The sequence below is a fragment of the Pan troglodytes genome, chromosome 10 (assembly GCF_028858775.2).
Source record: "Pan troglodytes isolate AG18354 chromosome 10, NHGRI_mPanTro3-v2.0_pri, whole genome shotgun sequence".
Classification (NCBI taxonomy): domain Eukaryota; kingdom Metazoa; phylum Chordata; class Mammalia; order Primates; family Hominidae; genus Pan; species Pan troglodytes.
In genome coordinates, this window is record NC_072408.2 from 112,362 (window position 1) to 184,450 (window position 72,089).

General features: G+C 35.9%; 1 protein-coding gene and 2 long non-coding RNA genes across 4 annotated transcripts; all 3 read right to left on the bottom strand.

Annotated features, from left to right (window-relative positions):
- Window positions 1-21,242: 21,242 nt before the first annotated feature.
- On the bottom strand, window positions 21,243-40,145 carry LOC134807426 (uncharacterized). Its single transcript, XR_010147892.1, has 3 exons — window positions 39,886-40,145; window positions 30,659-30,832; window positions 21,243-21,485 (listed from the first exon to the last, which is right to left on the bottom strand). It is a non-coding gene; the product is annotated as an uncharacterized LOC134807426 (long non-coding RNA).
- Window positions 40,146-48,785: 8,640 nt separating this feature from the next.
- Window positions 48,786-57,997, bottom strand: LOC134807454 (uncharacterized). Of its 2 annotated transcripts, none has more exons than XR_010147923.1 (3): window positions 57,636-57,992; window positions 54,807-55,014; window positions 48,786-48,894 (listed from the first exon to the last, which is right to left on the bottom strand). It is a non-coding gene; the product is annotated as an uncharacterized LOC134807454 (long non-coding RNA). The 2 variants fall into 2 exon arrangements; XR_010147924.1 differs by lacking the exon at window positions 48,786-48,894 and adding an exon at window positions 51,782-51,849 and having other exon boundaries at window positions 57,636-57,997.
- A 5,106-nt stretch (window positions 57,998-63,103) lies between these two features.
- On the bottom strand, window positions 63,104-69,931 carry LOC129136827 (MAM and LDL-receptor class A domain-containing protein 1-like). The gene is made up of 5 exons (XM_063785362.1): window positions 69,833-69,931; window positions 68,001-68,145; window positions 66,926-67,072; window positions 63,217-63,383; window positions 63,104-63,133 (listed from the first exon to the last, which is right to left on the bottom strand). The coding sequence occupies exons 1-5, from the start codon at window positions 69,929-69,931 to the stop codon at window positions 63,104-63,106; spliced, it is 588 nt and encodes a 195-aa protein (XP_063641432.1).
- Window positions 69,932-72,089: the final 2,158 nt, after the last annotated feature.

Sequence of the window (72,089 nt, forward strand, 5' to 3'; positions counted from 1 at the left end):
ATTTCTAACAATCTCCAGGTGATGCTGATGCTGTGGGTCCAGGGACCACATTTTGAGAATCTATGCTAAATGAATCGGAGAAGACCAAAGCTCAAACTTATTCCAAGAACTTTTCAAGGCCCACCTGCAAGTTGTAGTGGAAGTAAGCATCTAAGGGTGCAAAAAAGTTTCACTGTAGACTAAGGCCTTTTACCTGAGCTCTCAAATGTTCACATTTCTCTTATCAACCTAAATAACAAACAGAGAGAGGCTCTCCACAAGAAAAAGATATTCGTTTGGAAACAGAGCCTTGCAATAGAAATAGGCAAGCCAGAGTAAACTATATGCATATTCACGGAGGTAAAGGAAGACAAAAGAAAAAATGAGGAAGATTATATGATCATTTGGAAATGATTATCCTTGGCTACAAAGATCAATAACAAAGGTGATGCCAGGCCCAGGTTGGACAGGCAGTTGTTGGGCAAATATCCTTCAGAAGCATTGTTGTGTGCAAAGTTGCAATGGGCTTTGTGCAAGATGGTGTTTTTTGCAGTCTTCTGTGATAAGTTTTTGTTATCAGGCATACAAGCCCAAGAATCCTTTTTTGCATGGCCTTCCCTGGCTCTATTTGTCAGGGTTTTGGTTAGGGGAGGGGTATTTTTAACACTCTCAATGTAAAAAATGCCATAAGGTAGGTACCCCAATTGCTTGTTTCGTCTTCATAAAATAACTTTTCCACTCGAACAAAGTCTACACATAAATTGTAAAAATACCCTGGCATGCAGTCCCTGGAAAAGTCTGGAGTCATTCTCGGGGTTCCCACCCAGGTGGGCAAGCGTAGCCACCACAGATAAACACAAAGTAGGGGTGCCCGCTGGGGTTCGGCGGCAGGCAGTGGCCCTGGTTCTGATATTTGGCTGAAAACACAGCTCCTCTTTGTCACCCTCAGGACATTTCAGCTATTTCCTAGATAATAATCTCACTTCACCCTGCACAAAACAGGCACATGATCATGTCACTCTGACCTGGTTTGAGTCCAAGGAGACTTTTGTTTTTAAAATAATTTAGGTTAGTAGTTAAAATATGAACTTTGGGCCAGGAGTGATGGCTCATGCCTATAATCCCAGCACTTCGGGAGGCTGAGGCGGGCGGATGACTTGAAGTCAGGAGTTGGAGACTGGCCTGGCCAACATGCTGAAACCCCATCTCTACTAAAAAAAAAAAAAATAATACAAAAATTAGCTGGGTGTGGTGGCGGGCACCTATAATCCCAGCTACTTGGGAGACTGAGGCAGGAGAATTGCTTGAGCCTGGGAAGTGGAGGTTGCAGTGAGCAGAGATCTTACCACTACACTCCAAAACAAACAACAAACAAAAAAATTCTAGAGTCACACTGAAAATCTTAACAACCTGCTTCTACTACTCATTTTTTAAATTTTTATTTTGACCTGATTTTAGACTGATAGTAAAATGCACAAATTACACAAAGTGCCCCCTATGTCCCTCACCCTACTTCCCCTAATACTAACATTTTCAGAGCCATCCTTATTTTCTCTATAAAAGAGCAGAATTCTCCTTTTAGAGATTTGGAAAGATTATTAAAAGATAAGTTACAAAATACAGTACCTGACACGTATAAAATATTAAATAAATATTAGCCATGCTTAATTATTTTGTTTTAAGTCTATATGAGTCAAGTTTTAGTAGAAATATGGGCTAGAAAAAAAAAACAGAAAGCGGGACTCTGTGATCCGACTTGGGCTTATAGAACAGACTGTTCTAGTTTGTTCTCATGCTGTTAATAAAGTCATACCCAAGACCGGGTAATTTATAAAGGAAAGAGGTTTAATGAACTCACAATTCCACATGGCTGGGGAGGCCTCACAGTCACGGCAGAAGGCAAAAAAGAAGCAAAGGCATATCTTAAATGGTAGCAGAGAAGAAAGCTTGTGTAGGGAAACTCCCATTTTAAAACCATCAGATCTCGTGAGACTTATTCGCTACCACGAGAACTGTAGGGGGAAACCGCCCCTATGATACAATTATCTCCACCTGACTCCATCCTTGACATGTGGGGATAATTACAATCAAGGTGAGATTCGGGCGGAGACACAGCCGAATCATATCAATGACTAATGAGAGTTGTGTCCAGAACCTAATGAAAACCTGACTGAGGCCACATTCCCTGTAAAGCAGATTTGAGATAGAGATTTGTGTAGAGAACATTTAACTGGGTAAAATCCTAGGAACTAACAACTGTGGCGAAAAAGCTGAATTGGATAAAGGGAGTTGAGATGTGAGGCAGTCACAACAAATACCTCAGCTAATCTCAAGGGGGAGCTGAGAAGCTGGGGTGACCCTTCAGAGTTGCCCTAAATTGAGGCAGGCGTATGGAGTTTTAATACCTTTCACTGGCCATTCTTCAGATACGAGTTGTCCCCAAGGATGGACATCAGCTTGGCAAGTTATTAATTAGATCTCCTGAGAATAAATTCTAGAGAGAATCAGCTGAGAGGCATGATTTGCCAACACTCCCAATAGCTGGGCAAACTTCAATTTTGAGGGAGGATTTCGGTCACACACAAAAGTCTCCACAACCAATTATTCATGGGAAATTCTATGTAGGCAGAGCTATTTCATGGCCAGTTAATCAAAACTACATAATCTATTTGGTTAAGCAAAAGAAATTAAAAAGATAAAATAAAATCTATATATTAACACTCAAAAGTTTTTAATGCATTTGCCTTGCATTTCGTATGTTTTGCCTTGCATTTCATATGTTTTGCCTTGCATTTGTTTATTTGCTTTTAAGAACCTTTAGAGAACAATAATTACTAATATAATATGGAGTAGCACAGCACCCACAATTGCGTTTGAAATGTGAAATTGTATTAGTCAGCTCATGTTAATAACAGTACCCACTACTATGCTTTCATTTATGAGGAGATTGTTAGTGCTATGGTGATATGAGGTGGGTTGTTGTTAGACAAGTAGTATAATTTGTTTTAGATAATCACATTAACAGTATACTATAGTAATATAGATGAACAAAATGTATGATTCGTAAAAGACCCTACTATTTTTTCTCTGGGGGTAGGCAGAAATCAGTGATGTATTTTTAAAATAACGTGATTTTTTTCTGTCATGTTAAATGTTTATTTATATTGTCTTTGCATTATATATATGTGTGTGTATATATATATATTTTTTTCCCCAGACTAGGCTAATGATCTCAAATGTTTCATACTTCTTGACAAAAGCTCAGTTACCTAAAGAGCCAAAATATGAATATTTTAAGCTAAAACTCAAGTTGCTTGCTTAAAATTCACAGGTATCTCTTATTACCCAAGATAACCTGCTCTCCAGGATATAAGGAATTATTTATATTAACGCTACCCATTTTTACAACCCAAATCAAGTGCAATTGCATTAATATTCCCATGTCTTGTAGCACAATTTAATAATTCCATTTTTCTTTTCTTTGTTTTTTTGAGATGGGGTCTCGCTGTGTTGCCCAGGCTGGATGCAGTGGCATGATCACGGCTCACTGCAGCCTCAACCTCCCGGGCTCAAGAGATCCTTTCATCTCAGCCTCTGAGTAGCTGGGACTACAGGCATGTGCCACCATGCCCAGCTAATTTTTGTATTTTTTGTAGAGATGAGGTTTTGCCATGTTGCCCAGACTGGTCTGGAACTCCTGGGCTTAAGCGATCCTCCTGCCTCAGCCTCTCAAAGTGCTGAGATTACAGGTGTGAGCCACTGAGCCTGGCTTGATAGTTCCATCTTATTTCATGGCTATGTATGCCTGATGTTGTAAGTTATTTTATCACTACTTCCCATTCCCTCTTAACAATTATATTGTTGATCGTTTGTTGAAATAATGTTGGCCTCCTTTCAGAACTCATTGTGGGGCATACAGTATTTCCAGGAACTGAAGAAATATTTGAAAAATCTGTATAATAAATTTCAAAACTGAAAAGAATATAAAGCCATATTTCAAGGATCCCTGTGAGCACAAAAGAACAAATACAAAGAAAACCCACATAGGCACACCCTAGCCAAACTGCCAAAAATCTGTGCCAGAGAGAAAAATGTTAAAAGCAGCTGGAAAAAAAGCATAAATCACCTTCAAAGAATAATTATTAGACCTCTTTAATAGATGCAATGGAAACCAGAAGGAAAAGGAATGTTATCTTTAGAGTGTTGAAAGAAAGTAACTGCCAGTGCATTTGTTTTCTATTGATACCCAGGGCATTTGTTTTATTTTAGTTTCTATTAGTTTTCTATTGCTATGTAACAAACAACCACAAACCTAGAGACTTGCAACACTCATTTATTATCTCTTAGTTTCTGTAGGTCGGAGGTCTAGGATGGCATGGCATGGCTGTCTGCTTAGGGTCTCAAAAGGTAGTAATAAAAGTACAAGGTACGATGGCTCTATCTGGAGGCTGGGGGGTGGAAATCTACTTCCTGGCTTATTCTCATTTAGATGGTTGGCAGAATTCAGTTTCTTGTGGCTACAAGACTGAGATCCTTGTTTTATTGCTGCCTGTCTGCTGAGGATTTCTTTCATCTCCTTAAGCCCACCTGTCATATCTTTTCATGTGGCTCCTTACATCTTTAAACCAGCAGTGGTATATCAAGCCCTCTTCTTATTTGCTTTTTCCCCTACTTTTTCTTTATTGTGATAAAATACACATAACATAAAATGTATTATTATCGAAACCATTTTAAGTGCACAACTTAGGAGTATTAAGTGCTTTCATACTGTTGCACAACCATCACCAACATCCATGTCCAAAACTCTTTTCATCTCACAAAACTGACATCTGTACCTATTACACAAGAATTATCCACTCCTTTCTTCCCTCAGGCCCAGGAATCTCCCATTCTACTTTCTGTCTCTAAGATTTAGGCTATTCACTATACCTCAGATAAGTCTAATCATATCATTACTTCTTTTTGTGACTGGCTTATTTCACTGAGCAGTATGTCCTCAAGTTTTTTTATTTTATTTTATTTATTTTCATTTATTTACTTATCTCTTTGGACAGAGTTTTGCTCTATTGCCCAGGCTGGAGTGCAGCGGCACGAGCGATTTCAGGTCACTACAATCTCCTCTTCCCAGGTTCAAGCAATTCTCCTGCCTCAGCCTCCTGAGTAGCTGGGATTACAGATGCACACCACCACTCCCAGCTAATTTTTGTATTTTTAGTAGAGATGGGATTTCACCATGTTGGCCATGTTGGTCTCAAACTCCTGACCTCAGGTGATCCACCTACCTCAGCCTCCCAAAGTGCTAGGATTACAGGTGTGAGTAACTGTACCTGGCCATGTCCTCAAGTTTTATTCACTTTGTAGTGCATGTCAGAATTTCTTTCCTTGTTATGACTAAATAACATTCCATTGTATGCATTCACCACATTTTTCTGATCCACTCATCAGTCAATGAATAATTGGGTTACTTTCAGGTTTTAGCTATTGTGAATAATGTTTCTATGAACACGAGTGTGCAAATATCTCTTTGAGATCTTGCTTTTAATTATTTTGAGTATATACCCAAAACTGGAATTGCCGAATCATATGGTAATTATATTTTTAATTTTTTTGAAGAATTGCTTTCCTCTTCCACAGTAGCTATGCCATTTTACATTCCTTAAGTGCACAAGAGTTCTGATTTCCACATCCTCACCAACACTTGTTCACTTCTGGATTGGTTTTTTGTTTGGTTTTGTTTTGGGTTTTTATTATTTTTGGGTAGTAATCTAATGGATGCAAGGTGGTATCTCATTGTTTTGATTTGCATTTCCCTAATGTTGGTGATGTTGGACATCTTTTCACATGCTTATTGGAGAAATGTCCATTAAAATATTTTGTCTTCTTTGGAGAAATGTCCATTAAAATATTTTGTCTATTTTTGAATTGAGCTGTTGGTCTATTATTGAGTTTTAGAAGTTCTCTCCTATATTGTGGATATCAATCCCTTATCAGATATATAGTTTGCAAGAAGTTTCTCCCCTTCTTGGGGTTGCCTTTTTACTCTGTTGATAGTGTTTTAGGATGCAAAAAATTTTAAAGCTCTCATAAAGTCCGATTTGTCTATTTTTTATTTTGTTGCCTGTGTCTTTGGTGTCATCCATTAAATCATTGACAGACACAGCATCATAAGGTTTCTGTCCCATATTTTCTTCTGAGAGTTTTATAGTTTTAGGTCTTATATTTAGTTTATGGATTGATTTTGAGTTAGTTTTTGAATATGAAGTTAGGTAAGGATCCAACTTCATACTTTTGCAAGTTGATATCTAGTTTTCCCAGCAGCATGTATTGAAAATACTGGATTTTACCAATTGAATGGTGTTGGTACCTTTCCCAAAAAAAAAATCACTTTTTCATATATGTGAGGATTTATTTCTGGACTCTGTAATCTATTACACTGATCTATACATTGGTCTTTTTGGCAGTACCATACTGTTTTGTTTACTGTAGTTTTGTAATAAGTTTTGAAATCAGGGTGTGTGTGTCCTCCAACTTTGTTCCTCTTTTTCAGAATTATTTTGTCTATTTGGGGTTCTTTGAGATTCAATATGAACTTACTTTGTATTTCAGCTAAAAAATGTGACTGGTATTTTAACAGGGATTATATTGAATCTGTAGATCACTTTGAGTGATACTGACATCTTAAGAATATTACGTCTTCTGATCTATGAACATGGAATATCTTTTCATTACCTATATTTTTAAAAATTTATTTCAGAAATGTTTTTTATTTTTTATTGTACAAGTCTTTCACCATCTTAATTCCTAAAGACTTTTATTCTTTTTTATGTTATTGCAAGAGAATTGGTTTTTTAATTTCCTTTTTGGATGGTTCATAGCTAATGTAAAGAAATGCAACCAATTTTTGTATTTTAACTTTACATTTTGTTGAATTCATTTTTTAGTTCTAACAGGGTTTTTTGTAGAACTTACAGGGATGTTTACATATAAAAATTCTTTGTTTCCAATTTGTATGACTTTTATTGCATTTTCTTTATTCCTATTATTTTCTTTTTTGTTATGTTTTAAACTAATTGCTTTTGCTAGTACTACGAACAGAAGTGGCAAACATGGATATGGATGGACATCCTTTCCTTATTCCTGATCTTAGAAGAAAAGCTTTTAGTCTTTCACCAATGAGTATAATGTAGCTGTGAGTTTTTCATACATGGCTTTTATTATGTTGAGGTGGTTTCCTTTTATTCCTGGTTTGTTGAGTATTTTTATCCTGAATTAAATATTGAATTGTATCAAATGTTTTTTTCTGCATCAATTGAGGTGACCACGTGTTTTTTTCTTTCCTTTGTTCTGTTAATGTGGTGCATTACATAGACAGATATTCCTAGGTTGAACCATTCCTGCATTCCAGGAAAAAAATCCCACTTGGTCATGTTGTATAATCTTTTTAATATGCTTCTGAAATAAGTTTGCTAATATTTTGTTGAGGATTTTGCATAAATGATCATAAAGGATATAGGTTCATAGTTTTTTTTGCAGTCTCTTTGTCTGGCTTGAGTCTCAGGGTAATGCTGGCCTCATTGAATAAGTTAGAAAATATTCCTTGTCTTCAATTTTTTGGAAAAATTTGAGAGGATTGTTGTTAGTTCTTTTTTACATACTTGGCAAACTTCACCACTGACACTAATGGGACAGTTCCAGGGCTTTACTTTGTTGGCAGATCTTTTATTACTCATCAAATCTCTTTGCTAGTTGTAGGTCCATTCAGATTTTCTATTTCTTTGTGCTTTAATCTTGGTAGGTTTTACATTTCTAGGAATCTGTTTATTATACTTAAGTTATCCAATTTTGTGGCATGTACTTGTATATGGTACTCTAATCTTATAATCTTTTTTATTTATGTAGAATTGAAAGTAATGTCCCCACTTTTATTTCTGATTATAGTAATTTGAATCTTCTCTCTCTCTCTTTGTCTATCCCTCTCTCTGTCTCTCTCCCTTTGTCTCTCTCCCTAGGTCCATTTCGTTAAAGGTTTGTCAATTTCACCAATCTTTTTGAAGAATCAGTTTGATTTCTTTGATTTGCTTTATTATCTTTATATTATTTATTCATTTCTATCAAAGCTTTTCACTTCTACCTGCCTTCAGAATAGATCCAGAATCTTCCCACTTCTGACCATCTCTACTGCTCTCTCCCTACCTAGCTCAAGTCACCATCATTTCCTTATTCAGTCCTTGGAATACTCCCCAACTGCTCTTTCTGCTTCCATTTCTGACACTGGCCAACAGTTGGCAGTTTGCTGGTGATGTCGTCTAGACTTTGGTGTTGCTAGTACCTGAACTTACAATAACAGCTGAGCTGTAGTGATCTTCCGTTGAACATAAAGATTTGCACATATCAACAACATTAAACAAGGTCACTCCATAGACTGAGAAATAAAACCACACAAAAAGAAGGCCACTCTATTCATTTCTGAACACAGACAAAAAAAGATCACAGTGTAAACTCGAAACTCCTCAAATATTCATTCCCCTTTCCTGACTGACATGAGTATTGTATTTTAACCAATTATAACTTTAGTTCAATTTCTCTCACCTCCTAAATAAAATTTGTTCAGATATACAATTACAGAATTATCCTATTTCTTGAAAACATCCAATCAAAAGAAAATTCTTGCTTCCTTGAGCCCTTCTGTAAATGACCCAACACAAGTCGAAATCCTAGAACAAGTTCCTCTTGTTAAGCCACGTCCCAGTTTCTCCTAGTAGGCTATTTTCCTTGCTTAGCAACTATCAATAGACCCAATCTTGTTACAGGTGGTCATTGACGATGGGCATCAATAACCCCCTTCTATCTCTTCTCAATGTAGCAAACACAGTGATTGTGGCAAGTCAGATCTTGCAAGTCTTCTGTTCAAAATGCTTCCAGTCTCATTTAAAAGCTAGTGTCCTTACAATCACCCATAAGGCCTCGGTTGAAATGGTCCTCAACCTTGGCTGCACATAATTTAAAAACTGTGAATGCCAGGATTCTACCCTAGAGATTGTGATTTAATTAGCCCTGCCTCAAGACTTTTTATTTCGACTTTTATTTTAGATATAGTGAATACATGTGCAAATTTGTTACATGGCAATGTTGCACGATGCTGAGGTTTGGAGTACAGATCCCATAACCCAGGTAGTGAGCACAGTACCCAATAGGTAGTTTTGAAATCCACCCACCTCTCCACCCTCCAGTAGTCCATTGTCTATTGTGTCCATATTTATGTCCATGTGAACTCAATGTTTTAGTTCCCACTTACGAGTGAGAACATGTGGTATTTGGTTTCTGTTTCTGTTAATTTGCTTAGGATTCCGGCCTCCAACTCAATCCATGTTGCTGCAAAGAACTCTGAGTGTCTCTCACACACAGCCAGTGTTGGGAACCATTGCTCTAGGTGGGCTGCTCTTCCTCAGCCTTATTATCCTATAATTGTTCTCTATAATCAACCTCGTCCAGCCACATTGGTCCCCTTGCTATTGTTCAAATTCACCAGATGTATTCCTGTCCCAATCCCTTAGTTCCTTCTTGCTGCTTAGAACACTCTTTCTTTTCTTTTGAGATATCTCAAAGCTTGTTTCCTCTCCTTCTCAAGTCTTTGTTACAATGCCACCTTGTAACTGAGATGTACTATGACCACTCTCTTGGAAATTGCAAAGTTCCCTTGCCTTCCCCCATTGCCCTTTCCTTGCCTCATTTTTTTTCTACAGCATACATCCCTTCTAAAAATAGTACATAATTTATTCACTCATTATAAGGGTCAGTCTCTCCCAAGCTAGGAAGCAGGGCCCTAATATTAATCCTCTTTATGCCTTATTTTGCAGAGCTATAAATTAGTTTGTGCATGCAAATTTACTTCAAACACTGTCAGCTATAAAGTAAGTGCTTAAAAGTAAGCATGTGAGTATTTATACTACATAAATTAACTAAATTATTATGTGGTCTTTTAGGTGTCTTTAAACGTATAACCCAAAGAGATAATTATATCACATCAGAAGCAGTGTACATTTCACTCCCTACAGTGGTGTGTTTCTGCAAGGCAGGGAGACGTCGATTGCTTGGATGCTTGGAACACTTAGTGTTAGGTGGGGAAGGCTCTTTCCACCCCCTTTTTACCTATCACACACATTGCTAACCTGAAAATGGAAACAAAACGAACAAGAGTAGTGGCATGTGAGAAAAGAGAAGAACTGAATAGTTTCAGCAGATAAGCAACAAAAAGAAAAGGAAAGGCAGTAATACTTCTAACACAATTTTAAGAGTGAAGAAGAACAATGATCTTGTCAAAAAAAATAATATCCCAGCCGAGCTCAAAGTATGACATGGAAAAAAAAATCCAGTCTCTCCACAGTCACCATTAATAATCTAATGTATTGAAACTTAATCTTAAATAATTACAGAAAAAGGCTTTCTTGTTAAATGCCTGACTTTTATTCTCAATAGAATTTTCAATGGCGGAAGAAGAATCACTTATTTTCACTACTATCCTGAATTCTCCTAATTTAACAACATGATTATCTGCAGCAAAGATTGATCAAAATAGCATGGGTTATTTATCAGATTTTACCTGACTATAGAAATAGTTTTCACTTTTCTTTATCGGAGATCAGTGACTTCCATAAATGAGGGTGAATGGACGTTTTCTCCACTTCTTGATTTCATGCCACAGAAATGATGAGCCTTCACCAGAAACAACCTCCCATTAGGGTCTTTCACAATGACATCTGTCTAGAGGGGTTTGTCTGAATAGAAAATAGTTGTCTAGATTTTAAACTTGAGGACAATGAGAAGAGAATGGAAATCCAGTTTACTAAGGAAAAATAACTAGCTAGCCTTTTTCCCTACAGAGACTTATTTGCCAATATGCATCTAATAAAAGGGGAAGATACTCAATAATTAGCAAGTGTAGGTATATTTTCAGACTTTTTTTCCTTGTATTCAGGGCTATGGAAAAAGAATATAAGATAGAACATAGAAAACAGCAGCTCATTTTTCTAGACCTTACAAAATTAAAAGTAATTTGTAATTATACAGAGAGACACATCATAGAAATCCTTTAATATTATAATTAAGATGAAGTATCTCCCATCTAGCCAAAAAGGCCTACTCAGAAACATTTTCCAGAAAATACACTGAAAAAAGTAGTCCTAATTCAAAGACTGACACGCGCACACACACACACACACACATCTCAAAACATATAGAGCAGAGAGTTGCTATAGGAAATTCAAGCCTTCTCTTAATGCATTTATGTAATAAAAGAAAACATAAGTCTCAGTGCAGAGTAATGCAATTATTCTTGGTCAATACTGAGTACATAAGATACATGGCTTGCAAAGTATCAACACACATAAAAGGACTTTGTCTCTATTATGCATCTCTGCTGTGGAAATGCCAGTGTCTAATGCACATATTTCTGTATTTAGCAGATATACTAGTTTGAGGAAAATATATAATCAGCATCTAAGATTGAATAAATAAATAAATAATAAATCACTCCTTTTCCTTGTACTATTAAACCTTGGCTAAGGTTTCATTGAATTCAACTACTCAGTAGAGACTTACATGTTTTTTTTTTTTCTCATGAGTAGACAGAAAAGTAGAATATAGGAAATTGTTTAGAATTTTTTCATAAAATTAGTACATGCACTTTGGACTAAATAGGTTTTAGACAGAAATAAATTATAGTGCTCACTAAATGTTGTTTGGAAATATTAAAATGTCTTTACAACTTACAGAGCTGCTTAAGTAAATTTTGGCTTTCTTGCCTGCATTACATAGCACAGCCAGAACAAAATAGTTTATATATGTCCTGTTAATACAATGTAGGTGTGAGAAAATGTACCATTCATACTATTTGACACATAATATCTTCATTTTCCAGTATACACATTATCTCTTGGAACGAAAGAAAACACTACATAAAGTAGCATTATTTATTTTAGTCTTGATGAAACAAAGTATTTGTTCACAAAAATAGGAACTTATAAATAGTATTTGCGTAATCATGAAAAGTGAAAGTAAATTTCAAAATGGACTTCAAACACAGGGACACTGCCACAGTTTTTCTTTGTTGATATGATTGTTTATTAGCATAATGTTTTGGGGAAACATTTGGCAAAATGTGTTGAATGTCATTAAATGACAATTTAGGCCAGGCATGGCAGCTCATGCCTGTAATCTCAGCACTTCGGCAGGCCAAGGCGAGTGGATCACCTGAGGTCAGGAGTTCGAGACCAGCCTGGCCAACATGGCAAAACCCCATCTCCACTAAAAATACAAAAATTAGCTGGGCACGGTGGTGCTCACCTGTAGTCTAGCCACTAGGGAGGCTGAGGCAGGAGAATCACTTGAATCCGGGAAGCAGAGGTTGCAGTGAGCCAAGATCGCACCACTGCACCCCAGCCTGGGCAACAGAGCAAGACCCTGTTTCAAAAACAAAACAAAACAACAACTACAAAAAACTCAAACCCCAAATTTCCCTTTTTATGATCTATCCTAAAGAAACAATTCAGAGTAACAATTTTGATCTAAAAAAAATAAAGATAAGCTTTCAAAAATGATGAGGTAGCATTTTGATTGGCCTCAACATCAAACAACCCGTCCAGGAGAAATGGACTTTTCAGAACACTGGAACTATGGGAAGACACCTAGGTACTGGCTCTGCTCTCTGGAGCTCACTCCTCATCTGCCTTCTTTTAGGGTTTGTCCTGATGCCAAGTTTGACTTGAGAGCTAAGATGTGCAGATCATGTTAAACATTCCCTTAAATGAAAACATACAGAGTATTTGGCTAGTTCCTCATAAATGGCAACATGATCCCAGGTCTAAAATCCACTCTGGCATTGAACTTTTCTGATACACTGTAATTTCGCTACGTCCAGGCAAAAATTACATCCAACAGTGATTCACCCTGCAGCCTGTCCCTTAGAGTTTCTGAAGGTCCAGAGAAGTTTTGTTGAGATATGTTGTATTTGTCATGCTATGTAGGTTTTTCAGCCCTTCAGTTATCATAAATGAAAATCAGAGATAATTTAACATCATAGTCAGTGTGTGGTGTTTTAACTGGCAGAGAGAGAGAGACTCCTTGAAAACCTGTACACCTGGGTTACATTTTAAGTAACTGCACTTTTATATCATAATATAAATAAGTATGGAAACATTCGATTAAATTATCCAAGGCTATCAAAATTCTGCAAAACTTCCTAACCTCTATGTATCCCAAACAGTTCTTGAACAAATCCAATAACTTGTTCTCTCATTTACCAAAATTGGTTGCAATTTATGTTTGCTATTTTTTTCTACAAAATCTGAAAATATATCAAGGCACTGAAGACCTAAATTTTTAGCAAACTTAATAACCCGTTTGAAGTAGGTCATAATCAGTCTCATGTAAAAAAGAAAGTAAATTGTGTTAAAGATGGTTGTGAAAGTGAGAAAAATTAAAATAAATAGCATTAAAATATTAAATGTTTGAAATTCAAGAATAGCAATGGTCCTTTTTAGGAGGATTTAAGTTCATAAATAGAAATCCTGAGGGTGGCATTGCCTTTTCCTCCTTATAAGAAACCCCTGTTTTTTCAAGCAGTTAAGGTCTCTGTAAGAGAAGTGATATGCTCATTTGTTCAACATTAGAATCGCAGCCTAAATTTTGCATGCTTCCTTCAAACCTTTTTGCTGCAAAGAAGACAAGAAAAAAAAAAGACTCCTACTTCTCTGTATTCTTCACTGTGTCTTTACCTCACCTCCACTCATTGCCAGAATCTTTAATGAAAGGATTCACAAAAATGGGATGAAGAATTAGCACTTCTATGAATAAACAGATTCACAGTATAAAAATTAGTTTTTTCAAAAAAGCAGGCAAAAAAAAAAAAAACCTTCAAAATAAGACTTTAGAGAACTGGAGGTCGTTTGCTAATTTTCTAATTCAATTCCCTATGAGGGTGGGTCCCTTATCCAAATAGTGATCTTTTATTTTCCTTTTATGTCTAAAAAATTATCTTTTAGGTCCCCGAAAAGCACTATAAGAATTAAAAGCAATTTAATACATTTCAGATTATAAAAGGTACTGTGATTAAAGAAATAATTACTAAGGAGAGAGTATTAAGTATTATTTTTTAAAGACATTCATTCCATAAACTTCTCGACAGCATTTACTAAGTGACCATTTGACATATTAGAGACTAAGGGCATCGTTTCTCCTCCAAAAGTGAAGTTTTGATCATTGGCTTCAAACTTCCCATTGCTTAAACTGCTCATGTAGGGAACTTTTCACATTTTCTAAAAACATCATTCTCAATGTAATGATGACCTTAAAAGGATAGAAAAGCTATACGATTTGTAGTTAAGAACGCAGGTTTTGGGCCAGGTGCGGTGGCTCACACCTGTAATCCCAGCACTTTGGGAGGCTGAGGTGGACGGATTACGAGGTCAGGAGATAGAGACCATCCTGGCTAACACGGTGAAACCCCGTCTCTACTAAAAAAATACAAAAAAAAATTAACCAGGCGTGATGGCGGGCGCCTGCTGTCCCAGCTACTCGGGAGGCTGAGGCAGGAGAATGGCGTGAACCCGGGAGGCAGAGCTGGCAGTGAGCCCAGATCGCACCACTGCACTCCAGCCTGGGCAACAGATTCCGTCTCAAAAAAAAAAAAAAATGTAGGTTTTGGAGGCAGACTGTGTTTAAAATGGAATTCTAACTGATAAGAAAATAAATGACAAGAAAGTTCGTAAAATGAGGAAAATAGTACCTCTTATATTTATTTTGCTGATTAAAAGACTATATAGGTAAAGTTCTTAAACCATGTACATTTGGTAACAGTCTTAATGTATATCAGAGACAGCCCTAGAACTGTTAATCCCTGGCAGAACTTGCAATAGACACTCTTCTTACACAGCAAGAAAACTAGAAAACATCTTAAGAAATTCCTAAAGTATAATAATAATAAAATAAAATAAAATTGCTGCTGAGGACTTACCCACTTTCTATTGAATATATTCTCCAACTTCCTAGAGTTAAAATAGCTACTTGTTTACATCTCTATTCCAGTTATCATTACAACACTATTAAATCGATACATTTCTTACCTAATAGACTAAGCTTCTTTTCTTAATTTTTAAAACAAATTTTATTATGTATATTAAAGATATACAACATAAGGTTATGTGATACATACAGATAGTAAAATGGTTATTACAGTGAGGCAAATTATCCATTATCTCACATAATTGCCCTTTTTTTTTCTTTTTTTGTGGCAGGAGTAGCTAAAACTTACTCATTTATCAAATCTCAAATCTCAAATCTGTTATTAACTGTAGTCCTCAAGTGTTATTAACTGTAGTCCTCACGTTGTACATTACATCTCTAGACACATTTCTCCTCCATATCTGTCACATCATATCCTCCGAGCTACATATCTCCATTTCCTTCCCTTGGCCCCTGCCTCTGGTAACCACTGTTTCATTCTCTATATCTGTATATAATTTTTAGATGCCACACATAATTGAGATCATGCAATATTTTCCTTCTTGTGTTTGGCTTATTTCACATAGCATAATTTCCTCCAGATTCACCTAGGATGTGAAAAATGGCAGAATCTCTTTTTTTAAGGCTGAATAATATTCCACTGTTTTTTAGATACCACAGTTTATCTATCTGTACATCAACAGACACTTAGGTTGTTTTTATATCTTGGCTATCAAGAATAATCCTGCAGCGAACATGGGAGTGCAGACAGCTTTATGAAGTGGTAATTTCATTTTTTCTGGGTATATACCCAAAAGAGAGATTACTAAATCATAGGGTACTTTTATTGCTAATTTTTTTAGAAACCTCCATACCATATTCCATAATGGCTGCACAATTCACATTTGCACCAACAGTATGAGTACTCTTTTCTCCACGCTCTTACTAAAATGTGTTACGCTTTTTTTTATTATAGCTATCCTAATTGATATGAGGAGGTATCTAAAAGAGTTTTGGATTTGTATTTCCCTGATGATTAATGCCAATGAAATGTGGAATATCTGTTCATATACCAGTTGATTATTTTTATGTCTTCTGTGGAGAAATGTCTATTCAGGGCCTTTGCCCATTTTTTATCTATTTATCTATTTCTGAGTTGTATAAAATCTTCATAAATTTTGAATATTAACCCCTTATCAGACATATGGTTTGCAAATATTTTTCCCGATATGCAGGTTGCTATTTTATTTTGCTGAGTGTTTCCTTTACTGTGCAGAAGCTTTTTAGTTTGAGGTAATCCCATTATTTATTTCTGCTTTTGTAGCCAGAGCATTTGGTGTGATATTAAAAAACCATTGCCAACTCTAATGTCAAGGAGTTTTTCCCCTAAGTTCTCTTCTAGGAGTTTAATGATTTCAGGTCTTAAATTTAGGACTTTCTTACATTGTGAATTTATTTAAGTGTACGGTGTAAGACAAAGGTCCAATTTCATTCTTTCGCATGAGAACGACCAGATTTTCTGGCACCATTTATTGACGAGACTATTTTTTCCCTACTGTGTCCTCTTGGTGCCTTTCTCAAAACGTATTTGGTCTTTTATGTTTAGATTTATTTCTGAGCTCTCTGTAATAGATTATGTTTCTCGAGGGAAATGATCACAATTTCTTCTTACCAAATCTCTTGGTATAGAAAAGATGCTCATAAGGTTTTTTGTGGGTCGCAGCATGGCTGCTTGCCAATGTATTAGCAATCAGCAATGGCCCTGATTTTTCTCGTCATTCTCATGTATGTTTTGAATGCAGAGGAAAGAGTCTCTCCAACTCTTTGCGCCACCACACTTCTGGAAAATGTCTGTGTTCCTCCACTGTCTTGACTCAAAACCACCTTGGTTTTCACCTTGGGTATGGGTAATCAATAAAATGGGATGCTTCTCTTGCCTTTCCTCTTGCCTTTTTTTATTGTGTTCAATAGCACAGTTATTAAAATACTTTTGGAAAAGCTTATCCACCAACAGACAACCTTCTTTTTTTTTCTTCTTCTGTATTACTTTTTCAGGGATGCTAGGATAGTTTTAGAATCATTTAAGTAGAATGCAGAAAGAATGGAGGCATTGCCCTGGAAAAGGACAAACTGAAAGGAGACTCTTAAAGGTGGAAAAATATATAGAACTAGGCAGGATCTATAGTTTTATGACCATAGAACTATTTATTGATACACTATCATTTGAAATAACATTTGTAAGCAGTATAAAGTCTTCTACTGCTAGTTGTACTGAAATAGCAACTGCTTACGATAATAAGAATACTATGATGTTAAAAATGATTTAATAAATAAATGTTTATAATACATATATTGTGATAAGAAAATATAAGATCTACCCTCTTTTTTATGGGGGGGTGGCAGACAGGGTCTCTCTCTGTCACCCAGGCTGTAATGCAGTGGTGTGATCTCAGCTCACTGCAACCTGCACCTCCTGAGTAGCTGGGATTACAGGTGTGTGCCACCATGCCCTGATAATTTTTATATTTTTAGTAGAGATGGGGTTTTGTGATGTTGGCCAGGCTGGTCTTGAACTCCTGGCCTCAAGTGATCCACCTGCCTCAGCCTCCCAAAGTGCTGGGATTACAGGCTTGAGCCACTGCATCCAGCCAGATCTACCCCCACAACACATTTTTAAGTGTACAATACATTGTCATTGACTTTAGATACCATGTTATACAGCAGATGTCTAGAGCTTATTCATCTTGTTTGACTGAAAATGTATGCCTGTTGATTAGTAATTTTCCACTTCCTCTCCTCCCAGAACCTGGTTACCACAATTTTACTCTGATTCTACAAATATGACTACATGGATACCTCATATAAGTGGTGTCATGTGTTACTTATTTTTCTACGACTGGCTAGATACATCCTTGCTCTTGTGTTTTGAGCGCTATCCTGCATATATTTCAAACGTTATTCTCCAACAGGGCAAAACTGAAAGTTAGCAGGGCGTTTTCATTCATCGCCACTAGTTTAAAGAGAATCTGGTTTGTTCTCACCGGCAAGTCATTTCCATCATGCAGAGGTCTCTGTTCTGACTGTCTTCATCATACAATGCTCACTTGAGTAGTGTGCACTTTACGTTCAGAGAGTAAATATGTACATATAATTATCTGCTGAAGGAGTCAGTAATGCACTCACAGCAATTAGTTTCATGTGCTCCCTTTGGGCACTCAGTTGGAAAATCGCGTATCTTCCTGGATGAAATACAACCTGCATCCTCACCAGGCACAAATCTGGCTTCAAAATTGAGATTAAGAGCGTAAAACAGGCTCTCTCCCTTTAACAAATAAACAGAATGTAAAATTATTTCATCAACAGTAGCTTTTAAATATTCTGAAGGAGAAGAAGCTTGATTAAAGGCCAAATCAAAGTAGCACTTGCGATTTTCATCACGCGGACTGTGAGCAGAAAACTACAGCTCTAAGATTGCTTTGAAGTGGTGCAGCCATTTGTATGCCTATTAAAGATTTCAAAACTTCAAGTCCTGTACAGGGTCTGGGTAGTCTGGGTAAACCTTTGGCCATTCTGCTCCATACATATAACAATTTACTGTCAATGGAGCATGGCACATTTTTAAATATTCCTTTCAGTTTCTCTCCATAAACTTCTGCCCATTACTAATACTGAACTCCACAAATGAGATCCTATAATTGTCTACCGGACATATTTGCAAAAACAATAAGAAACGCCTTTTTTTTCCTTTGTGTACATCCATTAATCTTTCAGGAATCATTCATGTAATTTGTCCTAATTAGATATATTATCTATCCAACTGATCTGGTGTTCAGATGGATGCACATATCCATGAATCCTGAGTGAATTTAAGAAAAGAATTCTCCGTAAGCAAGATCAAGTGTCTCAAAAACTTTTGCTAAGGTTAACTTTAGTAATGATTTAAAACCTTTAACCACACTTTTGCCTCGGTAAGAGCTCAGGAAAGGCTGCCCCAAAGTACTTTGAACTGAAGGAGATTGGGAGGTACCCCAGGAGCAAGGTCACTCTGATCTTCCCTGACCTTTCTTTGTGAGCGCTGGTCATAAAGAAATTATCTGGCTTATCTTGCCTGAAATTAGGTCACAAGATCCTCATTCTAGAGGGGTCCTTTCCTGTTCCCAGGGGTGAAGAAATTCTACACAAAGGAGTCAAGGAGACTCTGAACACAGAGGCTTTGCTAAGTTTCCCTGCTCAGTCTGTTACCATTGGATCATACCCTTTTGTCCGATCACATTTCAAAATGGCTGTTTGTTCTTCACCAAAACTAAGCAGAAAAATACACATTTTTCTAAATAGGAAAAGGGGCTGAAAAACAAATAAAAACGAAAAAATAAAATAAAGCACATGCTTTTCTCTGGGTCTTTGCATCTTCATTTCTGAAGGCTCCTGTGTCAAGTAAAACTTTGATAAACAAATTTGTTATGCTTTTCTCTCATTAAACTGTCTTTCATTCTCGGAGTGTCAGCTGTGACCCTTATGATGGGTGAGGAAAGGTTTTTGTCACACCTTTCTGCCCCTATACCTCCAAATACTACATTACAAGAGAATGCTCTTCAATGTCAACTTTAATGCTTTTCAGCTATTATGATTCTGGTGATGTGGTATTTAATTAGGAGAAAGAAAATCTTTAATTAAACAACAAAAATAAGGTAATCCTGTTTAACCCTTAAAAACTCGTGAATTTTTTTTTTTTTTTTTGAGAGGAATCTTGCTCTGTCACCCAGGCTTGAGTGCAGTGGCGCGATCTCGGCTCACTGCAAGCTCCGCCTCCTGGGTTCACGCCATTCTCCTGCCTCAGCCTCCTGAGTAGCTGGGACTACAGGTGCCCGCCACCATGCCCTGGCGGAGATTTTTTTGTATTTTTAGTAGAGACAGGGTTTCACCATGTTGGCCAGGCAGGTCTTCAACTCCTGACCTCAACTGATCCGCCCGGCTGAGCCTCCCAAAGTGCTAGGATTGCAGGTGTGAGCCACCGCGCCTGGCCAAACTCATGAATCTTTAAAAGAATCATTAAATCTGCTGCTCTGCACTCCTCGGTGTCTATCAGAATCATACACACATGTGCACAGACAAGCATGCACACACACATGCACACGCACACACACATGCACGCACACACACGGACACACAGGCATGCACACACACATATGCAGACACACAGGCAGACACGCGCACACATGCACACACACACACACTTGCATGAACACATGTGCAGAGCTTAGAATGGTCTATTATGCATGCAGGATACACATTCTGAACAAAGTAAATACACGTTAACCCAATATAAGTTAGCACCCAGAAATATACACTCTCTCGAATGAAAAATATCTTTAATAAAGGACCTTTAATTAAAAGTTCTTTAATCGTCTCAATCCAGAATCATGTGACCCAAATTTTTCTTGATTAGTCCATTCAGCTCCTGTAAGAATACAACTGTTGCACTCACTAAATATGTTGTTTAAGTAAATATAACTTAGGAATATACAGTATGTCTGATTTTCATATGCAAATCTTTTCCATAGATACAGATTAAGAAAAATAAAGTGTGACACTTTTCAGAAAACATTTTTAATATTGTCAGATTCATTGAGATCTGAGGGTAGGAGTGGTCAGAGAGAAACATCAATTATTACTAGAAAGACAAAGTAACTGAAGGTATAGTGTAAATTCTTTCTATGTGTACATGATCCCAGAATCTAAATAATGATTAGGTTTTAAAATACATAGTTGACTATATGAGATCCATTTTTATGGCAACATTTCTGGCCTGTAATTGATATTCTCTCCAAAAAATTTAGTCAAAGAATTAGACAAACTCCATCTGTGATTTGAAAATATTAAATTTTGAATAGAAACACAGAATTTTAAGGTACAGTTTTAAATTTTGGTTGGCCTTACATCATTTTCCCAAACACAAACTTTTTGCTTTTTTTGAACTCCTGGGTGATCCTGAAATATGAATATTATTACATGCTCATTTGAAGTTCTGAATAAAATTAATGGAGAAGTGAATATTTATAAAAGTGTATTTAAAATATGCAAAATAATTATAATTTTTTCATAATATTTATAATTAAAATATTTGGATGCAATAATTTCAGCTGCAAGCATAGAATATTTTCCATATTACTGCAAGAGAGGCCTAAGGACTAGACCAGTTGTTTACCTTTTAAAATATATATATATATATATATATATATATATATTTTTTTTTTTTTGGTTTCAAGAACAGGTGATATAATCCACACCCTGTATTAGGTATTCGTGACTCTAATACATTTTATATTTTGATACTGAGAAGAGCTTAATTCAATGTTTAAAACAGCAACAACGACAAGGAGAAACTTACACTTGCTTTGTGTACTGGTCCTTGGTAGTGATTTATAGGAAATTTCACATTCCTGGGACACACTGATGTCATCTAGAGCAACGGTAGCATTTGATGACAAAACAGTAGCTTCCAAAATTAACTATAATTACAGAAAGATAAAACTGTTAAAAACACATCACAAAAGTAATGTCTTACAATCATATTTCTTTGTGTAGAGGAACCCTATTTACATCTGTCCCATTCTCCAATCTAATTTTAGAAAACTGTTCTGACCAGAACATCCTAATTTAAATTTATAAAACCATAACTGCTTTGACAGCGTCTTATGTACCTTAATGCCAAAGGTAACCTTGTTTCAATTAAAGTGGTAACATTCATCACGAGTGAAGGGCTCTCTTCTCATTGGAGCCATTAAGAGTCATATGCATTTATAATGAGCTCTTTGGGGTAATCAACTGTGTGACTTACAACTCAATTTAATTGAGATATGAATTGATTTGTAATCAGTGTGCTGAAGGCAATGATTTATTTCCATATTAAAATATTTAAATATTATATACATTCATACAAACATAATATATATTATATACATACACAGAAACATACTCACTGTAGTAAAGCACACATCAATAACCACATACAGTGGTTGATAATATTCATATGCTGAAGCACTCAGAGACATCTATTTAATTTTAGTTTATTCTAACGCTGAATAATGACTGATATAATTTGTTTTCTTTCTTGTTAATTACTCATATTTTGTTGTTATTCCAAGAAGAAAAAAAGAGAGAGAGAGAAAGGAGGGAAAGGAAGAAGTAATTTATGCCAGGAATCTTATGAACCTGCATAGCGGACCACCAGTCCAGGACACAGACAGAAGGTACATTTCTATCCTATCAAGGAGGGTCTCCAATCTCAAGGATCATTAAATTTACTTGTGCCAGGGCTCAGAACATGCTATCTCAAAATACAACACCTTGGAGTCAGAACATGCTGTCCCAAAATATAGCACCTTGGAATCCCTCTCTGCCTTCCCCTCTCTTTCCTTTGTGAGAGCCAGCCATAAAGGAATTATCTGGCTTGCTTCTCCTCAAAATAGGTCATAAGAACCTCATTTAACTGGTGTCCTACCCTATCTATACCTGGATGAAAAAAACACTACACAGAGGCCCATAAAGATCTTTGCTGAGTTATCTCCAAGTTTTTACAATAAGATCATATTCTTTCTGTCCATTTGTATTTCTTCATGATTGTCCATTCATTGTTGAACTTAAGCATAAACATAGAGAGTTTTCCCTGGTCTTCAGGCCTTTGTTTTTGAAGGCCCCTATGTCACATAAAATGTTAATAAATTTGTTATTTTTTTCTTTTTAACCTCTCTTTTGTTATAGGGGTTCCAGCCATGTCCCTTGTGATGAGTGAGGAAATGGTATTACTTTTCTTCTCCTACACTTCGTATGATACATTCACTACCCTACATCATAAATGCTGTATAAGAAATAAGTATAAGATCCTAGGAGGCTCAAAGAAGACACTTCATTATTTCTGCCAATAATGAGAGTTTGGGAAAAGATTTGGTGGAGAAGAAGTAATAGTAAGCCTCCATGATACCAAATTTTGTTGGGCAAAACATTTTACCTCGAGAAACTGAGGCAGCAATCGCAGCAAAAACACAGAGATGAGAAAGTGTATGGTGTGTTTAGAAAATGTTGATGGGTGTTAACGGAGTATAAGATTTTAAGAGAACAACAAATTAATCAGATAATAGATGGAGAGGAAAATTCCATGAGTTGGTACAGCTCAATTGGAGAGAAACTAGATAGCATTTGTTAAAAAGAAAAATTGCATAGACTATAAAAATTGAGTTAATTTCTTGGCATTTATCCTAGTGAGACACTCAAAGGTATACACATGAAGGCTTGTGCAGGAATGTTTATTTCAGTGCTGGTTTTGATGACAAATGACAGGAAAGAACTTACATGTGAATGAATCAATCAATAGTGAGAAATACTATACCAGTTAAAAATAATATCTATCGCCATGTGTCATTATGGAAAGAAATTCAACATGTGTTTTGGAGTAAAAAAATTAAGTTACAGAAAAATATTATAGTATAATATTACTTAGGCTGAAAACATACAATGGTTTAGATTTCCAAGTATATGTGGTACATTTATACATATTAAGTAAATAGAAAATGGACTGGAAGTAAAAATAAACTGGTATCTAAAGATACTCAAGATAAAATCTATGGTGGGTGATGAGGGTGGTCAGCAGGGACTGTTGCTTTATTTGCAATTTTTGATATTTAATGTGATGTACATAATATTTTTTTAAGATTCTGATTAGAGATGATTTCTGTAGAATGTTAAACTAAGAAATTTAGCCTTCATTCCAGAGGCAGAAAATAACATAGGTTTTGAAGAAGGATCTTGGTAAAATATACACAAGTATTGTACTTTAGAAATATATTGTGTTTAATACCATTAAGTGACTGTGATTTTTTTGGACAGCTTAATTTTTGAAAGAGTTTTTCTATATTCATTATTATAATACATCTTGCATTGATGTCAATTAAAATAGATGTTTAATTCTTCAGACTCATTAGACAAGCATTTGTTGACCATCATATTTGAAGGTCTGTGCTACTCAGAGAAAACTGGAGAAAAAAAAAAAAAACGACAGTTTGAGGCACTTCTCTATGCTCCTAAAGAGGTACACGCTCACATTATTTGAATGGAATGGGTGGGCCCTGGGATGAGGTGAAGTAAAATCCTGAGGTAGTCTTTAAAATGTGGTTACATTATTTTACCTGAAGGGACCCACCAGGTTCCTTTAGATATTCATATTAAAATGGAAGGATAAATCCAACTTCAAAAGCCAAATAAAAATAATATTAGGTCATCTATATTTTGCTTGCTTACTTCTACATAGTTAAATTCATAATTATACAATTAGAAATTGTAATTCTACCATTAATTAAAATCATACGAATTTTAAAATACAAGCAATTACTTCCTTCAAAAAATGTCTGTTACACCTGTAAATAAGGACCATCTCATGGTTTCAAAATCACCTTGGCTGTTCCTATTTTTTATTGCTGGTTTTAACCAAACTGATATATACATATACATATATATATATGTATATATATGTATATATGTGTATATATGTATATATATGTATGTGTATATATGTATATACATAACCAAACTGATATATATACACATATATGTATATATGATATATATATATATCACATATATGTGTAAATATACATATATTATATGATATATATCACATATATGTATATATCATATATTATGATATATATCATATATATACGTATATACGTGTATATATGTATATATGTGTATATATGTGTATATATGTATATATATAACCAAACTGATATATACATATGCATATATGTATATATGATATATATATCACATATATGTGTATATATATCATATATTATATGATATATATACGTATATACACGTATATATACGTGTATATATGTATATATACACACATACACACATATATGTGTGTATATATATACACACATATATGTGTGTGTATTTATATACACACATAGCCACATATATATGTGTGTGTGTATATATATGTGTGTTTGTGTGTGTATATATATACATATACATATATATATATACGTATGTATATATATATATATATATAAAATGTTGTGACCAATTCCCTTTCGGAACTACAGTCAGCATCAATTGGTAATCAGTAAGTGAGAAAGAGGTCACTCAGAAGAGCTGTTTCAACCACAGATGGAGGAAGAGTGAAAACCTCATTTGATAAGATTCTCAAGGTAATTGAATAATTTACATTTTAAATTGAATTAGATGACTCACTCTTCTAAAACTATTTTTTGGGATCTTGTTGATTTTTGTTTTATTCAATTATATTATTCCTTCTATGAACAAAATAATTTCTTGCTTTTAGGAACCACAAAAATTCATAAATGTTCCTAATCAAGTGATTACTTTTTACAAGTGCAAAACTCAGGTGCTTTTCCAGACAAATACGCAATTAACATAGAAATCTTGTTTTCAAAAAAAATAACAGGAGCAAAAAATGAATATGAATCCAAGAGAAAATAGAGATATAGTAAGAAGGAGTAGAGAGCAGTGGGAATATATTAATTTTTGAAGAATGATGATGGTATCAATAATAAGAGCAGCAGCCACATTTTATTTAGCACTTACTATATGCCAGTCACATTCACTTGTTTTAATCCTGTGAAGATGATGCTATTTTCGTCTTATTTTAAGGTGAAAGAAACAGAAGATTAGAGAATAGAAGTAATTGGTTGAATGTCACATATCAAGTAAGAAAAATATGTAAGCTGAGCCATTAATGATTATACTATCCTGCATCTCTCTAATGAAATAAAGAGATAACTGGGCTTTAGTGGATGCTGCAGAATAGGGCTGTCTGGAGAAACAAGATTTCATGCAGCTCTAGATTAAGCAGGCCAAGGACACAGCAACTTTACGGAGACTCGATCACCTTTTACTTTTGTGTTATGAATCTTACCCTTCACTGAATCGTCAAATAATGTCAGGAAATTGTTATTGATTTATATCATTGACTCCGATAAAGAGAGAACATGGTATCCATCATTGTGTGAAATTTCACAAAAGGTTCATTTCAAAATGAAATCTAAAATATGATACAATTACATTTTAATGGGAAGCTCGAAGAAAGTAGAGCAACTTGAAATCAATGGACTACTCAGAAAAAGTGCCACCTTGAGATACTAAAACAGCACAACAGTTAGGGGGAAAAGAAATATTAAAAGAATCTATTTGTGTGAAAAGCTGAACATAGCAAGTGAGCAGGCCAAGTTAAAACAGATTTGAAAAATACTATTAACTCTTTGACCTAAATTTTTCCAATAAACTCTCACAAGAAATAGAGGGAATATTGAAATGTCATTAATTTGCTGTTCTTACAGAGAAAACAGTAAACCTAATTCTTTGCCAGCAGGAAGAGCAAATGCCCTACCTAACTAGGGGTGCTTATTTGCTATGAAACCCAAAGCAATCTGTATTCTGTTATACTGTCTACAATTGACATCAAAAGAACCACACTGAATCAGAATTTCATGGCTAAAAGGGAACACAGAGGTCACGTGATTTGATGTCTTTCTTCTTTCCAATATTTGGACTGGATTACACTGTACTGTATAAATATGTTCAGAGCTTAGTCACGTGGAACTGAAAGCTAGACAATGACTAAGGTCACCCTTAAATGATTCATGCTACTAATCTTAAATCCTAGCCTATATCCAAGAAGACAAACTTTAAATATTTGAATATTTAAAAAGCTAGATTAACTATTTGTAGGTAGAATATCTTTTTCATTTGTTGTCGATAAAAGAACAAAGTAGAACTGTACCTAGCTAGAATCCTCATGTATATTTTCATATCTTTAAAAATACACTCAGAGAAATCAGGTTAAAGCCAGCATAATATTAGCATCTTTTTTTTTCTGCAGAGGATAAGAAATGGGATGGAGAGAGATACAAGGAAGACAAAAGTTGCATCTTCATAAGCAAACAAACTTTAACATTATAAGAAAACAAAATGTTAACATTAGTTAATCCTGAGCTGTATTTAGGTATTTGTTTCTCTCTGTTTTAACTACTAGTTAGAAATATTTAATAGTAAATATATGCAATACTCATGGATTAAATATTACCATGTATGTATCTGTGCAAGTGTATCTATTTTTATATATTGTGTATGTATAAAATCCAGACTGATTCACAGCAGAACATCAATGCAAGTCCACAGTTCCTTATCTAAAGTCTTTGGGGCCAGATGAGTTTTGAAATGTGAATAGCTCAGAGCTGAGAATGGTAACATAACACCGAGAGTGTTTATTACATGACACCCTCTGGGAGATTGGGGGCAGCACTGTTTAATCAAACCTATCATGAAATCAGCTGCCTAAAGGCCTCACAGTGGTTCAGGGCAGCTTGGGTTTTGCCTCTAAACTCATTTTTAAAATGCTTATTGCTTTCCAAACTTAATTTTCTAAATTGCTGATTGGATATTATAGGGCTGTCATGGGCTTCTTGAGAGTGAAATGTGAGGGGATGTTTTTTTCTTATTTTTCTTTTACTCATCTGTAGTTTCCAAAATAAATGTGTGCTGTAGCCAACTCATAGGCAGATTAAGTGGGGAGGCACAGAGGAAAAGTCTTAGCTTCTCTGGGGTGAATTCAATGTGACCGAGGCCTCGAAAGAACTCAGCATTGAGGTTGATTGGAGAGAAAAAGCAACACAAGGTGCTGAGCCACCAGCAGGGAGATGAAGGGAGAGGAAGGAGCAGGGCTGGGTTAGAAACCCTCACACATCCATTGCAGCCAAATCACAGAATCTAACCAAACCACTGCCCATCTACAAACTAGTTAATATGCCCCCAGATAATAAGGGATAGTCTCCATTTGCACTGCAAAGCAAAACCATTACTATATCCAAAAAGGAGAACATTAAAGAGAAAACAAAAATTGCATTCACTGAAACTCTTCAGTAATGCTGATGGGTCCATGAGAGCTTCCAGCTGTAGACAGAAATGGCATGTGTTTCAACTCATATTTCTAAATTACTTACTGCTAGAAAGAACATTCTATTTTCTTCTCAATATGTCAATTAATGACAAACTCTGAACGATCTTCTTGGTGAGTTTCATTCTAACTAAAAGCAAACCGAATGAAAACATTTTTCTATAGAATATAAATGCAGGAGGCAAAAGATCAAATTGTTCTGATTTCATTGCCCTGCTCCTTGCAATGGAGATTGACACCGAAATGATTCCATGACCAGCCTTTGTGTCAAATGCTTCCCAATTAAGAGCTGCTAGTATTCATGATGTCTTTGTCCATTAAATATGAGAATAGAATAAATTGATCTTTGAGAAGGGACGTTGGGGACCTTCACTGAGTAAAGAAGCCTTTAATGATCAAGCCTAGAGTTCTGATCAAGCGGGAATTCCCTTTATAAAACAGAGAACACTAAGATTTATTGAGTGTCTACTATTTCCAGACAATATCCAAGGAATAACTACAGCAATAACAACAGCTGAATTCTGTGTTTGTGCCAGATTTGCTTCCATGTGCTTTACAAGTATACACTATATAATCCTCACAATAACTGTATAAAGTAGAGAACAGTAATTGATTACAGTTGATGCTTATGCCCTAGTCTTCCTGCTTTCATGGGGAGGTGGTTCACTGTAGTAACATTGCTGTTACTTACCCCTCACTCCGTGGGAGGAGGAAGATTTACCTTACTGTGAAGTTAGAAGAGTAACCTGGGGGAGCTCGATTCATCCTCTTCTCCCATTCAACACCCACTATTGGGAGCCAGCCTGTCCTCAGGAGGCATGCACACTGATATTATCTCTGGCTAAAGGTAAGAGACTTCGCCTAGAGTATGAGCTCTATATTTCTCCAGCACAGTCAATTGTCCTCTGGGTAATTCTATTTATTCTAAGATCAAGCATTATTTTAAATAAGTGACTCTACATTCTAAAGCCATCTGCTCCAAAATATGTATTCTCTACCTGTTTAACCTCTATATTTATCTCAATTTGTTCAGAAATGAGGATGAGATGACCTTAAATCCCCAACTATTATCCTCACACCCCACTAATGAAAGAGGCATAGAGGGCTTCGGTAACTTCCCTATAAGCATACACTTTTTTGTTTTTGTTTTTTTAAGATGGAGTCTCACTTTGTTGCCCAGGCTGCAGTGCAGTGGCGCCATGTCGGCTCACTGCAACTTCCACCTCCCAGGTTCAAGTGCTTCTCCTGCCTCAGCCTCCAGAGTAGCTGGGACTACAAGCACGTGCCACCATGCCCGGCTAATTTTTTGTATTTTTTGTAGAGGTGGGGTTTCACCGTGTTACTCAGGATGGTCTCGATCTCCTGATCTCGTGATCCACCCGCCTCAGCCTCCCAAAGCGCTGGGATTACAGGCATGAGCCACCACCCCCAACCCTTTAACTTGAACCCAAGTTTCCAGAGCCCATGTTCATGGCTGCCATTTTAGCTATATTATCTTTAATATTCAGACTCCCCTGGAGTATTGCTTTTATCATCACTGGTTTTCACACGTTAGGAAATTTGATGCACAAAGACAATATTTACACAGTCACTTAGCAACCAATGAGCAGAGCAGAGACTAAAACTCAGACCACTGACTCCAAAACAGTGTGCTTTCCACCATATTCCACTCCATCCAATCTAGATTCCAAAATAGCTCTTTTCAAATGTCATCCAGAAGACTTATATACAGGAAGGTAGAAATTAGAACACCCATTTGACAAGATACAATTGCCTTCTTTTATTATTATATTTTATTAATACATAGTAGTTGTACATATTTATGGGGTAAATGTGATATTTTGATACATGCATATAATGTGTCACTATCAAATAAAGGTAATTGGGATACCATCTCCTCACACACTTCTCATTTCTTTGTGTTGGGAACGCTCCAAATCTTATCCCCTAAATATTTTGAAATACACAATAACTTGTTATAATTGCCCTACTGTGCTATCAAACACTACAGCTTATTTCTTCTATCTAACTAACTACATTTTTTAACCATTAACAAACCTCCCTTCTTAACCTCCTCCTCCCCACCTTTCTCAGACTCTAGTAACCACCATTCTCCTCTCTACCTCCATGAGATCAACTTTTTAGTTCCCACACATGAGTGAGAACCTGCCATATTTGTCCTTCTGTGCCTGGCTTATTTCACTTTGTATAATGTCCTCCAGTTCCCAAAGGTGGATAACATTCTCAATGTTACCAGGCAGCAGAAAGTGAGGCAATAGGATTAAAATATTACAGCCCACGTCAGACTTTTTTCACTACATCATATAATCCAATGTCTTCACTTAGAAATGATTTTAAGTTACTCTTCTCTCTGCCATCTTATTCATTTCTTATCTCCATTTTTGCTACTATTCTACACATGTCTTAAGTGCATAGTCAAAACAACCTCTCTACTCATCACAGATCACGTGTTTGATCTCTGAATGTGTTTGCTTCATTAATGTTGAATAAATTCATGAGCTGCGTGTGTTATTTTGTTATCTGAAAGGATTAGCATTAAATAAGTGTCTTCTGTTGCATTGTATTAATTTCATATGTGCTCACCTGAAAAGGTATGAGCTATGTGTGTTATATTGTTATCTGAAAGGATTAGCATTAAATAAGTGTCTTCTGTTGAGTTGTATTAATTTTGTATGTGCTTACCTGAAAAGGTAGAGTAGATTCTCCCGCTTCTGCAATGAGATCAATTTTTGCATGGCTCCACTGAGATTCGGAGAATCTGATTATTTTGCCTTGCTTTTGCAAGTTTCCATCTAGAGACGTTCTTGTAAAAACTGAGAGATTTGAATGTTGAGACAAATGATACCAAAACTGCACCTGTTGAAAACATGTTTTCAATGATATAAATATTCCATTGACCTGTCTCTGGTAGTTTTTCCTATAATTTGAAATATTCCTGACCTCAGGTGATCAGCCTGCCTCAGCCTCCCAAAGTGCTGGGATTACAGGCATGAAACACCATCTCTACTAATAATACAAAAAAATTAGCCGGGTGTGGTAGTGCATGCGTGTAATCCCAGCTATTCGGAAGGCTGAGGTAGAAGAATCGCTTGAACCCAGAAGGCGGGGAGGTTGCAGTGAGCTGAGATCACGCCATTGCACTCCAGCCTGGGCAACAAGAGCGAGACTCCATCTCAAAAAACAAAACAAAACAAAACAACAACAACAAACAACAACAACAACTATATATATATATATATATATATATATATATATATATATATATTCCAAACAACTTCTGTGTTGAATATAATCTTCTCAATTCTCCTTTCCCCCAGATGTGTAACCCAGTCATGGGCAGTACCACTGTTTCCATGGAAGTTTCCAGAATCCTTCTCTCTGGCTTCTTACAAATATGAGAGGTACACTTTGAGACTCAACGTTACAAAATCAAGTATTACTATACAAACTTGATGTTTCAAACAAGAAAAACTTTCCTTAAAAATTATTTTCTTAGGTTAATTTTAAAAACTGTAATTAATACTTTATATCAATTTAGTCTCTGTGGTAGCATTAACAAATAACGGGGAAGCTCACAGGATACTGTTCATCAATAATTGAGCCAAGTAAGACAACATTCTTTGAGGGTAGGGAGGCTTAATCATTTCACTTCCTATTCACCATCAGTAATGACACAATCTAAAGGTTTGATGGCTTAACTACATAGTGAAGAGAATAGAGAGGATTATGCCAGGTGCTGATAGCAGTAGGCCTAACATGAAATTGCGTACTGTTATTGATTCAACCAATATTTACTGACCACTTTCTAAGTACCTGGAGCTGTGTGAGGCAAAAATTAATTCCCTCAATGTTGTCTGGATGATTCATTCTGTAAAATATGTCCACAAAACCTCCATTAAAACAAGTTCAGGTACGCTGCAGTCAAATTTTTTTGCTTCTTCTCATTATCATATAACAGGTCCTAAGGCTGTATGTTTTAAAGAAAAACCCAACATTTAAAGATGAGGTCCCACAAAAGTGGAATACTTCTCTTTAGATTCAGTGACATTTTTTCAGGTTCATTATATTTTAAATTCTTTTTTAAAAATGTTTTCCCATTCACCATTGTGCTTTTATACTGATACATGGACAGATACTAGTGTATATATAGGCAAGCCATGTATTTCACTGTTGGGACCCAATTCCAATGATGAATGTTGACCAAAAAAATGTTTTAAATGCTTTTTTAAAAAAATTGTTCATTTTAAAACACCAAGCATCTATTTGGTACACATCTTTATCAATGTCTACTTAATTGTGATCACCTGATTTAAAAATTCTGATTGTTTATTTCATTTCAGATTTTATTACTGTGCTTACCTTAATTCACACCTTGACAGGTGAGTTAGAAACAAAAATAATGGAAATGTTTAATTAAATTCCATGGAAAGAGAGGATTCATGTTTCTCAACTGCGATTACATTTTAGATCCCTGCTGTAAGTTTCACTATGTCCCAAGCTTGTAAATATGCAAAACAGAGCTTTAAACCTAGTTGTACAAGAGATATGCATGTCCCATCAGAATTTTGAGCTGTCAAACTGTCACTCAGTACATCACCAGTGTGAAGTTATTTTAATAATGTATTAAGTATAAATGCCAAAGTGATCCATAGTCAATGGGATAAGAGCTCAGAACTTATATTTAATTTACTTTTTTTATAGAATTTGCATTATGCAGACTTAAATTCTTAAGTTATTAAATACCAAGGAATGTTCCATTATCTTTTGAATTTTTGAGGGTGAAATCACTGAACAAAAGTTATTGATACAGCCCACAAATTTTTTTAATTCATTGTTTTTCCTTTTTACTTTTATTTTAGGTTCGGGGTACATGTGAAGATTTGTTACATAGGCAAACACGTGTCACGGGGACTTGTACAGATTATTTCATCACCCAGGTACTAAGCATTGTACCCAATAGTTATCTTTTCTGCTCCTCTACCTCCTCCACCCTCCCCCCTAAAGTAGACCCCCGTGTCTGTTGTTTCCTTCTTTGTGTTCATTGTTTTTATTATTTAGCTCCCAACTTGTAAGTGAGAACACGCGGTATTTGGTTTCCTTTTCCTGTGTTAGTTTGCTAAGGATAATGGCCTCCAGCTCCATCCATGTTCCCACAAAAGACATGATCTTGTTCTTTTTTTATGGCTGCATATTCCGCAGTACATATGTACCACTCTTTCTTTATCCAATCTGTCATTGATGGGCATCTAGGTTGATTCCATATCCTTGCTATTGTAAATAGCGCTGCAATGACCATTCACATACATGTGAATGTATCTTTATGATAGAATAATGTCTTTTTTTTATTTTATTTTTTTAGACAGGGTTTCACTCCAGTTGTTCAGGCTGGAGTGCAGTGGCATGATCACGGCTCACTGCAGCCTCAAACTCCTGAGCTCAGGTAATTCTCCCACTTCAGCCTTCTCAGTAATTGGGACTACAGGCTTGCACCACCACACCCAGCTAATTTTTTTTTTTTAATTTTTAGTAGAGATGAGGGTTTCACCATGTTACCCAGACTGGTCTTAAACTCCTGGACTCAAGCACTCCACCCACCTCAGCTGCCCAAAGTACTGGGATTACAGGCATGAGCCACTGCACCTGACCTACAGTAGAAAAATTTCTAGTACTGTAGGTATATGTACCCAGTAATGGGATTGCTGGGTGGAATAGTAGCTCTGCTTTTAGCTCTTTGCGGAGTTGCCATACTGCTTTCTGCAATGGTTGAACTAATCTACACTCCTATCTACAGTGTATAAGCATACTTTTTTCTCCACAACCTTGCCGGCATGTTATTTTTTGACATTTTAATAATGGCCATTCTGACTGGTGTGAGATGATATCTCATTGTGGTTTTGATTTGAATTTCTCTAATGATCAATTTCAAGTTATTGATACAAGCTGTGACTTCACATAAGTAGTAACCAAGTATGGAAACTCTGTGCCTCTCAACCTGGTACATGCCAGTAGCAGAACACTAAACCTTAAACTCCAAATCATGAAACGTGTCATAAATTCCTCACAGAACTTATTATAGTAATTTGTATTTTCTAAGTATTCAGTTAATTGCATTAAAAAAAGAAGAAAGAAATGAGAAGACTGTCAGTAAATGCTTATAAACATTCAGAAATATATATAGAGAAAGTAACAGAGAGAGAGAGAGGAAAGAGAGGAAGAAAGATAATCTATTCTATGTCAAAAAAATGTATAAGGCATTACAGGTCCTTAGGGACCTTTGAGTCTTTTGGAGGAAAAGTGGCAAAAGAAAATGAACATTTAATTATAATGAGCATAACTACAAAATTGTGAAAATAGTGTGGCTGTTAAATTTAAATTAATTAAAATTAAACAAAGTGAAAAATTCATTTTCTCAGTTATGCTTTTGTTTTTGTTGTTGTTGTTGTTGTTGTTCTTGAGACAGAGTTTCACTCTGTTGCCCAGGCTGGAGTGCAGTGGCGTGATCACGGCTCACTGCAGCCTCCACTTCCTGGGTTCAAGTGATTCTCCTGCCTCAGCCTCCAGAGTAGCTGGGACTACAGGCACGTGCCACCACACCCAGCTAATTTTTGTATTTTTAGTAGCGATGGGGTTTTACCGTGTTGGCCAGGATGATCTCGATCTCCTGACCTTGTGATCCTCCTGCCTCAGCCTCCCAAAGTTCTGGGATTACAGGCCAGAGCCACTGCGCCCGGCCTCTCAGTTGTTTTAAATGCTCAATAGCTCTATGTAGCTAGTAGCTACTATACTTAACATAGGGAACATTGTCCATCATCCCAGAATGTTGCATGAAACAGGTCTGCAAAGCATGTAAGTGAAAATTACACCAAACATTCAAATTTTATTTACTACTTGATCATTTTTAAAGGAAATTTTCTTGATGCATGCCTGCTTCATTCAAAACAAGTTAAGTAAAATGTTCATAAAAAGGGCTTGCTTTTATTTTTATTGGGTCTCCACTAAGGCAGATTTTATATATAGTATGACTATTCAAGACTTTGAATCACTGCATTCAAGAGAATTTCATGTGGTTAAAAAAGTTTCCAACAAACAGTTCTTTCTGAATATTGAAGATAAAAATGGAAGCTCCAATTATTTCATTTTTAATTGTATCCTTATGATTTTAAATTATTTCTATTTTTAAAAAATATATATGTATACATTAAATCATATATTTTACTACCAAAGGAAAGAACATCTGGTGATTTACACCAGTTACTGCATATGGATGAGTACCTAAGCTGGAGAGGGGGTGATAGTCTTAGTTCCATTGGCTCTCGTGTCTGTACAGTGCCTCTGGGACCTTGGGCTCTCTGATACTTCAGTCTGGGACACCCAAGATCATGATTCAGAGGTTCAAAATGAATTCTTCCTTATTTTTCTGTTTTCTTTGTTTCTTTTTTTTAATTTTGATCATCTGCTGTTGAAACCCTCCTCTTCAAATTTCCTGCCAATTTTCTCAACTTCCCTATGGACTTTGTTCTAATTCCTTCTCAATCTCAGAGCTCCTTGGTCAGATCTTCATGGCCATTCTCGAATTTACTGCAAACCATCAGCCACCTCTGCCTTCTCTGCTTCACATCAGAACCCTTATGCCTTCCTCAGTCTGCTTATTGCCACACTTGCTGCACCTTTATAAGATCTAGAATACGAAGATACAGAAGGACAAGAATAGCCAAAAAAGCAAAATAAATAAATGGGAGAAAAGAAAAAAAAAACAAGCTAAGATATCTATAGCTCCTCAAAATTCAGCTGGGAATAAGTATATATTGAAAGAGTGGATCATTCATCACATACATAAACACACAGACACACACACACATCCCTCACCATTACCATAGTGATTTTTATTGCTCCTAGTCAGTTATGCTTTTTCCTGGGCATTCTTTTCCTGAACAAGCTTATGTTGAGGTTTAGAATCTTCAATAAAACAGAATCTGTTTTTCCCGTTTAAATGATTAATCTTTATGTGCTTTGATATACAGATTGGGGAGAGCACCTGCTTGCCCTTTCCTCTGTAGACTGTTGCTTCCTCTAGAATCCATCAGCTATTCTAACATTGATCTTTGGATTAAACACAATGACCAGGGAATAGAGCACAACTGCACCATTGCAGGACATGATCCAAAATTACTTTTTTTCTAAATTGTTCTTTGACTCCAGTTCATTGTCCTACTTTGTGGACATTGTAAGACATGGCCTTTTAAAACTCTTTGAGAGAGATTTGTAGAGTGTTATTATTATACTGGACTCACCCTCTTGTAGTTTGCAGCATTTTACACTGAATTGCTGTCAGTATCCCCCACTAAACAACATTTTGTTAGAGCAAGCATGTGTTTAGGTTGTTGTCATTATATTCCCTGCATCGAGGACTGTGATCAACACACAGTAGATAAGCAATATATATGTGTTGAATCGTAGGTATAATGTTTACTTTGGTAATATAGCAAGCACTCGGGAGAAGTCTCAGAAGAACTATTTTCAGTTTTGTTTATTTCTCTTTACTTCCTTGAATCTGAACCACATGTGGCCCTCTCTGCATTGGCAGACTCAAATGTGTAGGCTGGCCCTCATAAACTTTACTTTGGGATCCAACCTATCTCTGGTTTCAACTACCTTTGTCCTGACTTTCTCATTCATATTTGTAAAACAATCTATGAATTATCTTTTACTGAAGGAATATTAATATACTTGCAAAACAAGTTGGAGAATTAAAAACAAAAGAAAGATCAATAGATGAACATACAAACTAACTTTGAAAGCAAAAGCTTCATATTATCCATCTTCCTGTATTTAATTGTGAAGTCCTAAAAGTAAGAGATTACGTTACTTACACAGTAACTCAAATATGAAAACTCAGAAAATATTAGTACCCACATTAATCCCCTTCATACTTTACATTTCCTAGTTAATTGTAAACAGTAACAGCATTTCAACAGCAGTAAGATAGAATAGCTTTCGGCTCCCTCGTGTTCTGTTTGTCCTATCTTGTATTTCAAAGAAAAATGCCAATTTTCCACTAGTGGCTGAAAGGACTTTTGAAGCATAAATTAAAGTCCGCATCTTGAACAATGATTAGCTGCAAGAACAATTGTCCATGCTGATGGCATGTGTTGGCCACATATAAAGTACAAGGTAACCCATGCAAAATGGCCCTAAAATCGTGCTGTTAGAAATGGCAACTCACGAGAAAGCTCAAGTTGCTTTAAATTCCTTTCAAAAAAAGAAACAATTCTTAACTGTATTAGTAGGATTATGTAGGAAAAAAAACCATATAATTTCAGAAAATGAAGGCTTTAATCATATCAAAGTACCCCACACTGGTTATCTCACTGCTTGACTCTACTACCTTATAATGAAGAACATTGGTTCCATGAAAGCACTATTATTAATACGTTCCAATGCAGAGGATTGGCTAGATTTTCCAGTTACCCAAGAAGGTAAGAATTTGTTTTGTTTGCTTATTCTGTAACTTTTATGTAAGAAAATATCGACCGGGTGTGGTGGCTCACGCCTGTAATCCCAGCACTTTGGGAGGCCAAGGCGGGTGAATCACGAGGTCAGGAGATTGAGACCATCCTGGCTAACATGGTGAAACCCCGACTCTACTAAAAATACAAAAAATTAGCCAGGAGTGGTGGTGGGCACCTGTAGTCCCAGCTACTCAGGAGGCTGTGGCAGGAGCTTGCAGTGAGCCCAGATTGCGCCACTGCACTCCAGCCTGGGCGACAGAGTGAGACTCTGTCTCAGGAAAAAAAAAAAAAGAAGAAAGAAAGAAAAAGAAAATATCACATATTGCCACAAACTTATTTAAAAAGTTCATATTATAGTCTTAGAAAAATCCTGAGAACCTTAGCTATGTGTATCTCAGACTATCAATAACATTCTCCTACAGTCTACTCCTACTTCCTAAACTGGAAAGCATTACAAAGTAACTCAAATATCCTTCCTGCTAACTCAAAGACTCCTAAAATTCAAGCACATAGAGAAAAGCGTGAAAAACAAATATCTATTCTGGCAGTCTGCAGTGGCGCCTTGAAACAGTCTCAGTTTTTCAAAAACCAAGGCAAACCATTAAGTCAGTATCCATAGCCTTTAGAGATCGAAGCCTTGGTTTTGAGATAAACTACCAAGCACCCAAAATGTCCATGACAACATTTTCACTGAGACCCCACCTAAATAACACCCCAACCCCAACTAAGTTACCAATTTAAGCAAAAATTAAGTGTCCTCAAGTGGAAACAATGATAAACTGAAACTCAATCCCAGTGACCACAAATCATGGCTATCGGGAAGCATACAATGATGGGAAAGGTAGATTACATTTTAAAATCATATACATGCATATGATTTCTCAGTGACCCTAGGTGAGTCATAGGAATTTCTAATACACTCTTAATATCTTCAAATTTCTGTAAAGCAGGCAGAATTAACACATCATATTCCTTTACATTCAATTTTTTCTATATATCTAACATTTGTGATCTCATCACTTTAATGTATGACCTTGAATTAAATCTAAGTTAGCTTGTACTTTCAAAGAAGAAGTGCTTCTGGAGTTTCCCCTCAAAAAAAAAAAAAAACACTCTATATCTATCTTTCTCTTTTTCTGTCTATCTTATAGGATTTAATTAAAATAAAGAGGTGGGGATGGGTAAGAGGCATTTGGATAAAATGGAAATGGAGACCAGGCATTTGCTTTAATTCTTATTCTCACAAAGAAATGGGAAGAAAAAAAAAACAAAAGAAAGGAAAAGAAAGTATCTTTAGGACTTTAAAAGAAAGTATCTGTGGACACCACTATTAAGAACTCAGGGCACTCCCACTTAGACTTATACCATACTGAAAGTATAATTAGGTTTATACCTCGGAATAATATGTCATTTATCACCAGGAATGCCCAAGTAAACTGCTCTAACACTACACTTACAGGCAATGAATTTACTGTGTGGCACTATTGATCTCTTCATTATTTTCTGATAAGTAAAGACGAAAAAATTAGCTGAAATCCTAAGGGCCAAGAGGCATGTTGGAGCTCTCAAAAGGACTGAAAATAAGACAAGCTGAATACAGACCTCTGATTTAGGTGTTACTTTTATGGAAAGCAAAGGAATTATGTTTACTGAATTAACATTATATTTGGTACATATATACCAATGTTTGGTACAAACATTGTTTACCTACTATGTACCAAATATTTTGCCAGGTGCTTTATTTAATCATATTTTAATCCTTGACATTATTCCATATAATCGTGTATGCTTCCAATGTAAACGCTGACATTTAATCCATACAATCATGTATGTTTCTGGTGTAGACACTGAGTCTCAAAAGGAATATACAATTTGTCTGAGCCACAGTTAGAAAGTGGCAAAAGAGACTTGAACCAAATCTAACTAGTCCATCCTCTCTAATATGCTGCTGAAATAAAATGGATATTTCACTCCTTAGTTTGTGTTTGCCTGGCACCAGAGGACTCATTTAAAAAACTCAAATTTCAGTAAATATAATCATTTCCATTTGTCTTTCTTTCAACAAACACTTATTTAACTGACTTTATTTTTCTCAATGTACATTGTTGGTCAAAAATTTTGGCAACACGTATCCACAGCTTTAGATTATTGAAATGACTGTGTGAAAAGAATATAAAATAACAGAAAGCTTTAATAGCCCTCAAAAGAATGGTGCCAGTTATGTGTTACAAATGGTCTTCTAGAAGGACATAGCATTTTGTGTTGAAATAGCGCATGTAAATCTCTTAATTCATTATTAAAGTGCTAGTAAAACATGGCGGGCATTTACTAGCAGAGTAACCCATGCTCAGCGATTTACAACCACAGAATGGCCAGTGGAAATTCAGAACAGTTGATTACCTGACATGGGGTAGTGGGAGTGAGCAATTTTGTAAGAACAGGACTTCCAAGCTTGGCCACCCCGGGGGGGCGCTGTGCCTCCAAATAAATAAACGATCCTGCAAAAACAAAGGGAAAGTCATACGGATGCAAGTTCTCTTACACACTTAGCTGTTCTTTGCTCCACAATCTTATCCTTGCACATGCTAAACTATCAATTAGATAAAGAAAAGTACATTTTTTACATATTTACTATTATGGTTTGTAGATAACAAATAGCATTTATACCGGTATAACATTAAATACCTAAAATAACATTTCATCAATTAAAACAAGCTCTTGATCCAAATCACCTAAACAAACATTTCTGTTGGCTTCATTTATGTCATAGTGTTTGACATCAAATTAAATGAAGCTTCTAAGCTGACAATTAGATATTCAACACGCCCTTATGAAATACCCACAAGAGCTTTATTTTTTAGTTTCTTCACAAAGTACCGAAGGATATGAGCTTATGGAATGAATTTTAGTTTCTCCCGGGTCTTACGTGTTTGACATTGTTGTCTGTGCTAGAGGGGATCAAAGCTTAATTAAAGATCTAATCTGAACATTAACAAAATCACCACTTTTAGATTTTAACTACGACGGATGTGCTCATGGCAAATATGCAGGGGATAACATCTCTCCGCAGCTTAAAAGATCACAGGTTCAGAGCTGCTGTCTGGGGTAGTTTCATTGAATATTGAAGACTTACAAGAAGGCTATACCCAACAATGTCAAGGTCTGATACTGCCCTTTGATAATCACAGTGATAGGCAATTTGGAAAACCAACTATTTTCATTGGAAAATACCGTATTCAGAGAGTGATTTTCCTAGATACAAGTCAATGCTGACTGCACACAAAGGAAAGGATTTAGAATTAGAATGTATTATTTTATAGACTCCATCACATGTTTAACCAAACAACCAAGGATGTGAGTCAGCAGTGTCATCTTTGAGTGGGAAAAATAGAACCCAGTTTATATTGTTTTTAAATCTCAAAACCTACTTGGAAAGATAAAGTTTACTGTCCCCAAATTCCAAATTACAGGTAATGGAAACAGTGCATGCGAGCAAGTTCATTAAATTCTCTATGCTTCACCTAAAAAGGAAAAGAATGGGAAAAGTTGATTTTGAAAAATTCTTCCACCTAAAAATGCTCAGGTTTAGGTAAAATTCAAATGAATATTTTTAAAAAGATGATCAAAATTCTAAAAACAAATGAACCGATATTCAAAGACCTTACTCCTCCAGTCATTCAAAAGAATATACACAATTTCAAACAAGCTGGTTAAAGAAGGTGAGAATATGTACACATTAAGACGCCAAAATCTAAATGAAGCAAAAGGCCTGAATAAATCGTTTAGACAACAAAAGTAACTGAAAAAGTAATGAAAAGAAAATCTAGAGAGAAATGTATGGTCCCACATCTGAGTTAAATTTAATTTTCTTTTCTTTTTTTTTTTTTTTCCTGAGACAGGGTCTGGCTCTGTCACCTAGGCTAGAGTGCAGTAGCATGATTGTGGCTCACTGCTGCCTGGAACTCCTGGGTTCAAACAATCCTCCAGCTTCAGCCTCCCACTGGGTGTACAGGAGCACACTACCACATACATTTTAAATTTTTTTGTAGGGGCAGAGTCTCAAACTCCTGGCCTCAAGCAATCCTCCTGCCTTGGGCCTTCAAAGTGCTGGGATTTCAGGCATGAGCCACTGCATCTGGCTCCTTATTTAATTTTTAAAAAACAAATATTTGCAACATTATTCGAGAAACCTCAGATCTTAGAAAAATATGGAGAGCTCCCTGATTCATATTAGGTTGCCAGAATATCTTTAATTTTTAATAAAATGGATGAGAATAGGACAAAATTTAAAACTCTAGAGAGCAATCTCACTTGTGAGCATAGGAACAAATATTCTAATTAAAATAATGTCGAATAAATTTGAAATTGTTATCCAAAAATAGTGTGTCTTGATTAATCTGAGCCTTCCAAGAATGTAGGTTTGGTTTAATTTAGGAGCTCAGTCTCCATATTCAGTTACAACAACAAATGAAAGTGTCAAGTCATAGAATCCTATCTAAACGTTGAAAAGACTATGAAAAACCAGTGAACAATTTCAAGTCACAAATCTTAATAAAATAAAAGGAAATAATTAAATAAAGACTAGTGAACAACCTCAAAATAAATAGCATTCTAAATGGCAAATGATAAAACAATATTAATTAAAATGGGAAATGACATATTTCTGTCACAACTATCAATTAGAGATAATATTAGGCAATATTTATAATCTTAGACTAATATTATCTTAAAGGTCTGGTGAGTGTAGAAGTCAAGGAAATAAAATATCTAGTAGACATTATAGAAAAAGAGAAGTAAATTTCCCATGTTTTACCAATAATATAATTGTAAAAATAGAAAGCCAAAGTATTCCAATTTTTATAATTATAGTATCATTTAGAAAATTTGGTAAGCTAAATGGAAACAGATATATTACACAATTACTTATCTTATCTTAGCAGTAAGTTTCCAGATACATAAACAGCAAGAAATGTCCAACTCCTGATAGCAAAATTAATTTTTTTAATGTAGGAATAAATTTAACAGAAAAGGGACACGATTTATATGAAGAACATTATAAACTTTGTGAAAGACTGCAAACTCTCTGGTTAGATGAAAAGAGATAACATGTTTCTAGATGGAAAGATAATAGAATTAAAATATGAAGTTACTGACCATTGATTTGGAAGCTAAATGCTATCCTATGATAATTTTAACCAAATATTTATAAAGTTGACAATATTGTGTTAAAATTAATATGTGCAGGTAAGGGGTATAGAGAGTCTAAACTCTGACCACAAGCCCAGGGACTTCTAGGAACACGTCCCTTGATTTATCTTCCTATCAGCCTGCTCTAAACAATGAGCCAAGTTAGAGAAATGTGGAATTTACCAGTTTTATTCCTGGTCATGGCAAGGAGTTTACTTCTGGTAATCAGAATTGTTTATTGTAAAACTCTTACACACCCACATACCCCAGAGTGGCTATGTGACCAGCACAATATAAAAATTAAAGGACAGAGTGAATAGTCTCCCTGGGTTAAAGTGTTCACATCTGGCTCGACCTCACCTTCTGCAAAACAGGTACCTTGTTAATGCACTGGCCTAGAAGTAACACCTTACATGTCTTAAGAACGTTAGAGGCCAGTCTCTATAACTTTCACAAATGCAAAATTTATAAACAAGCATTACCATATAGAATAAAGAAATGAATAATAAATAAAATTACTCCAGTTAGGTTTGGTTCAGGAGTGCAAGAGGGGTTTAATATTTAAAAAATCAATTTACCTTACAGACAAAAAAGATAATCTGACAATCATATCATAATAGATGCTGAAAAATTCTGAAAACTTACAACATGCATTCAATTTCTTAATTTTTTTAAAAAGCACACTCTTGAATAGAAGGGAACATTTTTATCTGATAAAGAATACAATTTTTCAGTAAGCATGGCACTTAAGGTTCAACTATTGACAACTTTTCCTCTGAGAGAGAAATAAGACAAGTCTAGCAGCTACCACCAGTTCTATTCAACACATTCTAGAAATTCTGTCCAGTACATAAAACAACAAAAGGAAGATAGAACTGTTAATATTTAGAAAAAAGGAAATAAAATTGCCATTATTTGCAGACAAAATAATTGTGATCCTAGAAAATAAAATATATATGTATAAGTTCCTAGCTATGATAAATAAAATTAGCAAGGCCACTGGATACAAGGTCAATATTTTATATAAAAATGCATTTCTATATGTCAGCAATAATCAAAATCAGAAGTTCTTTAAAAGTAACACAAAAACCTAGGAAAATACTAGCAAAAGATTTTCATAATCTCTACCCCGAAAGCTGTAAAATATTACTTAGTAAAATTAAATAATCCAAATAAATTGAGACATTGGAAACATTTGAAAAAATATTTTTCAGTGAAATGCAAATAAGTATTACATATGAGAAATCGTTGTACACCCATTAATTGGAAATTTTTATAGAGAATTATAATGCCTCTTGCTGGTAGGAAAATAGGAAAAAGTAGTCCCATTTTGAAACTAAAAATTGAAGTACTAAAGTTTTAGGGTAAATGAATCTATAAATGTTTATTGAAAATATAAATACATATCTTGCTTAAAAAATATAGAAGTCTCACTCCTAGTTATTATCTATCGCATAAAATCGAAAGTATCCTACAGGAGGAAATGTGTACAAGAATAAATTTGAAACATCGTCATGATATTGATGTCACTGGATAGGGGAATAGCTAGATACATTATGGTATATCCAAATCAAATAAATTTAGCCAAATAAACAAACATGAATCCAGTATCACAGACTGGATTTTATCTTCTGTCTTAAATGAGCAAAAGAAAAATATTAGAAAAAAAAGCATATTTAGCATGGACTGTCAAATATAGGACAATGGGAATGTAAGATAGTGATAGATCACAGGATAGTGATCTCTGAGAGAGGGGAAACAAATGAGTTAAGTCCTGTAATTCCCACAGCTTACTGCCTAGACAGAGTTTCCAGGTGCCTGTGCAGAGGGGAAACACAGGAGTGTGGTAGTCTCCTCAAGTTGAAACAGATAGAGTCGGTGCTTTGGGGAGACCCACATGGGTAGAATTCATAAGACAGAGTGCCAGCTGCCCCTTTCAGGTACTGGAGCTTTGAAAAGACAGCAAGCTCCCGAGATCTGCAGACAGTCCCCCCTAAATTGCCATGTAAGGACCGATCGTGTGCATGGATTGGAGAAAACTACCTGAGTCTGGGGGTAAAAACACCTGAAATGAATAGCTGGAACATTTCCCGAAGGTCACAGAAAGTCAGGAATGGTAGAGTTCTCTCACCAACCAGAGTGCAAAAACAAAAACAAAAACAAAAACAAAAACAGACATAGGCATTGGATAGAGAACTCAAACCAAATAAACACTTATGTCCAGACAAAAACACGTATGCAAATTTAATGGTGTTTTTACTCATATTTGACAATATTTGGAAACAATCTAAGTGTCCTTCAGCTGGTTAGTGGATAAATGAAGTGTGGCTCATCCACACAATGGACCCAACGATTCAGCAGTGAAAAAGGAAGGAATTGTGGCTGAAGCCAGCGACATGGATGAGTCTCAAGTCCTTTATGCTAATTGAAAGAAGGCAGAATCAAAATGCCACATATGATATGATTCCATTTTCAAGACATTCTGGAACAGGCATACACTAGGGCTAGAAATCAGATCATTGGTGTCAGTGGTGGGAGGTGGGAGAATTATTGAGTACATAATGGCACAGAACAATGTGTTGGGCAGGAATAGAATTGTTTTATATCTTCATTTTTGTGATGGTTACACAATTGTGTATGTATGTCAGAACTCAGTGAACTCTACACTAAAATGGTTGAAGTTTACATTTAACCAATACTTTATCATAAAAAATGAAAAAAAATAGATAGTATTTGATGACTTGGAGCAACTGCCATAAGCTATCTTTAGTAAGAAGATAGGGACAATAGTTACAAGATAATATATTTCTTAAAAAACAAACAATCACAGAAACACATATAATTTTGAATATGTATGTATCTACTATATATATATCTGTGTGTGACTATATGAACATAGATAAAAGTGGAACATAATTAACATGAGTTGCCTATTTCGATGGAAATTTAACAGAGTAGGAATAGGAAGGTAGAAACGAAGCAAAAAAGGCAGGAAGGAAATTCGAGGCTTAATTACACACACACACACAAAAACTACATAATATCAACATATCCAGCCTGGTCAACACGGTGAAACCTCTGGCTCTACTAAAAATACAAAAACAAAAAACCAGCTGGGCGTGGTGGTGTGCACCTGTAGTCCAAGCTACTTGGGAGGAAAAGGCAGGAGAATTGCTTGAACCTGGGAGGTGGAGTTTGCAGTGAGCATGGATCACACCACTGCACTCCAGCCTGAGCAACTAAGTGAGACTCTGTCTGAACTAGTTAGATAGATAGATAGATAGATAGATAGATAGATAGATAGATAGATAGACAGATAGACAGATTTAAAAGCTGCAATCTATATGTTTAAGGCTGTAAGAACAAAATGAACTAGAACTCCACTTTCTTAGATATCGGAACTATTAGGCTGCCTCTGACTCTACCAGAAATTTCCATTTCACTTTCCTTTCCCTTCCTGGTCCTTTTTCATTTTTTTTAATTCTCCTCCTCACTTGCAATTTAAAACCACTACTGATTCTCTTTAAGGTTTGATCATGGCAATCATGGGTAAAGAGATGTTGACTCCGTGATCCAGATATATATATATATATATATATATATATATATATATATATATATATATATATATTTTTTTTTTTTTTTTAATTGGCCCTTTCTAAAATGAGAAAGACTGCGTTTTTGTCCCTCACACTCTGGGTGAGACCAGCTGCCCCTAGTTTTATCAGTCATATTGTTATCTTTCACTATTCTTCAACTCACTGGAAAAGAATGGGTCTTTCAACATCTAACACAGGGGCTCTATTAGAATCTTTTTAAGGCAAATCATAGTTATGTAGTAATTATAAGATGGCAAAAGACTAAAGGTGAATTACAAACATATTTTCTAATTGTCTTATCTGGTGTTTTTCCTAGTCTTCTTATTAGAATGGACAACAAATATCTATTAATGTTTATGGAGCTCTTACTACACGGAAAAACCTTCACAGGTGTTATTTCATTTAATCCTCATGACAACTCCACAGGGAAGCTACTTTTCTTTTCTCTATTTTCTATCTAATAAAACTGAAGCACCCTAATATTTAGACATGGGTGCAGTGTCAACATCGTGTCGGAACCCTGGGCAGCCCGTGCTCTTCCCTAACTGGTTATGGTATGCTCACATCAGACCACCATGACACACTGCCCGCACAGCTTCCCTTTGAGAATCACTGCCTTGGCTTAGGCCTTCATCATCTCTCACTGATATTTCTTCAGCACATACATGTTTTTTTGACTCCAGCCTTTCACCCTCTCCATTCTCCTCATCTCAGACAGAACAGCCCTTTAGAGCAAATTTGATTGGTCACATGCTTTAACATGACTACCTGCGTCACCATCATCCTGCAGACACATTTCCAATTCCTCAGCACTCTCTAGAGTCCCCTTCCTTCCTCTCCTGTTTCATCAGTTCTCTTCTCCCTGTCCAATCACACATGTCTTTCATCCCTAACTACTCCCATCTTTCTGCCCTCTTTGGGGATTCTTCCCTCCAATTAGGACATGATCCCTCCCACCTCTCTTTGGTTCCGTCTTCTCTCAGTAATTCCTTACTTCTGGCTTCCTGACTACTTTTCATTTCCCTTCAGTGCTCAGTTCAGGAGTCATCTCCTTCAACAAGGCATCTCGAATCCATCTGAATCACCTTCCATCCCTCTTAAAGCATCCTTCATAACCGATTGCAATTCCTTGCTTATCTACTTAAGCTACTAGACTGAGACCACCTCAAAGGCAGGGATCGTGGCATCCATCTTTGTGCATCCAGGTATCATCTATGCTATGTATTTAATAATTGGCTTGAACAGAGAAAAAGAAGTAAAATATTATATGAGTTTAGAGAAAATGTGTTGTTAATACATAGTTCCAATGATTTATAGTCCCCTTTCTATTTTAAACTTTAAACTTAACTTTGTCTGCTACAAAATGTTAAAGAAATGAGTCATGGCACAAAAGCAAAAATTAAGAACTTACCACACTGTTAAACAATTAACTAGGTTTATGGCTGTAGCCAACAGATGGATGGTTGAATTTTCCCACCCCATCCCCTAGCACCCTCACCCACTACCACCAACCCCAATTTCCAATGGCTGTAATTAAAAATATGATCAATACTTATTTTTGGTATAATTCTTTGGAAGTCTGAAAGAAGAAACAAATAGGATAATGTTCAATGAGGTTGAAAGATGATCTATAGTACAAGTACAGTTGTGCTATTGTAAGGTTTGCCAGGTGTGGTGGCTCCCTCTTGTAATCCCAGCACTTTTGGGAGGCTGAGGTGAGAGGATTGCTTGAGGCCAGGAGTTTGAGATCAATCTGGGCAACATGGCGAGACACTCTTTACTTAAAACATATACATTTAAAAAGTAAAGTTAACACGATGCTAACGTATATGGGGAATGACATCCGATGATAAATGTGAACAAAACAAAAGAGAAAAGAGAACAAACCCTTTCTGTTTTATTGGAGTTTCACAGACACTTATTGGAATACCACAGGTAGTTATGGTTCCTCTATTTTAAGATGATATGTAAACACTGGAATGATGGTTAAAAATATATATGTGGAAGAATAAGACTGTTTATTATAAAGAAGCCCAAAGACTGATTAAATTGCATTCAAGTATTTGTAAATTTATTTCACAGATAGTGCTAAATCTCTGTTCTCAGTTCCCAGAAACAAGATTAGACTATTTTTCTTCCTGTTTTGAAAAAATTGGATTGCTCTAAAAAGAAGGCAAGCCTACTGTACTTGATTCTGGGCAACTTGAGAAAATGATCAGAAAACTTTTCCACCTCTTTATGCCTTTAACCCAACTTACAAAAATTGCAACAACAAACATGTTGGTGATTACAACAATGCTCCTTTCAGGGAACTCAATTACCCGCCAATTATTAACTTGGTCAGGAGGTTTTAAAGCAAGACAAACCAGAGTTCCATGTATACAGTCTACAGAATAGAAATGAAAATACACAGTATCATCATTCCACAACATGCAAGAAAGAAAACTATTTTTTTTTAAAGAGGAAAATGTCCTACCATGATTTAGGTTTGCTGTGTGATCAGCTGCAGGAAAGTGGTGCTCTCCATTATTCTATCCTTTCATCAGCTTCCAGTGTGAATCTTCTGTGAGAAATGGCTCCCAACCGCAGAAACCCGACTCAAAGTCACAGGCGAGATGCTTTGCTGTTACACGTAGAAGAGAAAACAGGTGAGGAGAAATGAAGAGCATGCAGGCAAACACTGCTCTACGCTAGCTAATCATCTTAGGAGGCCTGCAAAATTATTCTGCTTGGTAGTGAATATTCTCTAATGATCGGAATAGCTTTCCTTTATCTAGTCACACACAATATCTCAGGTGCTGTGTGAGGCATGACCCTTCCACATGCTTCCATCTGTAAGTCTGGTACATTTCATTCTGGTTGGCCATCTCCATTTTATTTAATGATGCAAGGTGGAACTCCAAAGCTTTTCAGGGAGTAACTAATTTGCTTGCCCAGTATAAACCTGCTGAGATGGTAGTTTAAATGAAAAAAATCCACTGGGAAGGGGGAAGTTTAAATTAATTCTGGACACACAAATAACTTGAGGTCAGCATCTCAGTATGCATTTTATTATTCTATCCTAACACTTTCTCAAAAAAAAAAAATACCTAGCCATTTTGGAATTGCAGGTAAATTAGATATTCGGAACTGAGCTGGTGTTATCTTTTGTCTTTTTTTTTTTTTTTTTTTTTTTTAAGGCAGAGTCTCGCTCTGAGGCCCAGGCTGGAGTGCAGTGGTGCAATCTTGGCTCACTGCAAGCTCCACCTCCCGGGTTCACGCCATTCTCCTGCCTCAGCCTCCCGAGTAGCTGGGACTACAGGCGCCCACCACAACGCCCGGCTAATTTTTTATATTTTTAGTAGAGATGGGGTTTCACTGTGTTAGCAAGGATGGTCTCGATCTCCTGACCTCGTGATCCACCCGCCTCAGCCTCCCAAAATGCTGGGATTACAGGCGTGAGCCACCACACCCAGCCCAACATTTTATTTTACATGAAAGACATCTGGAGACAATATCACAGTGAAAATTAATGCATCATACAAGGTCCTTGGTTTAAATTTCTTTCATTTGACTATTATACCAATGTCCCCTGTGAAGGTACACAATTCATATTAGCATTTAAAATTGTTTTTAAAGTCCTATAATTTAAAAAACCCCTTTTTCATGGAATTTCCTGAACTATTTTGATTTGAAGATATATCTATCATTCCAACTTTTTTGGAACACAGTGAAGTAGATTCTATATATATATATATTTTTTTCCTATATGAGTTATTGAAATTTTATATATAAATACAAATGTGTATTTTATTGTGGTAAAATATACATGACATAAATGTAACATTTTAACAATTTTTAATGTAAGCTTCTATGGTATTAGGTACATTCCCATTGTTGTACAACCATTACCACCATCCATCTCCAGAACTTTTTCATTCCCAAACTGAATCTCCACCCCCATTAAGCAATACTTTCCATATCCCCTCCCCTCAAACCCTGGCAACCACCATTTTACTATCTGTCTCTATGAGTTTGCCTACTTTAGGTACTTCATATAACTGGGACCAAACAATACGTGTCCTTTTGTCTCTGGCTTATTTCAAGGTTCATCCATGTTGTAGCATGTGTCTGAAAATTAGATCTATTTCATGTATAAACTGTTCAGGGATCCAATGTGTATCTTTGGACATGTTTGGCATGTTGTATTTTAATTATTTTGATAGAGATTTTTAAAACATATTGCATATATATGTATTAATTTTTTAAGCTTTATTGATGTATAAGTGACAAACAAAATTGTAACTAAGGTATGCAATGTAATGTTTTGATATACATATACATAGAGAAAAGATTACCACAGTAAAGCTAATTAGCATCATTTCATCATATAGTTACCTTTTGTGTGTGTGATCAGAACATTTCAGATCTACTCTCAGCAAATTTCAAGTATACAATACAGTGTTATTAACTACAGTCACCAGGCTGTACACTAGACTCCCAGAACTTATTTATCTTGTAAGTGAAAATTTGTATCTTTTGACCAACACCTCCCCATTTCGGCCAGGCCTCAGCCCTGGACAACTGCCATTCTACTCTCTGTTTCTACAAATTCAACTTTTTTAGGTTCCATGTATAAGTGAGATCGTGCTGTATTTGTCTTTCTCTGTCTGGGTTATTTCATTTTGCATAATCCCCTCCAGGCTCATCATTGTCACAAATAGCAAGTTTTTTCTTCATTATTGCTGAATAATATTTCATTGTGAACACATATACATTTTATACACACACACACACACACACACACACACACCACTTGTTTGATCCATTCTCAGAGACTTCAGTTGTTTTGGCTGGATATTTTGAATAATGCTGCAATGAACATGAGGGTGCAGATATATTTTAATCTTAACTGCCCTCATTTAATACAGGATTATGTTAATAAACATCAAAAATCTATTGTTTGGTTTTAGAGAAATTTTACTCAGAGTTCATCAGTTAAAGTAATATTTTAAGATCATGACAAAGCTTTCTCTTGCATATTTAACCACTACAGCATATGAGCAGACAAGAAAGAATTTCATTGTGCAGCTGGGAAAAATTCTGGATCATGAAAAGTAAAATATTTTATGAATCCTCCAGAAGTTAATCAGCTCTCTGTGAAATAAGAAAGAAAGCTATGTATGGGAAATGAATGGGGAGTATTTCATTTAATGAGAATATATTAGATTCTAACAGGATTATATTATAAATATTGTGTTAATATACATTACAAATACACATTATAAATATTTTATTAATATTGATGCTCTTAAGGACTAGCAAAGTAAAGAGAGTTTTTGCTTCTACCCTGAGAGAACTCCGACTTGTTTGCCTTTAGTTTTTATCAATTTTTTTAGATGCCATCTGTTTCTTCCCCTAGCTGTCTTCCTTCCTGAAGCCTCTTTGGTACAGTGGTTCTCAAAGTTTCATATGCAGACAAATCACCTGGGACCTTGTTCCATGTAGCTTTTGGTTCCGTAAGGCTGGGTCAGGGCCTGAGGTTCTGCATTTCCACTAAGTTCCCAGGTAATGCTGATGCTCTGGTCCATGGAGTCTGCTGTTGCAGCAAAACACACAGGCCATTTTTATTAACTGATTTTGAAAAGCCACCGGTCTGGAGGCTATGTTATGCCATATATTAAAATAATACCTAAAAGTAAGAGCAACTTGATAATGAGAGAAGACCTGAGTGAGTCTGCCTTTGGGGAAAAGCACACTGGCTGTGGAATACCAACTGACAATCCTCACGAGTTCATATTTACTCATTCTCCAGAATTTGGTAAGTATTCCTGGTGCTATTCAAACTGCCTGCACAAGCTATACCCTCCTAGAGATTCATTCTAAAGTGCAATAAAAAAATATATAAAGATATTTTTCTTGTGCTTCATGTACATGGAAGAATCGTTTATGAAAAAAACTTGATATTACAAATTCAAATTTGTAAAACACAAATGTTTTCGTATGTGTAAAATGTTTCAATATGGATTTAAATTTCAAAGGAAAGCCTCTTTTATTTTGTAAGAATATACATATGCACGTGTCTATATGCAAAAATATATTAAATACTTTAGTGCAGCAAATAGTGTAAATTTATATCAATTCTAATAATCCAAATCTATATAATTTCACAGCATAAATAATTGTATATATATTTACATGAAACACTCATTTTGGTATCAAAATACATGAATACACATATATACTGTATGCAATATGGCTACATTTTTATGACATATTCCCTATATCAAGTCAATCTCAATCATGCAAACATGACAGGTTTTCTTTGGACAAATGAGGTTACACTATTTAAACACTTAAAAGACTAATAAGTAACACTGTTTTTGTTGAGAAACACAATTACTCATTCCTGCATTCACCCAAAGAAAATAGCAGAATATGGCATCAAGAGCTACTGAACTGGAAAAATGTCATATACATAATCAATGAAACTTCAATAAATGAGAAAATATGTTGAAAATCAAATGCTAAACAATTTTTTAAAGGTGAACATAAAGTATGATTTACTACGGGGAAAATAATGGAGGGGAAAAAGCTAAGCTTCCAAATATACAAGTGCCCAGGTGCAGTGCCTCATGCCTGTAATCCCAGCACTTTGGGAGGCTGAGGCCGGTGGATCACCTGAGATCAGGAGTTCAAGACCAGCCTGGCCAACATGATGAAACCTGTCATTACTAAAAATACAAAAATTATGTGGGTGTGGTGGCACATGCTTGTAATCCCAGCTACTCTGGAGGCCGAGACAGGAGAATCACTTGAACCCGGGAAGTGGAGGTTGTAGTGAGCCGAGATCATGCCATTGCACTCCAGCCTGGCTGACAGAGCAAGACTCTGTCTCAAAAAAAAAAAAAAATTATATACGTGGAAAGAAAGGAAATATATTTTCCTTCAGTTATTGACATTAAGAATTATAGAAACTGTTAGAAAGAAATATTTCCCCAACAGAAATGAAGCAAATTGTCTGTAAAAAATTTAAATAAAACATAGAAAGAAACTTCACATACATTGGAGTAAATAAATTGCTCTTACATCGCTTGTTTTGAACAAAAGAAGAGAGCAGCCCAAAAGCTCCGTTGAGCTCACACTGGTTAGCCGATTACTTGGTTTAAAGCTAGGAGTCTGAAGTATTAACTGGATTGCTGTTGATGAACATGGCAGAAGGGGATTTTAGCCTTACTTTCTCATCTCCTCTCTCCTGTGTCCCTCCGCATTGCTCTTAATAAAATCCAAGCTTCCCAAGAGAAACCAATTATACAGAGCTTTTCACTTAAAAGGTGGCATTTATCTTATTACAATATTTTCACCTCTGCTCAACAAAACATCTCACTAAAATAAGACACTGCAGTAAAATAAACGTCAAATTTTTAATATCTTTTAAAAACCACCTGTTTGTGATACAGAAATTGGATTCATATCCTTGGAATTCATGTTTTCTAAAGAGACACAGGGATCTCAGTTGCTAAGTTACCTCATATGAGAATCATCCTGTGGATTGTAAATTAAATTATATTTTTGTTGAACTATGACTATGCTTGAATAGCAATGGGATCTCTTGTCATCACTTCTATCAAAGACTCTTCAGAAAAGGCCTGAAAGAAAGGTGTTGGGGCACTTTGGCCCTCCCAAACGCCAGTCATGGCTGAAGTGATTTCTTTTTTTTTTTTTTTTTTTCCAGACGGAGTCTCACACTGTCGCCTGGGCTGGAGTGCAATGGCGTGATCTCAGCTCACGGCAACCTCCACCTCCCATGTTCAGGCAGTTTTCCTACCTCAGCCTCCCAAGTAGCTGTGATTACAAGTGCCCAACACCACGCCTGGCAAATTTTTTGTATTTTTAGTAGAGACGGGGGTTTCACTATGTTGGCCAGGCTGGTCTTGAACTCCTGACCTCGTGATCTGCCTGCCTCGGCCTCCCAGAGTGCTGTGATTACAGGTGTGAGCCATTGCACCCGGTTGGCTGAAGTGTTTTCTAGGCAAGTAAGAGGAGAGCGGCCCTTCCTCCAGGGCAGCCATGATGGCTGAAGTGATTTCTACAATCATGGTAGCTGCTCTGGAGGAAGGGCCACCCTCCTCCTACTCATCCCTCCCAGCTACAGCTTCCAAGATGATTGACTAGAGAGGAAAAAAGCATACACAATAAAAGTTAGCAACCCATACTATATGCCTCCAAGGCAAAGGTACAAAAAGTTTCCTTCTACCACCCATCTTCTCTTTAATCAAAGCACACACATTCGCACACCCAGCCAACAATAATCACAACTATTCATTTGTAGAATAAATTGAGAGATGTTGCAGACTTTGCAACAAGCACCAAAACATTAAGTTAAAATAGAGATCCCTGAAGGCATAGTACTAATAGTTTCAGAGCAATAATGCATATTTATCACATTTCATACATATGACTTACCTTTGCCTTGATAGAAACAAAGACTGTTTTAAATCCAACTAACAGTCTTGAATTAGAGCATGTTAACTAGTAAGCCATTCACTCACTTACAGCAAGTTGCTGGGTCTTCATCACTCTCATCGGAGCAGTCCTGCCGAGAGTCACAGACAGATTCTTTGGCGATGCACTGGCCACTAGTGCAAGGGAATTCGTCTTCAGAGCAAAGCTTTCTGGATTGGGTCTGTCCACAGGCATAGACCCAGAGGTGATCAAGGGCAATAAAACTTCTCTGGCTCTAAAGAGTCCCTTCAAAAATAATCTTTAGGAAGAAAAAGATTAATTTATGAGTTTGCAATCTCCTTAATAAGACAAAAAACTAAAGAAGGTTGATAAAGACAAAGTAGTTATTGAGAAAAAGTGTTTAAAGCAACCAAGGCAATATATAACAAAGTTCCTGTTTGATAAGCTCAACCCATGCTCATACGACTGATGTAACAAACCTGCACGTTGTGCACATGTGCCCTAAAACTTAAAGTATTAAAAAAAAAAAACTGATGGAAACATTTGCTCCACTAAAGGCTCAGAGAAACCTCCCAGGATCAGGCAAAACACAAGCATCCCACTTAACTATCAAAAATGTCCCTGACTGCAAACTTGTTACTTGGTCATTATCTTTACAGCTCTCTTTCTTTCATTTTCAAGGAAAATAAGAAGTATTGTCATTACTTATAGAACAAGAGCTGTAACTGCATCTGACTTATTTTTTAACTAGTGAAATTAGTATTTGAATACATGAAGAAAAATATCAGGCAAACGGAAACAGACACAATATAGGAATAAAAAATGTAAGGGAATAAACATAAAACTCTATTCAACTTACATAAAAGAGTAACTTCTTTAATGAGAAAAGAAGTGTCAATTAAAGTAAATAAATTTTGTTGTCACCAATTGAATTGCTAGCTTTTCTGGAGATAAGCAATATTAGCAAATGAAACAACCGCACATTGCTGGTCAAGTGTAAGATAATGTCAAAGTATTAGCATTCCTTGAGTTTCTACCAAGAGCAATTATTACTTAACACCAAAAGTGCAGAAGTATAAATAGCTGGCTGTATCCCAGATAACTAATTATTTGCTGTCCAGAACATTAGCCATGAGCTACAGAGGACTATTTCAATTCAAATTAATGAAAATAAAATAAAATTTAGTTCCCTCAGTCATGGTAGCCAAATTTCAATTGTTCAATAGCCTCATGTGATGAGTGGCTACCATACTGGACATCAGATATAAAGCATTTCCATTAGGCAGAAAGTTCTATTAAACAGCACTAAATGTGGTTAAAATTCCAGCCAGATACTAAGAATTAAAATTGACTTCCTTCAGTTTCATCCAGCTTAAAGTTTCTGAATAGATTTTCTTTTCAAAACACGAGGGATAGGTCAGGTGCAGTGACTCACACCTATAATCCCAGCACTTTGTGAGGCCAAGGAGGTGGATCACTTGAGGTCAGGAATTCGAGACCAGCCTGGCCAATATGATAAAACCCATCTCTACTAAAAATACAAAAAATTAGCTGGGCATGGTGGCACATGCCTGTAGTCCCAGCTGCTTGGGAGGCTAACGCAAGAGAATTGCTTGAGACCAGGAGGTGGAAGCTGCAGTGAGACAAAATCCCATCACTGCACTCCAGCCTGGGTGACAGAGCAAGACTCCATTTCAAACAAACAAAATACGAGGGATATATACTTGTTTGTTCATTAATAATTACTTAAGGTCAGATTTTCAGTTTGCAAATATGTCTAATAATTTGGTTTAGAAAATAATATTAAATTTAAATCATATCCAACAATAAGAAAACTTTGTATGCTGCTACATACTTTTCCCATAATGAATATCATACATGTAAAAATTATTAATGTATAGCTGTATATTTTCATAGCAGCAAGAGATCAGAAATGCAGAAATGATATCAATTTGAGGTTCAAAAATTGATGGTTTTAAACTTAGATCTCAAAGGCCTATAATTATTGAACAGCTAATTACATTACATATCCACTTGAGAACCTGGAATAACTCTCAAATTCATTTTCTTTACATTTTACTTCGTTTTATCTTTGAGTTAAAACAAAATTTAACCTTCAGTTTATAAAAAAAGAAACTTGTTTAGTACCTGAGAAGTTATAAAAACAGATATCAGCCTATGAAAATTAAATTGTGTCAAAATGTTAACTCAATAGGCTGTGATAGGATGTATAAATGGAATATCACTATAAAGAAATGAAATTGGCTTCATAACCCACACATATAATCAGTATCATCATTTTATACTCACACTCTAGCATAAATAAACTTACGCATTCCGTATATCATGTTGGTGCAAAAATAATTGAGGTTTTGGCCATTAAAAGCAATGGCAAAAGCCACAATGGCAAAAGCTGCAATTACATTTGCACCAACCTAATACAACACAAAATATCAATTTAATTTTTTAAGAGACAGCATTCCTATTGAGCCTATGTATGTTTCTTATGTTTCTTGGTGTACATAGAGCTTTCCATGTGTTATAAAGATATGAATTATTGCATTCAAAACATTTGCCTATACTCTACTAAGTTTCAATACCAGTTTACTATTTACCTACTTCATAATGCAATTTGTTTCCCTGGGGCAAAGCATGGTGCTGGGGAGCAAGAAAGGAAGGCTGTGGAGAATGAGGAAGCTGTGAACAAGAGTGGATACACTCTATTTCGCCCGCCATGGGAAATTTGGTCTCAGAAGGAAAAGGTACAATTTAAAAAGTAAGCAATCACTCTCCCCAAATATACAAGCACGCATCCCTAACTTAAATGCTAATTTAACTTTAACAGTGCATGATCAATTTATTGCTGCAAAGCTAAAACTTAAACCATGATAAAAAAAATACTTTTTTTTTCTTTCATACCTTAAATGTCTTCAGATCTTCTGGTATTAACACATCTGCTTTCACCCATTGGCTGTGAGTTGATATGTTGTATGTCCAAAATATTTCTTCTTCCTTTGATTTGAAGAGAAAGACATCACTCATTACCCATATTCTAATCTTCACATTTACATACATGCTCTTTTAATTACATTGTAGTAGGTATTACCTTACCTGTATGATATAAAGTACTAGGAAATCTAAAGTCTTGGTAGTCAAATTGAAAAAGCTGAATATCATTAAAAAATAAGAAAATGAAGCATGTTTATGTAGTAAAGCTGCTTTTTGTAGATAAACAGTATTAGGATGGAACAAAAATTTGGATGAAATCTTTTAAAAAAACAGTACCGTGTTTCAAAAATAAAATTCTAAATAACAGTTAATAAGATCAGCAATTTAAATGTTGATCTCAATAACATTATTACATTTTGTAATATTGCCATGATACTAGAAAAGAAAAAGATTACAGGCAAACAATATAAAGGTTACAAATGTTGTCAGATGCATTTTCTGCACAATTTCAATTTATACTAAATATTTTTTCCTGTGGAAACATTTGGTCCAAGTTCCAAACAATACAGTTACATTCTGAAAATTATATTCTTAATTTGGTCATTCTATCAAAGGCCTATTTACATCTTTTAGAGAAATCTATGTTATGTACCTGTACAATGATCATTTTTCAGATTGCAAAATCTATGTAAAATTGTTACTACATGCTATGAGTGTAGTAACAAGCCTTTACTGCATTCAAAACATATATTGAATGTAAGAAGCTCAATAAAAGTCTATGGTGAAACTCCATCTCTACTAAAAATACAAAAATTAGCCAGGCGTGGTGGTGGGTGCCTGTAATCCCAGCTACTCAGGAGGCTGAGGCAGGAGAATAACTTGAACCTGGGAGGCGCAGGTTGCAGTGAGCCAAGATGCCACCACTACATTCCAGCCTGGGCGACAGAGCATGAATCCATCTCAAAAAAACTAAATAAAATAAAAAAGTCTATAAGGTACTCAAAATTTTGTCTACGGCATGTATGGCATTGGTTTTTATGATTTATGTTGATGCTTTTATGCTCTGAAATCTTATTTTTATTTACATTTTATTAGACATTCAAATTCACATTTCTTCCCAAAAATAGACCAAATTGTTCATAATGTTTACATATAGAATGCATGAATTTTTAGGTAACAATATGGTAAAAATGTGAAGATTGACATAATTATGTCTCAGGTTGAGCTCTGAGCCTGGCTCTGTCCCACTTTCTAGCATGAGATAGAAAACGGCCCTGAAAGGCAACATCTTGTTTTAATCCAAATGATAAGTGATATCAATATTTGTGTCCTCACTCAGCCTCACATATTTTATGCATGCCCAAGATTTTCTAAAAATGAATCTACTTTCAACTTAGTCCTGCACCCTCAGATGCCTACTCCAAATTTCCAAGACCTAAATATTTCAGAAGATAGTCTAAATCCATTACAATTTGCTTCATTACTTATTCATATCAACTGTGAAGATTTCCACAAGACAATGAAGCACATGGGGTGGACATATTTTCGGCTGATAGCTTTCATGGCGGATCAGGATGAACTGGAGTTATAAAAAGTTGAGACAAGCAACTAATTTTTCTTCTGCTTATTTCTTACACAACTTCAGTTATTTAGCATCAAAACACTTACACCCTACACAGATGCTTTTAGTGACACCTCTTGGCAAATTGCATTCACCACTTTCCCCCGTTTTCATTTTATGAAAATAATTTAGAGCTATTGTGCTCTTTTTTCACAGTGACTAATTGATTCCCCTCTGCTCCCCCTGAAGGTGGGTGCACTTACATTTTTGAAAAGTGAGCAGTGTTCTTTCCAAACTTAAATAGTTTTTCATAAGCCAAGTTCATAGTACACAGTGAATGAGATCTATATTTTTCTATACATTTTCCAGTCTGATGGCACTAGCAATGTTTTGTAAAAAGAATTTATTCTTAGTGAGATCAGGTTTCATTTTATTTCTGTTCTTACTCTTCCACTTTCTAGTTACTTTTCACAGGTGTTAATGTAAAAAAGAAATCTCCAACTCAGCAAAGCTTTTCAAGTGATGTTCTACTTTTATCTTAAAATCAGTAAATATTTTTTTTAAAAATATATCTTTGCTCCGCCGGTCCAGGATCAATAATGCCGATTTACCTTTCAAGAAAAATATTTAACATATTTATTAACACTCTATCTCTTAGAGATGCCAGTCTATGCTTTTCTCTTCCAGTGAAGAAATCAAGGGTACCAAAGTCAATGTTGTTGAGTTTCACTACTTTTGATCACATCTAGGAATAAGACCATGTAATTTGGTAAAGAATTACAAGTAAATTTGGTTATAAAGAAAAATTACATGTAAATTTCTTGGTAAATAATTACATGGAAACCCTACACAGAACAAAAGTGGTCTGTTGCTATGAGTATTATTTTATAGATCATGGACGCAGATCTAACCCAAGAATGGTTAGATGGTACAAACTAGAATTGCTACACACTTGAGCTGATTCTAAAGAGTGAACTCTTTATTTAACAACTTGCCTTCACCTGAGTTTTTCACTTCTCAAGTTCTAATGTCCTCTGGAAATAAAGAAAACAACCTTCAGCATTCTTGCTAGATATTTCTTGGCTTACCTCCTCACATTTATAGAGTAATAGATGTTCGCAACATACAACAGCATTCTGTTCATGGAAAGATATAAATCATCATTTTCATCAAGAGCTACTTTTTTAAATGATAGGTTTGTTTGGAGTCATTTTAAGTGTGTGATAAAACATTGTCTTGGGACTTAAATGTACTTTGATGCAGATTTTGCATCAGTGAGTAACATATGTATAGAGGATAGCAAATAGTGTCAGAAAAGACAAGACACCTCACAGGATACTAACAAATCAAACATCAGTCAACAATCTCTAAGATGTACATTCATTTGGTTCTGGTTAATACACTAGATCATTTCCCTATGATTAACTTCTTTTCTTATAATATGAGAGACAGAATCTTGATAACTGTATTACTGATTAATAGAGTTAATGATGTGTGGTATCTAACGTCATTTTTATATGATGTAACACTTGAAGCCAATTTGTTTTCACTCTTTTCTTGTATGGTTCTAAAGCCACCAGAAGAATGGCATGGCTCATTTTCAGTAATTCCAATCTATATACATTCATAATTACATACATACTAAATACACACATTCATAATTACATAATACATATACACATTCATAATTACATACACAGTACATACTCACATTCATAATTAAATACACAATTCCATTCTACATGCATTGAAACTTTTAAAATACATCACTCATTTTCAGAGCAGATTAAAATAATCCTCAGGATTAGACCATATTATAATACAAATTTCCACTTAAATTTAGGCTAAAAATTCATTCAATTTTAATGAAATAATTAATTATGTGTCATCTGAAAAGCATTACCATAGGCCCACATATATAATTTAAACATTTTAACTATAATTTAAGCTCATCGAAATTATTCAAGAATTTCTCTACTATGCCTTTATTGAAGAAGGAGTTGGAAATTATAGAATGCTGTAGATTGCATGGAGGCTTGCTGGGATTGGTTCAAACAGCACAGGTGACAGCAACTGAAATATTGAGGCATGAATGGTGGAACATACATGGATACAGTTAAATTTTTTCTCTCTTCCTTTTTGGTAAAATTGATCCCACGGATATGGACAGTTTGTAATGCTGCAGGAAGGATAGGGAGATGTTGTCCCCTTTTCTTCCTTCCCCCACACCTTACCAAATGGAGTGAAATATATTAAATAGATTGCAGGGCAGTGACTACAAAGTACTATTGCAAAAAACACAAAAACATAACAAGTTCCAGAATGCCAGGAAAATTTTATCTCATTCAATTAAAAAAGAATTTATATACATATGTATATTACTTTATATATCTATATGTGTGTATATGGATGTGTGGGGAGATATATATATATATAATCACATCCACATATCTACAGATATGTGATATATATATGACATCCATATTTATCTATCTATATATTTATATCTATATTGATGTGTAGAGATATATATCTATAGATATCTCACATACATATAGATGTAATTATGTGAATCATATAAATCTGGATACATAAAATAATAAATATATTATTTGTTATATATTATATTACATATAATTATACATTATATATTATTTATTATGAATATATTTATTCATCTCCAGTTTCTGGCAGATAGTTCCCAAAAACCTGTTAATTTCCTAATCAGTAGGGATGTTAATAGAATCTTATGGGACTCATCACCAGAAAGATCAAGCTATGATTAGAAGCTTGGAACTTTCAGCCCCACCTCTTTGGGGAAGAAGAGAGGGGCTGGAGATTGAGCTAATAAATGATCATACCTATGTGACAAATCCTCTATACAAATTCCTGAAGTACAGGTTTCAGAGAGCTTCTAGATTGCTGAACGCATTTTGGTTCCTAGAGGGTGCACACCCGGGAATGCATGGAAGAGAAGCACCACCCCTCTTCCCACATACTTTGCCCTATTCATCTCTTCCATATGGTTGTTCATCTACATTTTTAATAATAAATGGGTAACATGAGTAAAGTCTTTTCCTGAATTCTGTGAGCCATCCTAGCAAATTATCAAACCTAAGAAGGGGGTCATGGGAACTCCAATTTATAGCTGGTAGGTAAGAGGCACAATAGGAAGCTTGTGATTGACATCTGAAGTAGGGGTAGTCTTGTGGGCCTGAGACCTCAAACTGTGGAATCTGTACTATCTTCACGTAGCAGTGTCAGAATTGAGGCAAATCAAAGGACACTCAGTTGGTGTCCACTAGAGAACTGAATTGCTGTGTTGGAAAAAAAACATGCATCTGGTGTCAGAAGTGAGATACTGGGAGTGCTGAGTGCGTAAGAGTAGAAAAAGCAGGGTGTTTTCCTATACTATGGAATCAGCTGTCAGTTTGTTTTTATCTGTTATACTAATTGGAGTACTCACCCAGCTTTACACTTTAGAACTCATTGAGCATATTGGACAAGGAGAGAGAAGAAGAATGGACTCACTCTACCCAGTGTGCCATTGTTCAATATTTAATCAATAATTACCAGCCTTAAAAATTATGTCTACTGCTACCCAAACAAGTAAGTTTTAACCATTATATTTATAGTTCTAATGATATATAGATGTAATGTCCAAAACAGATCACATCAGAGTTTCAATACAGAGCTCACAATACAGAATCTCAGCTATCCCATTTTTATTAGATCTATAGTTTCTTTAATAAACTTCCATGAATTTTGAAAACTTTATGAAATAATATTGGGCAAGTTATCACATTAACTTTTGTACATGAGAGTGTCCCCTATCCTAGTTTCTTAATCATTCTTTTTAAAAGTATACCAAATAAAGTCAAGTTAAAGAATAAAAGCCTATGCGCAACTGAGAAATCGAAACACAAGTTGCCAAGAGTTAGAAACTTCATTGATTCAATGAATTTGAAATAAATGCAACTTTCTTCTTACCTTATTGTTATACAGTCTTACTCTCAGGACACTGCTTTCCATTGCATAATAGAATTGAAGATGACAGCTCTTGCCCAGGCAATGACACACAGAGCTATTTAGGTAAGCCCTGCTGTCTAAATGGTTAAGAGTGAAAGCATGCTTAGCGCCTACCCATACATAATAACCTGAAAGATAAAAGAAAAAAGAAGCAATTTAGGAAAACATTAGCTTCTTTCTGTCTGACTAAAACTATCTCATTTCTGAAGTTTTCAAAACCAGACTTAAAACACAAATATTTTACTTAAAAGGATAGAGTGTCTTCAAATGATTACATCAACTACAAATAACAGGTTTTCATTTTTATATATCATTTCCAATATGTAGAGAAATCTCCTAATTTCTATAATCAAAATTTGATAACACCCTTTTGTAAAAGTTCAAGATTCCTGTAAAAGAAACCTACATATACAAATTGCTATACCACCAAATTATTGTCATTTTCTTTTAAATATCACAATTCAATCCTTTTTTAATCAAGAATTTCTCTTCATCCTTCCCAGAATTCTTGCCCCTCTGGATGATTTTTTGATTTACTTTTTGTAGAAAATCCTTTATAGTTTTAGGAAATACAACTTAAAATGTCTTCTTTCTTACCAAGCCACATAGAGGTATGAGATATCTACAGTTCTTTTAAACGTCACCTATGGATTTTGTTTTACATAAAGATATTGCATATAAATTTTTCCCCATCTGATATTTAAAACCAGTTGGAGCTGTTCTTGAACTTAATAACAATGACAACACAGATTTATAAAGAGATTTCTATAATTTTACAACTTCATTTTCAAAAATAAAGTCTGAAATGCTTCTTCATGCTACTGAAACTGCTGCACGTCTCTGACATTTATTTAAAAAGAAGTCTCTAAGGAAACCCAAATACAACAAGAAAGACAAAAACAAGAACATGAGACCAAATTTTAGCCTCACATATTTACAGCTACAGCAAATACTAAGCATAATATGATCCTTAACTGGATAAACGTAATGTAAAAGCTTACACTATTTACATTAATGTCTTTTGCACAGTAAATCATGTCTGACTTTCAACAAAAAATTACAAGGCACCTGCAAGGCAAAAAGCAGTTTGAAAAGAGTAATTCTAAAAAGTAAAGTCTATTAATCTTTTTAAAAATAGTCTGTACACTATTCACAATAGCAAAGACATGGAATCAATCCAAATGCCCATCAATGATAGACTGGATAAAGGAAATGTGGTACATATACACCATGGAATACTATGCATCCATAAAAAGGAATGAGATCATGTCCTTTGCAGGAGCATGGATGGGGCTGGAAGCCATTATCCTGAGCAAACTAATGCTGGAACAGAAAGCCAAGCACCACATGTTCTCACTTATATGTGGGAGCTGAACAACTTGAACACAGACACAGGGAAGGGGAACAACACACACTGGGGCCTGTTGAGGGGTGAGGGGAGGGAGATCATTGGGATAAATAGCTAATGCACGCTGGTCTTAATACCTAGGTAATGGGTTGACAGGTGCAGCCAACCACCACAGCACATGTTTACTTATGTAACAAACCTGCACATCCTGCACACGTAGCCTGGAACTTAAATAAAATAAATAACCATAATAATAATATTACTGCTACCCCCAAAAAATAAAAAAATAAAAAATAATAATCTGCACAGTAAAATATATAAATATAATGCTAAAGACAGCAAAAACGAATTACATTTATAAATTGTACAAAAAAGAAATTAAATTTCATGCAATTCTAATACATTCTATTAAAAACATATTAAGATACACTAGGAAATAAATAAGAAAATATTAGCAAGTATACACTTAAAACAAAAATAAATTAAGACTTTAAATTAAATGCCCAATAGGCAGAATATAACCTAGAATGGCCATAGTGTCAAAGAGAAAATTCATGTACCAGAAGCCCTGAAATGTAACTCGAAATAGAGTAAATTATATAGAAAATAAAAAGGAGGAGTCAGGTTATGGAGTGTGAACATTAGTTGGGTTTAATAGAAACTCAAGATGAAAAGATTAGAGGGAGTAAGAGAGAATTACTTGAATAGAATAACATAATTTCTGCAAGTGATGATATATGTGCATTCTGAGCATTAAAAATTAAACATATACTCATTCCTGCACTCATCATACTGAAATTTTCAAATAACAAAGATAAAGAAACAATTTTAAAATCTGCATTAAACTAAAAACCATTACATGCACTCAGACTTCTCCGTCACTACAGCACATATCAGGAGCTAAAGAGGGAAAATCACCCTGTACTTAGAAATTAAAAAAAAAATTCTAAAATTGTATGACCAGATAAATTATTATTTCGAAGTGAGAACAATTTTAAAACATTTTAAGTTTACAGGTACTATGGGAGCTCATCACCACAGATCTTTTCTAAATAAAAGAAAAATTGATTAAAGAGTCAACCTTTGCAAGGGGATAAGGGAACCAAGAAGGAAAGCATAAAATCTAAAAAACAATGGTGAGTAAGAAAAATAATGAAATATATAAACTTACTAATTACAAGTATCATAACAAGATATTGACTTTAAAACTCTTTAAAATGTTAAACTGTAACTCAGGACCAAAAAATAATTAAATGATAGTTTGGTCTTTCTCATGTTCAAGAAGGCAGAAATACTAGAGCACTTTAGGTTTTGTTAAAGAAATTTCATATAAAGAATATACCCTAAAAATTAAGAATAGTCATAACAATAAGATATACAAATTAAAGCTTCCAGGTCAGTGAAAAAAATAAAAATAAAAATGTAACAATACTCACCCCTCCAAGAAAAGGAAGAAAGAAAAAAAAGCAAAAAGAATAAAAGTAAACAGAAAATACAAATTAATATGTTAGCAAGAGGAAGAAACTCATTGACAACAGAGCAGTGTTGAAAGAAAGAGAGAAAGAAAGAAGGAAGGAAGGAAGCATGGATGGAAGGAAGGAAGGAAGGAAAGAAAGAAAGAAAGAAAGAAAGAAAGAAAAAGAAAGAAAGAAAGAGAAAGAAAGAAAAAGAAAGAAAGAAAGAAAGAAAGAGAAAGAAAGAAAGAAAGAAAGAAAGAAAGAGAGAAAGAAAGAAAGAGAGAAAGAAAGAGCTGGCTGACTTGGCTGGGCATGATGGCTCACACCTGTAATCTCAGCACTTCAGGAGGCTAAGGTGGGTGGATCACTTGAGGTCAGGAGTTTGATACCAGTCTGGCCAACACGGTGAATTCCTGTCTCTACTAAAAATTCAAAAATTAGCCAGGCATGGTAGCACGTGCCTGTAGTCCCAGCTACTTGGGAGGCTGAGACAGGAGAATCACTTGAATCCAGGAGGCGGGGGTTGCAGTGAGCCGAGATCTCACCACTGCATTCCAGCCTGGGTGACAGAGTGAGACTCTGTCTCAAAAAAAAAAAAAAGCCTTTTAATACTTTTTGTTCACACGATAATAAATCCTGAAGGAAATAATAAAACTTAAAAAATATTGTTAACCTAGTATAATTCTTGTTTTAGACTGTTGGAAACATAATTGTTATTTTCACCTTCAGCTCCTATGGCAGAATGTATTTTCAATAAAATATACTCAGTATATTCACCAAGGCCTCCTATGTAATGTCTTATAACTAGTTACCATAAAGCAGAATTCTGAAAGTAATACATAAAAGATATTATTTTTTTTTCTACCTTCATCATCACCTCCTTGATCCTGCTGAGGTGTGGATTCGAATGCAGGGATCTCTCTCGCTTTTGTGCGCATCCAGGAAATTTGGCCAGCAGATGCTTCTGACGTCCACTCACACATGTCAAATTCAAACCCACAGGCCTGACACACTAAACGGGAGAAAAAGATCTTGGTGGACTATTAGTCTGCTAGAGTGGCTGCTTAACCAAGTTATGTGTTGTAATCAACCAAAAGGCTTATATACACACATACACATCAGCACACACTAATTTATATCTGGAAGTTGGGATTCAATAAGCCTTAGAGTGTACCAGCAACTCCATTTTGCAAAAATTTCTCAGTAGATCCACATGTACAATATCCTCTCAAATGTGACCCATTGCCATAAAAAAAGTAGATTCCTAGTTTTTGTTGTATGTGTCACCACTTCAGTCACAATATGTTTTAATTTTTTTAAGAGACAGGGTCTTGTTCTGCCACCCAGGCCAAATGCAGTGTTGCAATCATAGCCCACTGTAGCCTCAAACTCCTGGGCTCAAGCAATCTTCCAGCCTCAGCCTCCCAAGTAGCTAGGACCACAGGTGCATGGCACCATGCTCAGGTAATTCTTTTTTTTTTTTTTTTTGGTAGAGATGACATCTTGCTATATTGCCCAGGCTAATTTTGAGCTCTTGGCCTCAAGCAATCCTTTCATCTCGGCCTGCCAAAGTGCTGGGATTACAGGCATGAGCCACCATACCCAGTCAACAATTTTTAAAATGGCTTTATATTTTACCTTACCTACTTTATGGGATTAGATTAGTTAGTTTAAATTATTTACTATTCATAATCACACTGAAATTTTATAGAAGAAACATTGCATATCATTCCACAATGGCTTTAGTTTGTTTCACAAAATGACATCGCCTTAAATTGATGTATTTAGTATAAACCACCACAGCCTCCCAATAACACTCCAGCTAAAACTAGGACATTAATGGCAACAAAGGTTGGCGTGTGCACTTTCCTGTGAGTGGTCTCTGAGTCTCACATATTGCATATATACCAGAAAAGTGAATATCTCAATTTAACACTTACATCTCAACTCTTCATCTGTAGCATCAAATCTGCAGAGATCTGTATCTGGATGACATAGCTCCCGCTCAGCATTCAATGCTTCTTGACACAGTAAAATTCCATCCGTTAAATTTAAAGATTGGCAAGAAGTGAAATGCAGGTGCAACTGGAAAGACTCATGTATTTTGCTTTAATGTTAATATTCATTCTACAAAGCACTCTGTAACCAATTTCTCTTTATGGTATCATCACCCTTTAGGTAACCCTATCTCTCTCTCTCTCTCTCTCTCTCACACACACACACACACACACACACACACACACACACACACACACCACTCAAATAGAGACAGAAAAAAACAGAACAAAACAACTATGCCAATGTTTCAGAATTTTAATCATATCTCCATAATGACAGGCAAGCCCCAAAGCCAATCCTTCATAGGAGTAAAAAAATTGCCCTAATGTTGGAACTCAGAGTCTACTATTTGAAGGACAGTTGTACATGTGTCTAATACAAGATATGGTGCCCCTTAAACGTGGAAGGTGGATCTTCCCTGGAACTGCTTTCTGTGAAGCCTTCCCAAATTGTGTCTGTTGGCTGGCCATGGTGGTTCACACCTGTAATCCCAGGCATGGACTGGCCTTTGGGAGGCCAAGGAGGGTGGATCACCTGAGGTCAGGAGTTCAAGATGAGCCTGGCCAACATGGTGAAGCCCCGTCTCTATTAAAAATACAAAAATTATCTGGGCGTGGTGGCATGCATCCATAATCCCAGCTACTAGGGAGGCTGAGGCAGGAGAATTGCTTGAACCCAGGAGGTGGAGGTTGCAGTGAGCAAAGGTCACGCCACTTCACTCCACCCTGGGTGACAGAGCGAGACTCCATCTCAAAAAAAAAATTGTGCCTATGTTTTTGTTTTCTTTTCCCCAAGCCCCCCAATATAAGACTTGAAGGTAGACTAGGAGTCCTTTCTGCCCATACCACTTGCAGACAATTCTCCCTCTGACCTTCCTAAATACCCAAGCTTTGACTCTCATGTCAAATGGCACCCCTCATTGTTCCAGCTTGTTACAATCACCTACAGACACTGTAGGTGAGCCCTGAGGATGCCCTGTCCCTCAACCCCTGAAGATTCTAGCTCTGAGCTCACTGTCATTCTCTGTCATGTAAATATTCACTTTTATTTGCTTCTCAGTTTCTTGATCTCTTCTTATTGATGACTTTGAAGGAGAACTTTGATGAAAAACAACCTTTGCCATCACTCTTCAAAAGAAGTATTACCATTACTAATGATGATAACGTTTCCTTGTCTTCATTTCAAGTGGTCCACTCACCAACCATCATCCTTATCTGTCCAGTTCACTTCTTTTCATATCTCTACTCTAAGAATATTTCAGCTGCGCCAGCTTCTACAAGCCCAGGATCCTAAATTATTTTCAGTTATTTCCCTCACCTATCTTGTCTTCATTTCCTTCATTAGAGATGTCAGACAAGCAATCACTCCCTGGCCATGCTCATACTTCTCCATACTCTCATGGCAAAAACTCTAGAAAATAAATCCCTTCACTTACTCTAGCCTGTATCTGTGCAGCTGAATGAGTGAAGAAATCATGCAGATTTCACTTTGTCCACAATCATGCAGACTGAAATGACTTCGTATTCATGACTACTCACTCCATTGGCATCAGGGTGACCCTCATTCTTTCCTTTTCCGCATTCCTAGACAACTATTCAAAGCTTTCTATTCCCTCTTTTAACTTCCAGCTCTTCCTTCCCTATTGTCATTCTCAGCTCACCACCTTGCTTCACATTTCATTGGGAAAATGAGAGAAATCAGAATAAAACTTTACAAGTCGCATCATCAATCTCACTGGCCAGCTGTCCACACGCTTTGCCCCCTGTAGGAGCGGGTCAACTCTCCATGCCCTTCTCTGGATGACGTCTTCCATTTAGACAGAAATTTCATCTCTGCTCGGCTATTTAAGGAATCATGCTGCCAATTTCCTCTCCTCTCATTTACAACGATGTGTTCTCTTTCTCTACAAGATCATTTCCTTCAGGACCTAAATGGCCAAAACTTCATCCATCTTAGAAAAACATTCTCCTGATCCGACAACCTTCTCCAACTAACTTCTCAAAGTTCTGCCTATTCTCACACTGACTCAAACACTAGTTCTTTCCCCTCCTATTCTCTCTTGAATCTATGTGAATAACAGTTTTTTTAATTGAGATAAACTTCACAAAACATATCATTAACCATTTCCATTTTATCTATTTTAAAGTGTACAAGTAGGCTGGGCACAGTGGCTCACAACTGTAATCCCAGCACTTGGGAGGCCGAGGCAGGTGGATCACTTGAGTTCAGGAGTTCGAGACCAGCCTGGCCATCATGGTGAAACCCCATCTCTACTAAAAATACAAAAATTAGCAAGTCATGGTGGCACACGCGTGTAATCCCAGCTAGGAAATCTGAGGCAGGAGAATTGCTTGAACCCAGGAGGCGGAGGTTGCAGTGAGCCGAGATCGCACCACTGCACTTTAGCCTGGGCAACAGAGTGAGAGTCCAACTCAAAAAAAAAAAAAAAAAAAAAGGCCGGGCACAGTGGCTCATGCCTGTAATCCCAGCATTTTGGGAGGCTGAGGCAGATGGATCACCTGAGGTCAGGAGTTCAAGATCAGCCTGGTCAACATGGCGAAACTCCGTCTCTACTAAAAATACAAAAATTAGCCAGGTGTGGTGTTGCATGCCTGTAGTCCCAGCTACTCAGGAGGCTGAGACAGGAGAATCAATTGAACCCGGGAGGCAGGGTTGTAGTGAACTGAGATCGTGCCACTGCACTCCAGCTTGGGCAACAAGAGCGAAACTCTGCTTCAACAACTACAACAAAAAAGTGTACAAGTCAGTGGCTTTTATTAAATTTGAAATGTTGTGCAATCATCAAACTACCTAATTCCAAGACATTTTCATCACTTGTACCCATCAGTCACTTCACCATTCTCTCTTCTCCCCCCTACCCTGGCAGCCACTACATCTGCTTTCTATCTCTATGGATTTGCCGACTCTGCTATTTCACATAAATGGAATCATGCAGGCTGTAGCCTTTGTGCTTGCTTCCTTTCACTCAGCAAAATGTTTTTGAGGTTCATCCATGTTGTAGCATGGATCAGTATTTTATTCCTTATTTGTTTGTTTGTTTTTTCATCACCTTTACCACTCCCCTGAAACTGCATATATCAAGATTGACCTCTATATTGCTAAATCTCATATTTAATTTTTTTCATCAACATATTTGACATATCACTAATATTGGACAGAGCTGATCCCTCCCTTTTTCTTGAAATATTTTCTTCACCAGGCTTTTGCATAGAACTCTTTTCTGGTTTTCTGATTGTGTTACCACCTATTTTTTTTCTCAGTCTCTCTTGTGGTTTTCCCTCATCTGCTCAACATGAGACTGCCTGGAAGCTCAGTCCCTCCATCTCTTCTCCTCTCTACACACCCACAACCTTGTTAATATCACCTAGTAACATGCTATTAAACCCTTTCCTAAATGCTGGGGACTCATAAAATTATACCTCAGGCCCAAAATTTTTGTGGACTCCAACTCTACACTCCAGCAGTATCCTGATACTGACTTAAGCCTCTTCCCTCGGGTCACAGAAATAGGTCTAAATCTTGAAACCACCTTTGCAAAAGTATGACTGAGACAGTGAAAGAGATCTAATTTAATCGACTCCATCTTGCTTCTAACTTCCAAGCTGTCCTTGCTCATTCCTGGGTGGAGACTGGACTAACTTTGGGAGGAACTTAGTTTATAGTTTAAACAAGGATGGTAACAGCCCTTTCCCAAAGCAGACCTCTTTCTTGTCTGGGGACTAGATTGCCTTTATAGGACTAACATTAGCCACAATAATAGAAATTATAGTTTAGGAGTCATGCAGCTGGAGGCTACAAGATTCTGACCCTCCCTAAACTGCTTCTAAGATCAGTGCTTGACATATTTCACAGAACCTGCACTTGATGGATCAACTGGCACCATCCAGGTCAATAAATTGGCTCATCTGATCTTGTGGCCTCAACCCAGGAACCGACTGAGCACTAGAAGA

Bases quoted from the DNA above. Each gene is read 5' to 3' on its own strand.
- LOC129136827 (XM_063785362.1), bottom strand. From the start codon at position 69,931: ATGGAAGACGTCATCCAGAGAAGGGCATGGAGAGTTGACCCGCTCCTA. The intron at 67,073-68,000 runs GTAAGTGTTAAA...TCTCCCGTTTAG, and splicing joins TACAGATGAAGAGTTGAGAT to TGTGTCAGGCCTGTGGGTTT. The intron at 63,134-63,216 runs GTAAGAAGAAAG...TCGATTTCTCAG, and splicing joins TAAGACTGTATAACAATAAG to TTGCGCATAGGCTTTTATTC.